We start from the raw sequence: 72,089 nt of genomic DNA on the forward strand, positions 1-72,089 counted from the left end.
ATAAATCGGCGGGGTATTTTTTCGTGAAAAATGGTCTTTTCTTTAAAATATTCATGTAAAATACAAATTCCACCGGAATCCAACCAAAACTGGCGACCCTGCTTACACCAGTGAGGAGGACATGCCTGATCGATTTCGGGTCAATCGGTCCAGCCAATCACTAACCCTAACCCTAACCCTAACCCTAGCCTCAGCCTTAAGCCAGGCCTCATGAAAGATTGTCCCTCTGACTAAAATATTCACCAAAAATACAAATTTCACCCGAATCCAACGGGGACTGCTGTGTCTCGTTCAGCCGGTACAGGACCACGTTTGGGGGAAATTTCGAGTCAATCGGTCCAAAGACCTGGAAGCTATTGAAAAAATCGGCCGAGGTTTTGAGGAAAAATGGCCGCTTTTCCTTTAAAATATTCATGTAAAATACAAATTCCACCAGAATCCGACCAAAACTGGCGAGCCTCATTCCACCGGTGAGGAGGACATGCGTGATCAATTTCGAGTCAATCGGTCAAAAGACGACCGTGGTCCGAAACCCCAGCCCCTTAACCCTAACCCTAGCCCTAACAGCAGCCTTAAGCCAGCCTCATTCAAAATGGCCCCTTTCACTAAAATATTCACCAAAAATACAAATTCCACCCGAATCCAACGGGGACTGCTGTGTCTCGTTCAGCCGGTACAGGAGCACGTTTGGGAGAAGTTTCGAGTCAATCGGTCCAAAGACCTGGAAGCTATTGAAAAAATCGGCCGAGGTTTTGAGGAAAAATGGCCGCTTTTCCTTTAAAATATTCATGTAAAATACAAATTCCACCAGAATCCGACCAAAACTGGCGAGCCTCATTCCACCGGTGAGGAGGACATGCGTGATCAATTTCGAGTCAATCGGTCAAAAGACGACCGTGGTCCGAAACCCCAGCCCCTTAACCCTAACCCTAGCCCTAACAGCAGCCTTAAGCCAGCCTCATTCAAAATGGCCCCTTTCACTAAAATATTCACCAAAAATACAAATTCCACCCGAATCCAACGGGGACTGCTGTGTCTCGTTCAGCCGGTACAGGAGCACGTTTGGGAGAAGTTTCGAGTCAATCGGTCCAAAGACCTGGAAGCTATTGAAATAAATCGGCGGGGTATTTTTTCGTGAAAAATGGTCTTTTCTTTAAAATATTCATGTAAAATACAAATTCCACCGGAATCCAACCAAAACTGGCGACCCTGCTTACACCAGTGAGGAGGACATGCCTGATCGATTTCGGGTCAATCGGTCCAGCCAATCACTAACCCTAACCCTAACCCTAACCCTAGCCTCAGCCTTAAGCCAGGCCTCATGAAAGATTGTCCCTCTGACTAAAATATTCACCAAAAATACAAATTTCACCCGAATCCAACGGGGACTGCTGTGTCTCGTTCAGCCGGTACAGGAGCACGTTTGGGGGAAATTTCGAGTCAATCGGTCCAAAGACCTGGAAGCTATTGAAAAAATCGGCCGACGTTTTCATAAAAAAGGCAACTTTTTTCATTAAAATATTCACCAAAAATACAAATTCCACCCGAATCCAATAAAAACTGCTGGCCTTTCTCTCGCCAGTATGGACAACATTTATGTTCAATTTCGAGTCAATCGGTCGAAAGACGACCGTAACCCTAACCCTAGCCCCATAACCCTAACCCTAACCCCAGCCTTAAGCCAGCCTCATGAAACATTGTCCTTCTCACTAAAATATTCACCAAAAATACAAATTCCACCGAATCCAATGGGGACTGCTGTGTCTCGTTCAGCCAGTATAGGGCCACATCTGGGAGAAATTTCGAGTCAATCGGTCCAAAGACCTGGAAGCTATTGAAAAAATCGGCCGACGTTTTCATAAAAAAGGCGACTTTTTTCATTAAAATATTCACCAAAAATACAAATTCCACCCGAATCCATTGGGGACTGCTGTGTCTCGTTCAGCCAGTATAGGGCCACATCTGGGAGAAATTTCGAGTCAATCGGTCCAAAGACCTGGAAGCTATTGAAAAGATCGGCCGACGTTTTCATGAAAAAGGCAACTTTTTTCATTAAAATATTCACCAAAAATACAAATTTCACTAAAATCCAATAAAATCTGCTGGCCTTTCTTTCGCCAGTATGGACAACATTTGTGTTCAATTTCGAGTCAATCGGTCGAAAGACGACCGTAACCCTAACCCTAGCCCCATAACACTAACCCTAGCCCCATAACCCTAACCCTAACCCCAGCCTTAAGCCAGCCTCATGAAACATTGTCCCTCTCACTAAAATATTCACCAAAAATACAAATTCCACCCGAATCCAATGGGGACTGCTGTGTCTCGTTCAGCAGGTATAGGACCACGTTTGGGAGAAATTTCGAGTCAATCGGTCCAAAGACCTGGAAGCTATTGAATAAATCGGCCGACGTTTTCATGAAAAAGGCCATTTTTTCTTGAAAATATTCGCCAAAAATACAAATTTCACCCGAATCCAATGGGGACTGCTGTGTCTCCTTCAGCCAGTATAGGACCACGTCTGGGAGAAATTTCGAGTCAATCGGTCCAAAGACCTGGAAGCTATTGAAAAAATCGGCCGACGTTTTCATGAAAAAGGCCATTTTTTTCTTTAAAATATTCACCAAAAATACAAATTCCACCGGAATCCAACCAAAACCGGCGAGCCTCATTCCACCAGTGAGGAGGACATGCGTGTGCAATTTCGAGTCAATCGGTCAAAAGATGACCGTAACCCTAACCCTAGCCCCATAACCCTAGCCTCAGCCTTAAGCCAGCCTCATGAAACATTGTCCCTCTCACTAAAATATTCGCCAAAAATACAAATTTCACCCGAATCTAATGGGAACTGCTGTGTCTCGTTCAGCCAGTATAGGACCACGTCTGGGAGAAATTTCGAGTCAATCGGTCCAAAGACCTGGAAGCTATTGAAAAAATCGGCCGACGTTTTCATGAAAAAGGCCATTTTTTCTTTAAAATATTCGCCAAAAATACAAATTTCACCCGAATCCAATAGGGACTGCTGTGTCTCGTTCAGCCAGTATAGGACCACGTCTGGGAGAAATTTCGAGTCAATCGGTCCAAAGACCTGGAAGCTATTGAAAAAATCGGCCGACGTTTTCATGAAAAAGGCCATTTTTTTCTTTAAAATATTCACCAAAAATACAAATTCCACCCGAATCCAATGGGGACTGCTGTGTCTCCTTCAGCCAGTATAGGAACACATCTGGGAGAAATTTCGAGTCAATCGGTCCAAAGACCTGGAAGCTATTGAAAAAATCGGCCGACGTTTTCATAAAAAAGGCAACTTTTTTCATTAAAATATTCACCAAAAATACAAATTCCACCCGAATCCAATAAAAACTGCTGGCCTTTCTCTCGCCAGTATGGACAACATTTATGTTCAATTTCGAGTCAATCGGTCGAAAGACGACCGTAACCCTAACCCTAGCCCCATAACCCTAACCCTAACCCCAGCCTTAAGCCAGCCTCATGAAACATTGTCCTTCTCACTAAAATATTCACCAAAAATACAAATTCCACCGAATCCAATGGGGACTGCTGTGTCTCGTTCAGCCAGTATAGGGCCACATCTGGGAGAAATTTCGAGTCAATCGGTCCAAAGACCTGGAAGCTATTGAAAAAATCGGCCGACGTTTTCATAAAAAAGGCGACTTTTTTCATTAAAATATTCACCAAAAATACAAATTCCACCCGAATCCATTGGGGACTGCTGTGTCTCGTTCAGCCAGTATAGGGCCACATCTGGGAGAAATTTCGAGTCAATCGGTCCAAAGACCTGGAAGCTATTGAAAAGATCGGCCGACGTTTTCATGAAAAAGGCAACTTTTTTCATTAAAATATTCACCAAAAATACAAATTTCACTAAAATCCAATAAAATCTGCTGGCCTTTCTTTCGCCAGTATGGACAACATTTGTGTTCAATTTCGAGTCAATCGGTCGAAAGACGACCGTAACCCTAACCCTAGCCCCATAACACTAACCCTAGCCCCATAACCCTAACCCTAACCCCAGCCTTAAGCCAGCCTCATGAAACATTGTCCCTCTCACTAAAATATTCACCAAAAATACAAATTCCACCCGAATCCAATGGGGACTGCTGTGTCTCGTTCAGCAGGTATAGGACCACGTTTGGGAGAAATTTCGAGTCAATCAGTCCAAAGACCTGGAAGATATTGAAAACATCGCCCAAGGTTTTCATGAAAAATGGCCCCCTTTCACTAAAATATTCATCAAAAATACAAATTCCACCCGAATCCAATGGGGACTGCTGTGTCTCGTTGAGCCAGTATAGGACCACGTTTGGGAGAATTTCGAGTCAATCGGTCCAAAGACCTGGAAGCTATTGAAAAAATCGCCCGAGGTTTTCATGAAAAATGGCCACTGCAATTTAAACAGGCTCGTTACTCGTTACTTCACGTGCATAACTCAGGACTACAGTTTCCGTAGTGGACGTGAAGCGGACGGATGTGATTCACCTGACGCAGCGACGCGCAGGTAATGAATGAAAACAACAATGGCGGCAGTCGACGACGGTCCAGGCATTGGATTTCTCGCATGGAAATATTCACATTATTTTTCCTTTCTGGCTGAAAAAGACGAGGAATATTTTGGTTACCTGTCATTTATGTGGAGGTTCAAAAACTCTAGCCACATCAAAGACTAGCAATTCCAATCTGATGAAACATCTTCAGAAACAACACGCATCTACCAAGCTTGTTGAAAAAGACCATGAAGGTAACACAGGTGATGCTGCTGCTAACGTCAGCTCCGCCGTCGCTAAAGGAGAAGCCACTCCAGCCAAACAACGAAAGCTTGATTTTACAAAGCCTGTTGCACAGTCTATAACCCAGACACAGCTAAACAGATTGATTGCCAGGTATGTTGTCAAAGACATGCAACCTATCTCAACGGTTGAGTCCCTTGCTTTCAGAGAACTGGTTAGCAAAATACCTGTGCGAGGGAGAGGCGGTGCTGGGCCAGCACCATGCAGAAAGACGTTTTCCCGTTACCTGGACAAAGAATATGCTAACATGGAGTCCCAGCTCAAAAAGACATTTGATGAGTTAGAACATGTCTCCACAACAGCAGACATATGGACTGCGCATAACAAAAGTTTTATTGGCGTAACCGCACACTGGATAAATCCACACAACATGCGACGTGAGAAAGCAGCGCTGGCATGCAGGAGATTTAAGGGTCGACATACATATGACAATGTTGCAAGTGAGCTTGATAACATAAACTCATCCTATGGCCTATCCTTCAAAATAACAGCAACTGTAACAGATAACGGTTCAAATTTCGTCAAGGCCTTTCAAGTGTACCAGCCACCACCTGAGTCGGAAGACTCTGAAGATGGGGAGAATGAGGCGACTTTTGTTTCCATTGGGGATGTGCTGCAGAATGGTGCTGATTGTGTTGATGACATGATTTCTTTACCTCCACATCAGAGATGCGCGTCCCACACATTGAACCTCATCTCTTGCACTGATATGGATAAGTGGCTGTTGTCAAAACCTGAAACGAAAGCCATTTACAGAAATGCCACCACAAAATGTGCAGGGCTGTGGAACAAGGCCAGTCGTTCCACAGTGGCCGCTGAGATTGTGGACGACGTTATTGCAAAGAAGCTACTAGTACCTTGCACAACCAGGTGGAACTCGTTCTATGATGCTCTGGAGCGAATTTCTAAGATACCTGTGCCCGAGCTGAACACCCTCTCTTCCAAACTACAGTTGAAATGTTTCAGTGAAAGGGAACATCAGTGTATCAGGGAGTACTGTGCTGTCATGCAACCACTTACAGTGGCGCTGGACATTCTTCAGGGAGAAGAGAATTGTTTTTACGGCACACTCCTACCCACACTGGAACACTGATGACCAAGACTCTGGAAATGAAAAATGGTCTGCAAATCCTTGTTGGGCTACCAGATGCAGTTGTCCAGGTAAGGGATGTTATTTTCTTTTGTGTTTTGTTTCTTTTGTATCTTTAATTAAATCAATAACTCAATTGCATTTTTATTCATATTGTGCTGTTAGTCTTATGTGTGTATGCTATTACTGTTTGAGATACTTTTATCCTAATAAATAAAATAAATACAACATATAGGCTAGGCCTACACAAATTAAAATACATTCTATATAAAACTATGCTGTTAATGTTTAATGCATTTGTTTTTGAAACAATGACTACTGTCCCATGCAATAATGTTTTTTTGCACTCTTGCTATGTGTCATTACAGGCAGTCAAAACAAGGTTTGCACGTGTCCTTGGAAGTGAAGATGCTGTCCTGGCAGCTGTGACACTACCAAAATTCAAGCTCCGTTGGTTGCATGACCAGGAGCGGAAGGACCAAGCAAAGGCAACTCTGCTGGCAGAGTGCCGAAAACTTCTCCCCGAGCAAGAGCAGCAACAACCAGGTACCAGCGCCACAGAGACAACACAGCGCCCGGGGTCTAGCAAAGAAGATGAGTTCTTTTCCTTTGCAGAGAATGAGGAGGAAACCTATGCCACTGCTGAAGCTGAAGTAGCCAAGTACCTCAAATCAGGAGCAATAGGGATAGACACTCTGAATCAATTTCCAATGATAAAGAAACTCTCTCTTAAACGTAATGCAGCCACTCCCTCCAGTGCCCCAGTAGAAAGACTCTTTAGCCTGGGAAACCTGATTCTCTCTCCAAAGAGGAACAGGCTGTCAGATCACAAGTTTGAGAAGCTTCTCCTCTTGAGGTACAATCATTGGTTTGAGGGCTAGGAATGTTGATAAGCGCTGATATGATGATGGCATGTGCTTTTCCCAAAGGTGCTCCACAAGGTCAAGCAGGTTAATATTTCCAAGTGAAATTTCCAAGTGTGTGTGTGTGTGTGTGTGTGTGTGTGTGTGTGTGTGTGTGTACTACAGACCGACTGATAGATGATGGAGATGTATGGACAAAGACTGATATAGACATAGACATACTAACATAAACTACTAAAGCACTTTATCCACCATTATTGATTTCATCAGTTGTTTTATTTATCTAAACGGCCAGAGTGGAGGAAATATTATTTTTGTTAAAGATTAACTATGTTTGTGAGGCTGAAAGTACTTTTTATTTATTTAGTTTCTCTTTGTGAGGCTGAAAGTACTTTTAAGTTTGTCCATCATTATTGATGATGAGGTCTCCAGTTGGTAGAGTTTAGCTGTTTTGAGTTAAGGTTACAAAGAACGGATAAACCTCACTGTGTTTACATTGTAAAAATCTATTGTATCAGTTTTGCACTATTATTGATTCCTACAGTTGCTAAATGGTCTGAGGCACAGTTTATTTTTTGCACTGCCAAAAGTATACTTTCTACCTGTTTCAATGGCTACAATAAATATGCCTATCAAAAGTTTCAAAACATACTGTATGTTGTGTTTTGTTGATCCACTGCTTCATCGTACTGATACTGAACAATGATCAAATTTTACAGTTGTTTTGTCGAACACTATGCCACATCAACCCCAAAATATTGGATGTGCATTGTAGAGGGTTGGAAACAATAGCAATATTTCATTCATTTGCACTCACACTACTACACTGCTATGGCACGTTCAGGTCACTAGGTGGCGCATTGCGCTTGTGGTAGGAATCGGATAGGACTTACATGTAAGCAAGCCAGAGGACTGGCAGCCTCCCTAGCTATCCAGTTAGGGAGGCAACACATTAATAAGAGAATTTAGAGTAAAAAAATGAAGTTACTTTCCCTAGTAACTAGTTACCTTGAAAGTAACGAGTAACTTAAAGTTACTGAGTTACTTTTGAAAGAAGTAACTAGTAACTGTAACTAAGTTACTAATCTAAAGTAACTTTCCCAACACTGCTCAAATGACCTGGGAGCTATTGAAAAAATCGGGCGGTGTATTCGCCAAAAATGATTGATTGATGATTGATGATTTTTCATTCAAATATTCCTGAAAAATAGAAATTCCACTAAAATCCAATAAAAACGGCTGTGTCTCATTCTACCAGTATAACAAGACATGTCGACATTGATTTGGAGTCGATGGCTCAAATGACCTGGGAGCTATTGAAAAAATCGGGCGGTGTATTCGCCAAAAATGGAGATTTTTCATTCAAATATTCCTGAAAAATAGAAATTCCTCTAAAATCCAATAAAAACTGCTGTGTCTCATTCTACCAGTATAACAAGACATGTCGGCATTGATTTGGAGTTGATGGCTGAAATGACCTGGGAGCTATTGAAAAAAACCTTGTGGTGTATTCACAAAAAAATGGTGATTTTTCTTTAATGAGGTAGTGATACATACTCAGAAATATTTATTTGTTTCATAACTGATATATACGTTTATATATATATACAGTATATTCATGTATTTTTCCCAAAACAACATTGTGCACCTTTAAATTAAACCACCTGAGAAGTGTTGAGGGGTTGAACTTTTAACAACTCATCTGAGACATGATAAGAAGCCACAACCAAATACAGAGCTCTAAAGCTCTAATACATCCCCAATGTGAATATTTCTGCAATCGCATGTCCCCTTAACCATCTCATTTGAATTATTTGCAGTTTTACTTACATTTCAGATTAAATGTGCTAAATTATGATTCTAATCTGTGATGAAAATGACACTGGAGAGTTCAAATGTGTTTAATTAACACAGTTTGACTTGGAAATGAAGGTGAAACAAATCTCGTCTAACTGATTAATGACATAGTCCTCCATTATTCTGTAACTGGACTCAATAGAAAAGACTTAATGTGCATCTTATGTGTCTTATAATTCATCATCTTCTTTGAATATCACAAACAAAGGGGAGTAGCCTACTCTTTCACAGTATCTGCTCTAAGACAAAAACGTGTGTCCAAGGGTGAGAAAGTGATTATTTCAAGTTTTATTTTTATTTATTTTTTTGTTAAGCTACTCAAATACATTTAAGAAAGAAATAAAAACCCACTAATGTAACTTTTTCCACTTTATTACATAAGCTGACCTTGATGACCTCCATCATTATGAGGAGCAGCCAAAAATAAAAACAAAGAAATCAGGTGTACTCTGCAGCGTCTGATAGAACGATGTAGTTCAACTTCTGGGCATCTTCCTTCCGATTCAGCCGACACAAAATTACAATACACAAAGCAAGTGACAACACTTAAAAGACAGTGAAACAGAGACAGTTCTTACTTCCTTTTCATATTGCGTTGTTTCATCCTATGACAATAATTGGCTTTGAAGACAGCTGCAATTTGAGAAAGAGACAGAGGGGGGCAGTAAAGACAAAGATTCTATCAGTGAAGACAAGTTCACATCACAGAAGGCAAAGCACAAATAACAAATTAATGGATGTTTCAATATGTAGCACATTTAGTCTATATTGATATTTCCAAACTATGGGCAGGGCCATAGATATTCACCTGCACAAAGGGTAACGAGGGGGATGTCATAGCCTGTCCAATTATTTTATATTTTATTATATGAGCTGAGAGAAACAATTCGATTGGCTTATTAGCTGCCTGCAATAGCCACATATACTGTTTTTTTTTCTCTTTTATTTGCCAGAACATTTGATTTATTGATTGCTGTTGAGATGTTGAGAGATTTTCCAGAAATATAACAAAAAATGCTTCTAGAATAACTTGCCAGCCCTAAACTAGTTTAATAAGAGGGCAGGAACAATCATGATAGACACATGTAGACTGACAGTACACATCCAGAGTAATATGATACCCGCCATTATAACCAATTAGTATCTATGGAAATCATTATGTCGTCAATCCAGTGTGGAAGGCACTGCTGAAACAGGAGGGTGAATCAATCAATGTAATGTTTTGTACAGTATCTTCACGTTAAAACACATTTGTAGTTCCTATTCATAAGAGTTCAGGCAGATACACAGGACATCAGGGAGGATACTTATAAAATAATAGAATATTATACATTGATATCATCAAAGCTTTTAGTGCTGTAAAAGAAGTTATAAAATTCTACTGTGGACATTAATGGGTTAAGGCTGAGTTTTGAGATGTGTGTGGTCCAACCTACGAGTACACTGCGAAATGATCATGTAATAATGGAGCAATGGCGACTGAGTACTCGTAGGTCAGATCGTCAACATGTTCGGTGTCTCATCCTGTGTTTAAAAATAGAGTCAGAGTAAAGGTTACATATTTACTTTTTAAAAAGCAGAACCTTGTTGGACGGAGTCTTTATCATTTTATTCATGGCACAAAACACAAATACTGCTTACACGGTTTTACTTTTTTTTCTTCTTTTTTTTTTGGATCTCGTTTCACATTGTTTTATCAGTCTTACGCTCATTACTTAACAATAAACCAAAAGGCTCCTCATGATGTATCACAATGATGGGTTACAAAAAGCTCGTTTCCACTACAAAACAAGAAAACGTATGTAGAAATACAACAGGAACAATGTCCTCTGACCCCTAGGGGTCACACTTCATGATCTCTCTGAGGCAGATAGTAGCATAGCAGGAGGAGTCCAGGTCGAAGTTTAAGGTGAGAGCGAGCGAGTCCCGCTTCCCTCCTACTGTTGTGCCATTCAGCTGCCTGTCACTTCTTCTGCTGCTGCTGCCTCCCGTCGCCTCTCCTCCTCCTTCCTCGCAGGCTGCTCTCTGCAGCTGGTAGCGGAGGTTGCGTGGAAAGGCCAGAAGGGGGCGATAGCAGCCGGGCAGGTTTAGCTTGAGGCTGCTGACTCTGAAGCGACACTCGTCCAGTCCGTCTCTGGCCAGTCTCTCCTGGAACCAAGTCCCCATTGCGTTTTCTGGATACCTCACGGTGTTTCCCAGCATCGGTAACAACACCTGACAGGATGATTAAAAACATATTAGCAACGGTCGTGAGAAAAGTAGAAATAGTCCAATTTTAAAGTAGAACTATTTCCCTACTACATACTTGTCCTAGTGTATAAACTCCCTCTTGCTCCTCTTGGTCGGTCACCACATGGATCTGAAAAAGCAAAGAAGGAAAGTCAGCACTGACATGTTTGCAAAATGTGACAACTTCTCCAAACATTCAGAGCGTTTCCTGCAAGAGGTCACAAGTAAAACCCCTAAAAAAACAAGTCAAGTAATTTTTTTAATTATACAGCTCAGTGTTACAAATCACAGTTTGACTCTCGTCCTTAGACCCTCCACTCAGATAAGGAACACTTCCTGAGGCGCTGGATGGTTTCACCACGAGGAAGTGTTTAGAAAAGGGCAGGTACTATTGTCATGCATTTCTTTCCTCAGTGTTTGACTATGAATGTTTTCAATTTATTTCTGTGTTGAGAGGAACATGTCTGCTCAGATTAATTATATACAGCAGCAAACTGATATGATGAACATGAGAATGTATGTAAAATGGAGGCTACAGTGTCATAATTAACAAGTGAAGACTGTATACAAACTGAAAATATCAGACACATCAGAATCAGCACTCTTGGGGGTCTAACAGGATCTGAGTGTTTCTGTGACTTCCTGTCAGACTGAGGGCTGCTAGAAAACTGTCCAACTTGATGGCAGCTTTTTGTCTCCACCTCTTGCAGCTGTCGCCTGCTCTTCCCCACTTTACAGCCAAGGCGCAGTTCATCTCAAATGGGCCTAATATCTACTTAAAGATCTACGGTTAAACTTCTTATCTCTCTACTGTTTCATTTCCTCTTTCCTGTTTTCTGTTGGAAACTGTGACATGAAATGTATCATCTGTCCTCTCTTGCCTCAGGTAAGCTGGTTTCTCCAGTGTCTTCTGCTTTCTTTTGCCCTTCCTGCCTCCACACCAGGTCTCCTCGCCTGGCACGATGGCCCAGAGTCGTCAGCCTGTGTGCCACGGCCTCGTTCCACACTCTGCCAGCCACAAACAGATCAACAATTAGCACCATTAAACACTTAAAGCATTGGGAACAGATTAGGGTTTGTTGCATTGACAGTCATTTGTGGTGACGTTAAATCCGATGTAGGCACTGGTGGATTAGTTCAAAGGGTTAATGTTATCCTTCTTGCAGCTGACCTGCTACAGTAGGCGTGTGGGTAGAAGACTCTCATGCTGTGGGGCAGGCTGAGCCACGCTTGGGCACAACCATCTGGACCTGTGCCGTAGCGGTTCAGGGCCCGGAGCATGAGTCGCTCCCTGGCCTTCGACAACGGCATCAGAGCCAGAGACTCCTTAGCGTTATCTGGAAGACGAGAGAGTGTGACGAAGAGAGTAAAGTACCTACAGCCTGTTGGATTCACAGATGCTGAAAGTGGATTTGCATTAAGGTCATGGTGGATTTACTTTATGGTCATTTACAAAATTTTATATCCCCAAAATCAGCTTATAAAACCTCTAAACCCCCAAAGTTTCTACGTTAGCTGTTCTCAGCACCCCCAAAACATGACGGGTAGTCTACAAAATATGTTGAAATAAATTGTAAATTGAATTGAAACTGGGGGGTTACTGTAAGGGCATATTATCTCATAGTTCCTGGAAACTTTGAGTAATCTTCTTGGGCAGCAACTTTCACATCATCTTTTAACATTTACAAGAGAAGTGAAACTAACACGTTCAGTCTAATTCTCAGGCTCACCTGTTTCGAGGAAGTGTCTCTTTGCGTGGCTCTGAGGATCGTCGCCTTCCTCTGGAGTGAAGAAGAGACGCACAGCACCCACCTGACCCACAACACATTTCACAGTATGAAGGAAAGAAAAACATCAGGATCATGTCTGTAATAATCGTCTGCGTAACTTACCATGTCTTCTTTGAGTAAAGCCAGCCCGACACGGTCAGACTGAGCGCTCTGCCCGCTCCCAAACCTCTGTGGTCCATAGTAGTTTACAAAACCTCTGGCCTGCAAAGAGCAACAAACCAGATAAACGTGGCAGAAGCTTTCTGTTTGTATTGTAGCATACTTGTAGGGTAATTCCACCAGTTTTCGACATTAAAGTGTGTTTACAGGTCTTGGGGAGTACTACTGTATAAGCGAAAAAAGTTGTATAAAGGCTTTTGTGACTCCAGAGGAAGCTGCATGCTATCTGATAAATTAGCTAAGGTTGGCTAAGTTGTATTGTGGGTAATGTAGGTGTGATTTTAATAATGTGTTCTTAAAGTGCAATATCATCATATATATAATCATTCAAACATTAAATAAATCATCAATATAATGCTAAACATAACAGCCTTGATTTAATGACGTATATGTAGCCTACTGTGTTGCAAAGATACCTACTGAAGTTACTACCTAGTAAGTACTAACCAGGTAGCCCAACCAAAGCTCCCGTGCTAGCCATGTAAACACCAACAATCCTCTACTTCCCCGAGCTCCGACTTCCAACTACCACTACTACTACTGAACAGTTGTTTACCAAAAAGACGTGTCCTATTGGGGATTCCATAAAACTCCTGGTTTCACCAAAAAAATTTAAGGTAAAGTGATTCCACTTTGTTTTAGCACCATTTTAAGAGTTCTACCATATTTTGATGATTATTGTGCTAATCTTGTGAACCAAATTTTTTTGGGAGTTCTCATGTTGTCCCATGCCTACACAAGACTTGTTTGTATGTAAGAATTTAAGCTAAACATAAAAAAACTATAGACATTGTGTTGCAATCATATCTATTAAAGTTAGCATGCTAACAAGCTAGCCCTGGCCCATCTCGGTCCAAAGCCACGCTAACCGCGTAAACGTTAGCACTCCAATGGTCCCCGAGCCACTAGTCCAAACTGCTAGCTGCACAGCTAACTGCAATAACAAGCAGTTAGTTAGCAGTTACTCTGGTGATATGCTGCCCCCTATGTGGTTTGAGTATGAACTTGACAGGTTGCCAAATCTTACATAATGCACCTTTAATTTGTCAGCACAAGAGTAATGTGATAAATGTGATAGCGTATGCTGTTCTGAGCATATATGAAAACTACCTCGACATTCTCCACTGCTTCCTGTACCAGCCCTGCCAGGCGAGTGTGTGTGTTAGTGTGTGTGTCAATGGCCCCGTGTGGTCTCAGGTCGCGGACCACCAGGTCGAAGTGGTTCCCCTGCAGTCGTCCAAGCCTGAGAGGCTCGCCGACGGAGCGGATCTGAGACAGACGCATCCCTCTCTTCTCGAACTCTGCAGTCTTCTCTTTCAACCTGGTGATAAAAATAAATAATAAATTGTTGGAAACGAAGGAAGAACAGAGTTTCAAACTGATTTTGAGGCTTCAAAGTGAACTCAAGAACCTTAACATGTAAGGATTGGTTTAACGTTTTGTCTTGAGTAGGGAAAACAATTCCGCATATCAACCAAATCCATGAAAGGAATGCAGAACTACCGTTGAGGTGAGACCTTCTTGACCACCATGGACTGGTATGTGATGGCTCTCTTGTCCTTGATCCCAGCATAGGTGAAATCTGATGGCAGGACCCCAAGGGCTGCTGCCATGTAGCTGATGGCCTCAAGAGTCTCCAGGTTCTCCTTACACAGAGTGAAACCTACAGGACAGACACACAACACAGCACTTACAGGAAAACCAATTGGAATTTTTGCTGGTTTCTAATGCATCTCAGAAAAAAACAAGATAAAAAAAGACTCATTTCTATTTTAAACGTCCTTACATGAGAAATGAGAAAGGATGAGTGGTGGAAATTGGTGAATCACCCAGTGTACTGGCACTGGCTTGTACTTCTGTATGATTTTGTTTAAAAATATTTCATGATGTCAGTTGATGTGTGACTGTGAGGATGTATGCTGAGTGACCTTGTGAGAGTCAACTGACTGAGTAAAAATAACAGATAAAGTATTGTCCTATGTGTACTTTGTGATACTTTTCCAAGCTTTTCCTGTATTTAAAAAAGAACATACAGATAACAAACACCAAAGAGGCAGATATAACCAGGGCAAAACACACATATTTTGTGAAATTATGGTCACCTTACTAGAGCTGAAACTATTAGTAGATTAATGGATTTTTATATTTGATTAGAGTGGCAAATATTTGGTGGTTCCAGCTTCTTAAATGTGAATATTTGCTGGTTTTTGCAGTGTTATTTCACAGTAATTTGTATATTTTTAGTATGGGTTTTTTTTTTTCTGACATTAGAAGTTTTATTTGAAGAAACCGTTGCAATCATACACCTCACCGGTGTAAACGTCTTCTTCTTTGCGTTCCTCTGCCGTTCTCTTCTTCGGCCTCCCTTGCTCCCTCAGCCTAACCGAGATCGCAGTCGTCCCCTGGTCACTGAAGCTTTTAGTCTCCACCAGTTTGCCAAACCTTCGGCTCAAGAAGTGGTGGACCACCGTCCTGTGCTCCTTGCTGTCATCAGGGCCGAATGTGTAGGACGAGCCTCGCACTTTGGCATCTATGAACCTGAAGAAGTCCTCCGCCTCGTCCTCTGTGACCAGCTGGGAGAGCTCTCTGTAGTCCGGGTCTTCCCTCACCCTGATCTCAGGCTGAATGGTGACGGTCATGAGGAAGGGGAAGCGGTGTCTGACGGCCCGGTGGACGTTTGCTCGGTGGTGCTTGTCGGGGAAGCATCCCAGAGAGAGCTCCTGCTTGGTCGGCTTCTCATCTTTGAGAGTCAACACAAACTGCTCAAGCTCATCGCTGACTGACTGGCCTAAAATCACACTTAAATCAAAACTGCCTGGACTAGGTATGGTGACATCGTCCCCACAATCAGCTGAATCATCAGCATCGTGTGAGACTAAGTAATGACTGTCCTCTTCAAATTCTGCTCTGGTTTCATTGTTTTGATGTGAGGAGGCACAGGCTGCTGTCTGTGTGTCTGCTGCTGTATTAACACGCTGTCCAGTGATGTCTATCTCAGTCACCACAAAGTCTCTGATTAAGTTCTTGATGCTCCCAAGAAAACCTTCATGGTTTGATATGAAGCATGCAGGGACGTTCACAGCATCACTGTCCTGCCTCATGGTCACTTCATCCAAACACTGCAGAGTTGTCACTTATTCTTGTTGCTGAGAAGGACAGAAAGAAAATGTTAAAGGCAGTGAGGGTTGGGCACACCTTCAAAAGCAATGTCAGAAGGCTTAAAAAGATGAGAGGAGCTTTATTTCCGCTTACGCATAGGTTATACATGCTTAATAGCCCGTTTGTTTACAATAATATCATGCACATATATCCTACCTCGTCTGTGGATACAGAGAGCTGTACCTGCTCTAACAAAGAAAGTAACGCACGTAACTGTCTTTAAACGGGAACATGAGTTTGCTTTGAAGAAATAACAAAGACTTAACCGTTTTTATGCTACTCATTCACCCAGCGAAGCTGCATGCGGTGTGTAAACGAGAGGCGGTTGATGTAAACACAACAACGCTGAAACAAATCAGTCTTCTTCCGGGTCATGTGACCGTCATGTGACTTCTCTTAAAGGGACAGACACTCGGTCTCAGTCTAAAGTTTACCTTTGACAATAATATTAATAGTGCTATAAATGCTGATCAAAGTACATTATTGGAGTAATGATAACAATAATAATAATAATAATAATAATAATAATAATAACTTATTAACCTTAGTAACCTTATTAAATAATAACATTGAATTATTCATACTACCTCACCTACTTGCCTTATTATTATCTAACCACTTTAAAGTAAAATTATCAGAAAATGATGAGGTTATAATAATAATGATAATATTATTATTATTATTATTATTATTATTATTATTATTATTATTATTATCATTATTATTAGTGTTGTTGTTGTTGTTGTTGTTAGTATTATTACTATTATTATTACTACAACTGATGTGAAAGCAGTTGTTCTTGAGCTTTCAATCATTTCATATGACCTTAAAGTGCTCAGACAAAATTCCAGCCAACTGAATTTGATGGCAATCGAAACTCCATCTGCTGAGATCACAGTCATTGATGGGAAACAATTATTAGAATTAGGATTTATGGAGGACAGCTCTCAGCCCAGACTAGACACCATTAACTTTAAACAGGTCACATGGGGAGGGACTTCACTTACCAAACAGTATTACATCTTCTTCCTGAGAAGAGCTGGTCATTGAATTTCAGCAATTCCTTAAAATAATTTGAGAAATCGCTGGAAATGATTCATCTTGTACTGACAAAATAATCAAATAGTCACCTGCTGAATGATGTGATATATTGTTGACTCTGTATATTCTTGTCTTAGCGTGTAAGCATATCTAGAAAACAGAAGTTAATGCTGGGAAACAGTACACACACACTCCCTAAAAAAAAGCTAAAAGTTCTCTCTACACTTTTGCTGGTGATTACAGATACGACATTTGACAGATTGATTACTTGTCTGAGGAATTTTGAGCAACATATGTAAGCACATACACTATTTCTCAGCTCCGACTGTAGATACAGATGAGTTACATAACTCTGCAAACCTTAGAGAGAGAAAACAGCAAGATGATCCTCTATCGTGTTGTTTTTAATACTGATGCTGCTGCTTCTCAGCTGCTCTGGACAAGGGCCCTGAAATAGTCCCTGCCTGGGACTGAGGGAGGAATTACATCTGCTGATCATTTTGAGGGAGGGAAAATACCTTCTTTACCACGTTGTGATGTTTTTTGCTATTAGCTATTGCTATTTTACAAATTAGGTTCTTGAATACCATGCTTTAGTGATGATGTCAATGTATTTCTGTAAAAGGATTTGTTTCCCCCAGAGCAGTTAACGCACAGCTGGAGTGTCAGCAGTGCCAAAGTAATCAAAATCAATGGGAGCAAGTGACGGAACAGAGTGCTCGCCCCGTTTTCTATCTACAAATACTTGAATTACAAAATGTACAGTATAAAACTTCACCCAGACACACACCTCCCATAAACATGAAAATGTTTATGGGAGGTGTGAGGGATAGAGTGTGATGCTGATTGACTGTCTTGCTAAGAGCAGCAAGTTAGCTTAGCTTAGCATAAAGACTGGAACCAGAGGGATACACATACAATCAGAAAATACCACAAATAAATATATTCTTAGGAACTGGACAACTCATTTCCTGTTCATCCTGAACAGGAAGTATTTCACCCCCAACAGACCCCAGAGACTTGCTCAGTATCCAAATAAGGTTCCTCGTCATTTATCTACACAGATGTAATGATTCTATTGGGTACACAAATCTAAACAAGAAACTATGTTTACCTACGTTGTCCTAAGTCATGTTGTGTGATCCTGCGGTCACATGTAACACAATCTAGAGATTGTCTGTCTGTAAGAGCCAAAGCATCATATCTATTGGCCTTGGTTGCCTTGAAGACAGAGGTGGCTTTATCTGGACAGCTGCCCTAACCAGTCATCCGTAGGAGACACAGAGGTGAACCAGCGTCCAAAAGATAAGAACCTTTTATTTTAAAGGTAGGGAAGGCGATTCTGGGGAAAGATAGTTGACTGTTGTCCCAGGTTGTCAAATACGGACACTTTGGGTCGGTATTCGGCCCAGATTCTAACCCAAAGCATCAGTATTCATCGACCTGGGAATGAGGCTCAACAATCAACTATCTTTCTCCAGAATCGCCTTCCCTAAGTTTAAGCCTAAAGACAGGGGTGTTTGTGGGGTCATGCGCTATGTGGTTCACCGTAGCACGCAGAGAAACAGAGACAATGTAGCGATGCTCACCTCTCTTCACAGGGGTATCTGAGGGGTAGAGCTTGTGGAGGAGCATACAGGATGTATGGTGCCAGCGTTGGATCTGCGTTCTTTTTTCCTCCATCTCCTTACAGTCTTGCCAAGCAAGAGAGTGAGTGCAGGGCATTGCTTTGAGAAAAAAAGTGAAGTCACTCACATAGCGCTGGTAGTACAGACACCACCATATTAGGTCCCTCCACTGTAGCTGATCAGTAGGGAGTGGCAGATGTGACAGACAGTCAGCAGCCTGGTTCTCTGTCCCAAGTCCCAAGTAGACTCCAATCTCATGCCTGCCTGGCCAGTCCCCTTGGTAGCAAGCAACATGTCCAGTCCCTGGCGGTCTATCCTTAATGTAAAGCACCAGACCAAGAGATATGATTTTTTCTTTCTATCTGGGTGTACCAAGGTCAGCAAGTCTCCCACTCTGAAGTTGGAATGCGTCTGTTGTCATGAAGTTTCGAAGGGAGGGGTCAAATAGTTCAAGCACTTGATTGTCAAGCAGGAAGGGGGTTTCAGTTCATTAAAACTGCGGTCAGCTTCTTAGTCCATTCAAAGCAAGGGTCTGTTGCACCGTTTTACGCTGGGCGTAAGATAGGGCCCATTGTTTGCCCACTGTTTAAAAACGGGTGAATACGAAGCACCACCCAGCTCGCAGTACGTCACCCATCAGATTGTCTTTATTGGTCCAGTGCAGCACAGTCCATTCTGGTAGTTGTAGGTTTTCTACCATAAAACCAACTGGAATACCACAGCTTTCTCTCTGTTTTCACCTGTCATGTAGCACCAATTTAAAGAATATTCTTATATCTTTCTACTGCATAGACAGCCCTGTTTTGTGCGATGAAATATTTATTTAAGGATCATCTGCAGTGTGGGTCTTTTCTCGTAACAACATCAACAACATTCTCTCATAACACTCTACATTTCACATCTGTATCATTTAAGTCTTGAAGCGTTCCCACATTTTCTCAAAAATGTTGCTCAATGTTAATATAGTTGCGCAACATTAATCTCCAGACAGCAGAACTGGTCCTAGCACCTCCAGTAAAGTGCTTTTTCCGCACTTTGTATCCTCCCTGCCCACCAACATCCTTTGCGTCACAGAATGTCTTTGTGTTTTCATGTCCTGCAGATGTGTGAACGCGGACCAACGAACACACGCGTCTGCCAAAGATTTTGAAAGAAAGCTGTGTGTGTGTTGATGTCAGCACTGGTGTGTGTGTGTTGATCATTTCCTCCAGATGTTTCTTTTCTCCATCAGGAAATGCTCCACTCTGAACAATGGAAACTGTTTTTGGAGGAACCCCAGGGACTAATAAGGTTGCAGCAATTTGCATCTGTGTCTGTTTTGATAGATAGATAGATAGATAGATAGATAGATAGATAGATAGATAGTGTGAGCATCTTTCGTATGCATGTGTGGAACTCTCAGAAAAGGTCATGGGATGCAGCCACTCACTAGTTCCTTTGTTCGTCCAAGACAACAGCAGACAAAAAGTGCTTTATGGGGATTGAACAGAAGGCAAGTTCAGTTCCACACACACAAATAAAAAAAGGGATGCCCCGCCTTCAGGTTTTGTACTTTCTCTCAGTTCCTTTTAAGAGCTGAAATTAGTTAAATCAGCACACTAACAGCCCTTCAAGAACACATTTATTGCATATGTGCACATGGGCCCACGTTATCTGTTGCTGCCAGACAGATTCCTCAACATTCTGGTTCCCTCGACAAAAACCCCATGGGATTTTTCAATTGGATCTTGGATTATTGCCAAAAATAAGCTCTGTTGTAAACACAACTTGATGATACTTGCACTTTGTTCAGCAAGCTAATCTTCATAGATGACCACTTTTGTGATCATTCCTGTTCGGCTATAAACAGACAACATTGTGGTCGCATGGCTTAAATGTCACCACCACTAAGGATCTTACTACACAATTACTTTAGATGTTTTATGTAAATTGATCAATCTACAAGTTGTTAAGTTAAAGTTAGAATATTTTGTAACTAAAGTCGGCCTGTTAAGACGGACTAGCGAATAGATGAGTCTCTGTGATCAGGGTGATGATGTTTAATGTGTGTGACAACTTTTGTAAGCGCTTTATAATCAAATTGTGGGTCTCTCTCTCTCTCTCTCTCTGTCACTCAACCCAACCGGTCCAGACAGATGGCTGCCCACCATTGAGTCAGGTTCTGCTCAGAGGTTTCTGCCTGTTAAAAGGCTGTTTTTTTCCGACATTGTCGCCAAGTGCTTGCTCATGGCGGAAGTGTTGGGTCTCTGTAAATAAATCAATCAAGGAGTATGGTCTAGACCTGCTCAATTTGGAAAGTGTCATGAGATGACTTTTGTTGTGAATTGGCGCTATACAAATAAAGGTTGATTGATGAGTTGATGAATGATGACGTATTTTATGCTGAAGAGCAAAACGTGTACATCTTAATATCTTCAACCTGTGATAACCACAGACTTTCAGGCATTTAACCCAAAACCCATAAAAAAAATAAAAATAACATAAACTTTGAGATGAGGGAAAATATCAGAAAATACCACATATCTAAACTATTTCACCAACAGTATACAGCAGTAGAATATTTGAACATAACATGACTGTCTAATGGTTCAAACATAACAGAACTTGGCACGACAGTTTCTTTGGAACAACTCAGTCCTTTACATTCCTTAATGCAAGCGTTAGTATTCATCGACCTGGGAATGAGACTCAACAATCTGGCCCTCCCAGTTAAGCGATTGTGGAGAAAGATAGTTTTGCAACCTGAACTGTAAGGATTTTAACTGATTTCTGCTTTTTGCTTTTTGTTTTTTTTTTTACTTTAAAACCTTTAATCTGCAGACAAGGGCCATAAGGTGCCCCTAAGACACACACAAAAAAGTTAAATAAAGCTCAACTATTTCTGAGCAGATTGTACAAAAACCATTCACCCCTGCCTCTCCAACTCCACCCACCCACACACATACCCAGCCCTCCTTTCCAGATGGGGAGGGAGGGCCTTCACAACATGGGGGAAGCCCCCCTCTTAACTCTACGGACACTCATAAACACCAGGCTACAGTGCGCAGCAAGGAGTGCGTTTTCTCTCTGTCAATCTCCGGGCTGTCTCTCCCCGTGGCATGTCGGTTTGTTCTGTTGGAAACCTCTGAACTGTGCTGCACATATCGGTCGCCACAAACAAAATGGGGAAAGTGAATGTATGTTTGAAGCGGAGTTACATCATCGTGACAAGTTTGATCGCGGTAAGTTGTTTTTCGTATTCGTGGAAAAGACATTTTGGAAAAACGCACGACGCACGGTGGTGTAGAAAAACAAACTGCTGCAGGACAAGGAAAGGTGTTATAATTAATACAGTTTCATTAGTAAAGTAACATTTGATCGTGTGGTATAACAGTGACTCGGACTATGTGTGTATGACTGCTTGTTGGTAACTCACACTATTATGCCTATTACGCGATATTATGTCGCAACTAGGATGTTTTCACCCAGTTGCAAAGAAACTCTGCAGTTATCTATTATTTTCATTATTAATTCATCGGCTGAATATAAGCCTATGTAGGTGACACATTGTTTGGTACAGGTTAAATGTAAAAGTAATAATAATAATAATGAAAATAGTTAAATATCGCCCCCAAATCCAATTGGTTCATTTGTTTGTACAACAGTGTAAAACCCAAAGATATTGAGTTTACTATCATATATGAAAAAGGAAAGAAGGAAATCCTCAAAATTGGGAAGCTAGAAATATGTGGTGCATTTGTTTTGACATGTTTTAACTGTGCATATTTTTATGACCCTTATTCTTAACCTGTTTATTTATCTTTGTATTTATTTATTGTAGGCTGCAGCTGTTGCGCAACAATTACCCTCAGGATAAATCAATCAATCGGTTCTATCTTACCTTATCTCTTTCTTATTCATTTCTCTTGAAGAATGACTTCAAAGATGAATCGATTGTCACAGTATTTGCTGAGGAATCTTTACTGATTGACTGAATAATGAATTGATAAATCGTTTAGTTTTCGCTGTTTTTGTAGCACCACAAAGATATTTTCTGATCATATATCAACTTCATCTTTAAAGGAGCACTATGTCGTTTTAAGGATGACATTTTAATCAGAAGAGAAAAGTCTTCATTGATTAACTTATTAAATATTACATTATTGAATTGTAAATATTACTTCTCCGAGTTTCTGAATTGCTTTCCAAAACTATACAGTGCCTCTTTAAAACCAAAACCAAAAGAAAAAACTAAACCAGAACAAGGAATGTAAACAAAATCTTAACGTGCACATGGATTTAACTTGAGACCATTGGGATAACACCACCATCAACATGTTGACATTCCGACCCATGGCTACTCAGTAGTGATTACTACATTACTACATGAGTAACCAGTACTCATGTATGGGACCACACCCATTTTCAAACTCCTGCACTTTAATCTCAACTAAACAGCTGTAAGGTCTGACGTAGTTGTGACACTATGGCGGTGGCAAAATCTGTCCACAGTCCCTACTTCCTGCCCCCTTCATCGCCTCGGACTTGGCCCACATTTTGATCTCAACTACACACTTGTAAAGTTTCATGACAGATACCTGTTATGCGTATCAGCAATAAACTATCATCCAGGACCTGAAATATTACAACATGATAGTTACAGAAAGAGATAGAAAATTGACCAAAATACATTTTTAATGATGTTCATAGAATAATTATTGGTGCACTTATTACAGTGTCCTCACCAGATACAACAGATATATTTCCTTTAACCTGCCTCATTCCTTATCATGACTTCTATGCATTGCAGCCAATCACATTGTTTTTTAAGTTGTACTGAGCTGTACTGGGCTGGGGCACTTCATATTTCAAGTATAAAGTAATAAAGTAAACTTTTAAATTGACCACAGATATATGGATGGTTCCTTCCGTTTTGAAATAATCTCATTTCCCAGTGTCTTTTGGGCTAAAGATTCATTGACTCCATCCATATAGAGCAAGCATAATACAATATCACAGTAAGTTCAATACAGTATATCATAGAAGTGCCACTAAGCACATTCTTTTGAACTGTAAATCATAAATTAACCACAAATGCAATTCAGCAATGTGAGAAACAACACTTGCAGGCTAAATGTACAGTGGCTCTTTATTGTTGTGGTCACTTTTATGTAGGCACTTGACTTCTGTAGGTGTAATTAAAAATACATCCATACCAATGTTGAAATGTAACAATATGTATTTCTAATCTTCACTGACAGCACAACATTGTAGGACCACAATACATAGCTTCTCATTAAGGCATTGACTGTCCGTCACACTTGGAAAAAACTTGAAAAATAAGCCCATTTAGCTGAGTACTGTACAAAGAAATGTGTGTTGCACCGCTAAGAGAATGTGACACAAAAATCAAAAGGTTAGTTTACAATTAATATACCTGCATATAATGTTATAGCCAGTCATGAACTCAAAAATGAATATAAGGTTGAAAAGAGCAGCCTCTTAATCGCCTAAAGGGAAGAGTGTGTGATTTCATTTCGGAAAATTTTGACTGGGTAAAAAGTAAATCTCAAAACTTAGCATAGCACAGCTCTGGGGATGCAGCAGTCGTTTTTTCCTCTATGTTACCAAATAGCTCACACTAATTTAGGCTAATACCTGTTCGGTCAAGTTGGTTAACACTGCAAACGTATTGTAATGGCCCAATAAAAGATGACCTAGATGTGAAGCAGCCTTTTTTAAGTCAATTGCAGACATGTCATTTTAAAAACAGCTTTCTTTGTGGTCAGGGGTTACCAGAACAGACTCAGGTGTGTTTGTCTGGGAATAGTGCTGCTATCGCCTGCAGTGAGAGAATGTTCATAGACTGAATATAACGTTATAGATTGATTTTTACAGACTGTGGTATGTTTTCACAGCTTTAACATATGTTTACAGTTTGGGCTTGGGGGGAGAAAAAACAAACTGACCTGGTTCATGCCTTACATTAGCTAATATTGCGCAAGATCCACCTGCTCAAACTACACAAGCACATCACAAATATAGAAGATGTACCACAAACACAAAATATGGTCATGCTCAATATGCAAATGCAAATGCTTCAAAAACAGGTGTAGGTGAAATAAATTTTATCCAAACTCAAAAAGTAAAATCAATAATAGAGATAACAAGAGACACAATTACATGGACTTAAATTGGAAAAATATTTTAACTTATCAAAGACATGTATTTTGTTTAGTTTAGTTTAGTTTATTATGATCCCCATTAGCTTTACGAGGCAGCAGCTATTCTTCCTGGGGTCATTCATTTACATAAGTGACAAATACAAACCATCAACAAACAACACATACTTAATACATAAAAACAAAAATACATACAGAAAACACATACTTAATACATACACATACACACAAAACATCCAAGACAAACACCTAACAGACATTACCAGCTCCTACATTGAATCACTACACAACATTTACTATGTATCCTGTCACACAAGGATGCCAAGACCCAATTTACAGATTTATACTAATGGTCAAAATCACGATCCAAATAATAATCTCTTAGTTTCATTTTAAAACTAACCATATTTCTTTGTTGTATAACATAATTCGGAGGGCATTCCACTCCTTCATAGCTCTATATAATACTGTACATTGAGAAAGTGCCCTGGGTAAACTAAAATAACCTCCAGCAGCATGTCGAGTTGAGTAATTATGTATGTCTGAAGTAAAAGATAATTTTCTATAAAAAATATCTGTCATTTTAGTTGTTATAATATTTCTAAGAAATACCATCAACAAATATGACAATCTGTGCTGAACATCCAGCCAACAGAGACTGGCATGCATTTGACAAATATTCGACCTTATTTCACAAGTAAGTGCAACACGTGCTGCTTTGTTTTGTATAAGTTGCAGTTTTCTGATGTTGGCTAGTGAGGTATTGGACCAAACAACTGTACAATAATCCATATGTGACAAAACCAGTGCTTGAATGACTTGTTTAGTAATTTGTATTAGATATTTGTATTTGTATTTAGAATATTAGATATTTAGAGCATCTCCTAATCATTGAGAGAATGTTTCCAATTTTAGTTATTATCCTCCTAATATGCATGTCCCATGATAGTGTATGATTTATGATAATTCCTAATAATTTTACCTCTTTCGCTTGTTTGATTAATTGATTATTGATCATAACATTAAGCTCTGGGTTTGAACGCAATGAATAGTTTGATCCAATAACCATAGTAGTTGTCTTTGACACATTCAAAATTAGTCCATTGCAGCTAACCCACTAACAAACCAATTTCATTTCTTCACTTAGATTTCTATTTAATTCATCAATAGTTCCTTCAGCTAAATAAATTGTTGTATCATCGGCATACATTGTCATGCAAGCTGTTTTTAATGCCAAGGGAAAATCATTGGTAAAAACTGAGTACAAAAGAGGTCCAAGGCAACTTCCTTAAGGTACTCCATGTTTAACTTGTTTTAAGTCTGACTCAGTTCCATTAAAATAAACCATTTGCCATCTTTCACTCAAATAACTTTTAATAATTACCAAAGCTGATGATGAAAACCCATAATGTTTCGTTTTGCCAATAATAATTTATGATCCAGAATATTGAACGCTGCAGAAAAATCCAGGAAGACAGTTCCTATCATTTTCTTTTGCGTGATTTCATTACACCAGTCATCTAACATTTGTGTCATAGCTGTTGATGTGGAGTATTTTTCCCTATAAGCATGCTGAAAATCTGTAAATAAGCTATTATTAGAAAAATATGACTGAATTTGTTCATACACAATTTTTTCCATGATTTTACTCAAAATTGGCAATAAACTGATAGATCGAATATTTGACTCAGAAAACTGCAACTTTTTGTTTTTTGGAATTGGTATTATTTTAGCAATTTTCCATTTTTCCAATTTTTTTGTGTTAACTGAAAATAAAAAAATTAACATTGTGTGCATAGCCCACCTCATTCATTTTTTTGAGTGAGGGAGACTCGAATCAGGAGAAAAGGTGTGTAGTGACAAAGGTTCAGTTAGCTTAGCACAGAAAATTAGGGCTGTAATCAACCAAAGAAAATCTTGGTCGGCTGAAGTCCTGAAATGTCGACTAAAAATCGACTGGGGGGAGGGGCGTTAGATTAATTAGCTGCGCAGTACTTGGTAGCCTTGTCCGCCTTAATGAATTATAAATAAACATAAAAAAACTAGTAGGCTATTTGCAGTATATTAAATCATTTTTGACCTAATTATTTTGCACTGAAATGACACACTCGAGTCTGCTCTGACAGTGTTGCTTCACGTGCACCTGCGCAATATCATAGCCTATTTCCGAAAATAGTACTATGTCAACTAGTGATATCTGCACAAGGACTGTTGAGGAATATGCAAAATAATTTAGACAATTGTTTTTGTCATATGTTATAATAACTGACAGACACTATCATTTCAGCCGCTCTGTGCGTGTCCTCGCACAGAGCGAGGCGGAGCATAGGAGCTCAGCTTCGCGGCTGAGACACGAATAGACTATTAACTTAAAGCTTTTACTCTTAAACACAAAAGGCACATCCACTTTAATAAAAAAAGAATATTTATTAAACAAACCAGATCAAGACGAGAGCAGAAACGAAATAAAGTGCATAACTGAAAAATAAAGCCTAGGTTCAAAACAAATACAAACAGTGGGCACAGCGCAATTGCGCATTAGGCTAAAAAAATAATAATAATAATAAAGTGCCCAAATCCAATAAATAATACTAGAAATAAATGTGCACAAATAAAAAGGGAACCATAAAAGTACAACATGTTATTTAGCCAAATTTTAAACCAAAACAAAATAAAGTGCATAACAACAACAAGGTAGGGTCGCTCAGAGCAAATACAAAATAATTAAATCAAATGCCCAAATCCACAAGTATTTCAAATAAATGGGCAAAATTATAAAATGTTATTAATGTCCAAAACGAAATAATGTAAAAACAATGAAATAAACAAATGGCTACTCACTCACAGAGAGTACAATCAGTGTCCACTGTCCACAAACTATCCACACTTTTTTGTGTTGTGCGCGAGAAACACCAGCATATCCACGTTCTTTGGAAGGAGACAGCTTCTTGTTTTATTGACAATAAATCCTGCCTTGAAGAAAATGCGTTCAGAAGGCGTGGATGTTGCAGGGATACAGAGCAGTCGCTTTGCAACTCGGGCCGGGCTCGGGTATCTGTCTTGGTTTTTTTTCCACCACCCCAATGGTCCAGAGTCAATTTTGGTTCTGTCCTGAAGATAGTTTTTTATTTCTTCTGTGCTTCTCCCACCTGATTCTGTAGAAACAAGATCTTCCTCATCTCCGCACAACAGCATAGCAATCTCCTTCTCTTTGTCGGTTTGCTCTCGCTCTTCTTCGTAAAGTTTGGGTCAGACAGAACTGCGGTGATGGGCCAGCGTTGCTCCACCAGTCGCTCTAACATTGAAAATGTTGAGTTCCAACGTGTAGACACATCCTGGATTAGTTCATGCTGAGGGACATTTTGCTGCTCCTGCTTCTGTTTTAGCCCAGTTTTTGCTTTGTGGCCCTTTTTGAAATGTCCCACCACATGACGTGATGCAGCCACAGCACGACAAATTGGCTCTTGTTTGAGTGCAGCGTTAATACAGAGCTGCAAAGTATGCCCGGCGCACCTGACGCCCTGCATCTCTGGCCATTCAAGTGATTCCTTTAGTGTTTCCACACAGAGTGCCATATTAGCCGCGTTGTCACATACAACAGAAACTCTCTTTGCTTCTGTACTTACTCAATATTACTTGAGTAAAGAAGTTGAAACAGTAGTTCTACTTTTACTGTAGTCAGTATTACATGAGAGTTCCACATAATATGAACTACATTTTTTCTGAAGTTAGTCAGTTGTCAGTATGGCATCACAGTTGACATCGCTGGTGACATCACAACGTGACGTATGCCTGATTTCATAAAGTTCCAGAATGTCTGTCCTTTTCAAGATGGCAGACATTCTGGAACATCAACTTCCAGAATGGCTTTCACCTTCAAAATTGCTTTCATCTTCAAGATTGCTTTCATCTTCAAGATGAAAGGGAATTACATATATATATATATATATCAGAAGACTGCATCTAAATTCAGTCAGTAACATTCGGGTCACGATCACATTGAGGACACAAGTTTTTTCTGAAACGTATTCAGATAAGTATTTCTTGTAATTGCAGTATCTGGAAACATTTGACTGAAAAATGTCTTCATCATCAGACACAAGTGAAGATGGATTTCCGGAGAATGACATCCTTGTCAGCAGCTCAACCAGATACCTGATAATGGGCTGTAATGGAGAGGGATCTTTTGGCCAAGTTCTAAATTGTCTCAATTTAACAACTTGCAATACAGAAGCAGTAAAGGTCCACTTGCACGACTCTGAAAACATCAATCAAAGGGAGGTGGAAATGCTCGAAGCAATCAAAGCTCTTGATCCAGAGAAAAACAACATTGTGAGATTCATGGAAAGTTTCAGGTTCAACGGTCTCTCTTGCCTGGCCTTCGAGATGCTGGACAAGAGCCTTTTTGACCTGATGAAGGAGAGAAAGCTTACACCGTTGAGTCTCAACGAAATTCGCCCTGTGATTTACCAGCTTCTAGTAGCATTTGATGCCCTGAAGGATATGGGCATGCTTCACACAGACTTGAAACCTGACAACGTAATGCTTGTCAATCACAAGGATCAGCCCTACAAGGTGAAGCTGATTGACTTTGGTCTGGCCCGTCCAGTGAGCCGACTGAAGGTTGGGATGCTAATGCAAGCGAATTCATACAGGGCTCCAGAGGTCATTTTGGGCCTCCCATTGTCTGAAGCTGTTGATATGTGGGGAGTCGGATGTATCATGGCATTTCTGTATTTCGGTATGAACCTCTTCCCTGGAAACTGTGAATACTATCGGATGGAAATTATGGTGCAGCTGCTTGGTCAGCCAGAGGACCACTCACTGAATGCTGGAATAAACAGCTTGAAATATTTCAGCAAGGAGGAGAGCTCCGGCAGTCCAGGGTGGAGACTGAAAACACCAGCGGAATACCTGATGGCAGGAGGTGTTGGCCTTAATGTAGCACAGAGGTTTTCCGGCAAGAATTTGGAAGATGCAGTACAGGGAAACTCAAAGAAAAGAGATGCTCTTGAGTACGAAGATTTGATGGCTTTTTCAAGCTTCCTAAAATCGTGTCTACATCTGGATCCTAGCAAGAGAATCACACCCAAGCAAGCCCTAAAACATCCCTTCTTTACGATGAATCACCTGGTAAATGAGAAAGACACTAACTCATATGCAGGTGAGGCCCATCAGCTCATGGCTGTTTGCTGCATGCAGTATCCAGAAGGAGCAGGCGATTCCCTCACCCACTCTAAAACTGGAATGGAGTCAGAAAACGATTCATTATCTGAGAGTTTCAGTGATGATGACGCTGACATTGAGAGTTTCAGTGATGAATACTCAGACATGGACAGTTACACTGGTCGACATTCAGGCACTAGGTGTTCCGGTGGTAACGATGCAGACATTGAGAGTTTCAGTGATGAATCTTCAGACATGGACAGTTACACTGGTCGATATTCAGGCACTAGGTGTTCCGGTGGTAACAATGCAGACATTGAGAGTCACACTGGTCGACATTCAGGCACTAAGTGTTACGGTGGTAACAAGGCAAACCTTGAGAGTTTAAGAGATTTTTCTTCAGAAATGGACAGTTGCATTCGTCGACATTTAGGCACTAGGTGTTACGGTGGTAACAAGGCAAACCTTGAGAGTTTAAGAGATTTATCTTCAGAAACTGACAGTTACATTCGTCGACATTTAGGCACTAGGTGTTCCAGTCGTAACAATGCAAACATTGAGTCAGGACCAGCCACCATGGATGCCTATGAAAGAGACGTTTTCATCAAAACACAGAGTGATCCATCTCCTGCCAGTCTCCGGGAAGAAGATGCATTTACTGAGTCTTTCAGTGGTAGAAATGAAGCCACTGACACTAGAGATTCAGTCACTGGATCTCACAATATAAATAACAGTGAGGCAGACAATATTGAGCCGAGCTGGACATTTCAGGTACAGAAGAATAGTATACTCTACAGCAACTCAACCAGTTACCTGGTAATGAACTTAATTGGAGAGGGATGTTTTGGCAAAGTTGCAAAGTGTCTCAATTTAACAACGAACGAAAGTGTAGCAGTTAAGATCCACACAGAGAATGACGAAGATTTCAATCAGAATGAGGTGCATATGCTAGAAGAAATCAGGGCTCTTGATCCAGAGAAAAACAACATCATACGGTTCCTGGAAAGTTTCAGGTTCAACAACCTCTCTTGCCTGGCCTTTGAGATGCTGGACAGGAGCCTTTTGGACTTGATGGTTGAGAGGTACAAGAACCCATTTAGACTCAATGAGATTCGCCCTGTGTTTCACCAGCTTCTAGTAGCATTTGATGCCCTGAAGGGTATCGGCATGCTTCACACAGACTTGAAACCTGACAACATAATGCTTGTCAATCACAAGGATCAGCCCTACAGGGTGAAGCTGATTGACTTTGGTCTGGCCTGTCCAGTGAACGCGTTGGAGGTTGGGGAAATAGTGCAACCTTTTGGATACAGGGCTCCAGAGGTCATGTTGGGTCTTCCATTGTCTGAAGCTATTGATATGTGGGGAGTCGGATGTGTCATGGTATGTCTGTTCTTTGGTCAGTCCTTCTCCTATAGACAGTGTCTATATGATTTGATGAAAACCACGGTGCAGCTGCTGGGTCAGCCAGAGGACCACTTGCTGAGTGCTGGAATATACAGTTTGCAGTATTTCAGCAGGGTGGAGGGCTCCGGCAGTCCAGGGTGGAGACTGAAATCACCAAAGGAATACGAGGAGGCAACAGGTCTCCAACCCCAGCTTTCTTGCGATTTTCCCGACATGTACATGGATTTGGAGGATGCAGTACATAAATGCCAACCAAGCAGAGACTTACATACTCTTGGGTATGAAGATACAATGGCATTTATAAGCCTCCTAAAATCATGTCTACATCTGGATCCTAGCAAAAGAATCACACCAAAGCAAGCCCTGAAACACCCCTTCATTACGATGACTCACCTGGTAAATGAGAAAGACACTAACTCATATGCAGGTGAGGCCCATCAGCTCATGGCTGTTTGCTGCATGCAGTATCCAGAAGGAGCAGACGATTCCCTCACCCACTCTAAAACTGACATGGAGTCAGACCCTAGAGCTTTCAAAGCAGATTTACAGAGAGATTCATCTTCTGCCAGCGTCTGTGAAAACGATTCATTATCTGAGAGTTTCAGTGATGAATCTTTAGACATGGACAGTTACACTGGTCGACATTCAGGCACTAGGTGTTACGGTGGTAACAATGCAAACATTGAGTCAGGACCAGCCACCATGGACGCTTATGAAAGAGACGTTTTCATCAAAACACAGAGAGATCCATCTCCTGCCAGTCTCTGGGAAGAAGATGCATTTACTGAGCCTTTCAGTGGTAGAAATGAAGCCACTGACACTAGAGATTCAGTCACTGGATCTCACAATATAAATAACAGTGAGGCAGACAATATTGAGCCGAGCTGGAAATTTCAGGTACAGAAGAATAGTATACTCTTCAGCAACTCAACCAGTTACCTGGTAATGGACTTAATTGAAGAGGGATGTTTTGGCAAAGTTGCCAAGTGTCTCAATTTAACAACGAACGAAAGTGTAGCAGTTAAGATCCACACAGAGAATGACGAAGATTTCAATCAGAATGAGGTGCATATGCTAGAAGAAATCAGGGCTCTTGATCCAGAGAAAAACAACATCATACGGTTCCTGGAAAGTTTCAGGTTCAACAACCTCTCTTGCCTGGCCTTTGAGATGCTGGACAGGAGCCTTTTGGACTTGATGGTTGAGAGGTACAAGAACCCATTTAGACTCAATGAGATTCGCCCTGTGTTTCACCAGCTTCTAGTAGCATTTGATGCCCTGAAGGGTATCAGCATGCTTCACACAGACTTGAAACCTGACAACATAATGCTTGTCAATCACAAGGATCAGCCCTACAGGGTGAAGCTGATTGACTTTGGTCTGGCCTGTCCAGTGAACGCGTTGGACGTTGGGGAAATAGTGCAGCCTTTTGGATACAGGGCTCCAGAGGTCATGTTGGGTCTTCCATTGTCTGAAGCTATTGATATGTGGGGAGTCGGATGTGTCATGGTATGTCTGTTCTTTGGTCAGCCCTTCTCCTATAGACAGTGTCTATATGATTTGATGAAAACCACGGTGCAGCTGCTGGGTCAGCCAGAGGACCACTTGCTGAGTGCTGGAATATACAGTTTGCAGTATTTCAGCAGGGTGGAGGGCTCCGGCAGTCCAGGGTGGAGACTGAAATCACCAAAGGAATACGAGGAGGCAACAGGTCTCCAACCCCAGCTTTCTTGCGATTTTCCCGACATGTACACGGATTTGGAGGATGCAGTACATAAATGCCAACCAAGCAGAGACTTACATACTCTTGGGTATGAAGATACAATGGCATTTATAAGCCTCCTAAAATCATGTCTACATCTGGATCCTAGCAAAAGAATCACACCAAAGCAAGCCCTGAAACACCCCTTCATTACGATGACTCACCTGGTAAATGAAAAAGACACTAACTCATGTGCAGGTGAGGCCCATCAGCTCATGGCTGTTTGCTCCATATGTCATTCAGATAAACCAGGTGATCCTCTCACCTGTATTAGAACTGACACGGAGCTCAGACATGACCAGCCTTGTGACTTCAGCGATGGACTTGATACTCTTTTGCAACTGCCATTCGACCACTTGGTGTTGACGACGTCAGGACGAGAGTAAAGCAGATTCTGTTTCAGAACACCTGTAGAGTCTGCGTCAGAGTTTGAAAGCGAGCATCAGTGTCCACACCCCCCTGGGTGCCCTTCTCCCTTTCAGCATGGAGAATGAATGTTATCCTCATTCAGTAGGGCAGCTTGGTGGCTCAGTGGTCCCAGGGCCATGTGGACAATAGATGTTCTCCCAATGCTTCCCTTGGTTTACCCCGGGTGCTCCGGTTTCTCCAACTTCAATAAATATTGAGAAAAAAAACAAATGTCATTGACATTCAGTAGGGTAGCATGGTGGCTCAGTGGTCCCAGGGCCAAGTGGACAATAGATGTTCTCCCAATGCTTCCCTTGGTTTACCCCGGGTGCTCCGGTTTCTCCAACTTCAATAAATATTGAGAAAAAAAACAAATGTCATTGACATTCAGTAGGGTAGCATGATGGCTTAGTGGTCCCAGGGCCATGTGGACAATAGATGTTCTCCTAATGCTTCCCTTGGTTTACCCCGGGTGCTCCGGATTCTCCAACTTCAATAAATATTGAGAAAAAAAACAAATGTCATTGACATTCAGTAGGGTAGCATGGTGGCTCAGTGGTCCCAGGGCCAAGTGGACAATAGATGTTCTCCCAATGCTTCCCTTGGTTTACCCCGGGTGCTCCGGTTTCTCCAACTTCAATAAATATTGAGAAAAAAAACAAATGTCATTGACATTCAGTAGGGTTGCATGGTGGCTCAGTGGTCCCAGGGCCATGTGGACAATAGATGTTCTCCCAATGCTTCCCTTGGTTTACCCCGGGTGCTCCGGTTTCTCCAACTTCAATAAATATTGAGAAAAAAAACAAATGTCATTGACATTCAGTAGGTTGCATGGTGGCTCAGTAGTCCCAGGGCCGTGTGGACAATGAATGTTCTCCCAATGCTTGCGTGGGTTTCCTCCGGGTGCTCCGGTTCTCCCACATCAACAAATATTCAATAAATTATAAATTTATCAATTTTTCAATAAATTTATCTGAAAAATAAAAATTAGTATAACATTTACGTTTACGCTGTAATCTGTTTTTCTAAAGCTTTGCAGTGGACAAGGGTTGAAATAATTATTTAATTTAGTGGAGGAGTAGTGGAGGAGGAGGTGCAACATGCACAGCCATCAAAGTAACACTGCAGCGAGGTTTAGCATCATTTTATTTCTGGACTGAAGACGTTAACAGTCTCCTCACCGCTCCACACAGATCTGATATGCTTGACTTTTCGATGGAGTGGAAACCTGAGTGACTATTAAGTCATATGCTTCATATAGTCAGGATTTTCTTGCAAAGTTTGTTTCCATTTGACTTTTGTTCCGCATTCCTTTTAGTGATTGATAGATCAACTTTTTCCCTTAGCTGAGAGTATGCAGAATGGACTGGTCCATCCGGCTGAGTTTTTGCTAGGGTCCTGGAATCACTGGATGCAATTTATCAAGTTACATGCAGCTTCTTCTGCAGCCAATAAAGGCTTCAATTTAGTGTAAAATGTTGGAAAAGTGGTAAAGTAGTAAGCAATACAAAATATACTGTGTGTGTGTGTGTGTGCACACGCTCATGGGTGCTTTCCCGCGCATAGTTGCCTGTGTTTAGGTGTGTGTGTGTGTGTGTGTGGTAATGTGAGTATGTTTGACAGTGCACAGGGAAATTTCATCTTGTTGTATGTGAAGAGGAAAACTTTGTTGCTCATTCGAAATGTCAATAATCTGATACCTCAACACAACTACAGTCATTGATCTGTCTAGTTGCTATTCGTGAGCAACATCATGCTGAGCAGCATGTTGATCAAGGAACCATAATGTTCACAAACACAACATATTATTGGCACCCTCTCAATGACTCAGTCTTAGAGGAATATTTTACTACGTTCTGCCATATTTCTAAATTCTGTACAATCCTGTAACTGCCCAAGGAAACTTAAGTAACTCTTTTCTAAAACAAACATCTGGCAAAACACTTAAAACTACTTCTGTGGTAGTTCCTGCTATAGTTGCATAGGTGGGTGTTTTCAGGACCTCATTTTGCCGTGATGACACGCACACACAGATTGACAAGGTGAAAACTGTCAGTTCCCATGCAGCCCAAGCAGTTGGGAACTGGATTATGCAACATGTGGTTTTGTCTGTTCATGTGTCCCTCCAGGTGTTTTCTAACTGTCACCGTTGTTCTGGGAGGCTGGTGGTTACCTCCCTGTTGTTTACTGCTCATTAATTCATTATACAGTTTGACGCTTCACAAGCTGTGGGAGCAACAGGCTCTCACAATTTTTCCCAGAGCTCTTACAACAGAAACAGACTTTGTAATGCCTCAGTAAGATTAACACAGGTATTGAGCCTGTAGCAGCTGACGTGGAGGGTCAGCACAGTCATCATGGCTAGGTCAGCTGAATCAATGAGCAATACGTCAATTTCTCAACAAGTGATTAAGTTAACCATGCACAATTTCTGACCCTATTCACTGACGTCTTTCCCAAAGATCTAAATGCAGATGTCACCTCATCACTGGTTGAGCAGCCTTTGTACTTGCATTTTTTTTTATGTTTCTCATTTACTCTGGTTTTATCCTTTAATGTGTCGCCTGTGCGTCTTGGCCAATGAAATCTTCATACTAACTCATGTTCATACTTAAGGTGCAATGTAAGAACTGGCTACCTCCTGAATACGTGCTACAAACAAAATGGGGGGGCAGCATATCACCAGAGCAACTGCTAACTGCTAAGAACTGTAGCTGCCGTGAGCTAGTTAGCTCAGCTAGCTGTGCAACTAGTGGTCCCGACTGGGAGCTCGGAAGAGGTATTACTGGAAAGGACGGGCAGGGGCTAGCTGGTTAGCATGCTAGCTTGAGAAGATATCACCTCAGTGACTAGGGTTAGGGTTAGGGGGTTATGCCCCTTTTAACAGTGAGTAATTTGGGCTGTATGTGTGTGTGTGCTGTTGCAGATCATGAGTGCCTTGCTGTTGGCACTGACTCTGTTCAGCCACGGAAAGTTCCACGACGATGAAGAGGTAACACATGCATCAACAGTAAATGAAGACACTTAAATCAGTATCTAATCTATATCCATCCATCCATCCATCCATCCATCCATTGTGCTGTCATGTTTCTCTTATTTCTCTCTGCAGGTAGAGAACATGCTTCCAGGCATACGTGCCATGTATGTTTTTTCCATCGGAACTCTTGTCGTCGCCAGCATTGGCCTGTACGGTGCCTGCAAAGAGAAGAAGTGGGCGCTAATAGTGGTGGGTAAAGAAAAACACGTTATTATTCATTTTAGTAGTTCTAGTTCTTGAAGCAATAACCAAACAACAAAGTCTTTTTCCCAGAATCTGATTGCTCATGCATGTATCCTGTATGTTTGTGCGTGTGTCTCAGTTTGCAGTTGCAATGATCCTGAGCAGTCTGTACTTGATTGCAAATGAAATTGGAGGACTGGTGGTGCTACCAAAGGTATTTCAAAGTACACTTCGATTTGTGTTGCTCTTTTGTGAAATTTCTTTGTGAACTAGGGCATATTTGCACTCACAAGAACTCATACATACCATGTAAGCTAGCAGGATCAGCCATCAGGAAATGGCTTTATTGATTTTATAGAAAGCTTCTTGCAGTACTTCAGAGCGCTATAGGCAGGGGCAAAGGTGGAGTAAAAGGTTGGCTAAATGCCACCCTGCTTACCGTTAAGGTTGCCACACCTGTTTTCCATTCTCACATGACATACTTAAGGTTTACAGTAATGAAGGAGACAGGTTTAGGCGGTAACAAGACGTAAACAAAAGCAGGCGGCTTTTTTTTGGAGCTGATGGTGTGGATTTTTTCACCTGAAATTACGCCTGTTGCTAGCCGAGTTAGTTTAGCTGTAGCTAAAACTGACTCTGTGAGCTAGCTACGCACTGAAGCTGACTTTTTAATGTTTACAGCTGATTGGTTTTAAAGGAAAAGCCTGTAGAATGGCCTTAAATATGAACATGGTGGCTAAATACATTATGCTTAAAGACACAGAGAAAACAAAAGCAGGCTTCTTGGTTCTAGCCGTGGATGTGGATTTTTCGACACAAAATGACGGCTTCTGCTAGCAGTTTGTTTAGCTGTTACAAGCTAGCATAAGCAAATGCTAACGCTAAAACTGTGTGAGCTAGTTCAGCACTCAAGCTGACTTTTTAATGTTTACTGCTAATATGTTTTTAAAGGAAAAGCCTGTCTAAAATATGCACTCAATGGCTAAATATGTGATGCTTAAAGACATGCTACTAAAGCTGCATTTCTCGCATGGCACATTTATGGTTTACAGTAATAACGGAGGCAGCTTTAGCCCTCGAAATTCACACATCGCTTAACAAGAAATAAACAAAACTACGTGGATTTTTTTCAGCTAAAACGCCTGCTGTTGCTGGCTGATTTGAGCTAGCGTAAGCAAATGCTGACGCTTAAACTAGCCTACGTGTGTGAGCTGGTTAAACACTCAAGCTGACTTATGTAATATGTGACATTTACAGCTGCTGCTCATTTTTATTTGGACTGAATGCATTTTGCGAATCACAAATGGGCTTCTTAAAAAAAAAGAAAGCGCTAACATTTTATGAATCGTCAGTTATCTTACTTTAATATCACTTTGTTTTGTTGTGCAGTTGGCTGAAGGAGTAAAGATGCACTACAGGGAAATGCCACTGACAAATGCTAGTGACGCTTTTTTGAAAGAATTTGAGGAATTGCAGACCGAAGTAAGTAACCTGGTGTGAGTTTGTCTGTGTGTTTAAGTTCAAGTTTAAAACAGATTATTAGTAAGAGGACTCAGGAGGTGGGGTCAGGATATGTTTTGCAGTTAAAAAGTCCCTCTATGTATTTAAATTTTCTTCTCTTCCTTTCACCTTGCTTCTCAGTTGCAGTGTTGTGGAATGGAGCAGGGCTATGAGGATTGGGGCTACAACATCTCGATACACTGCATTTGCCATGACGAGTCCACTAATCCATGTGTGAGTGTGATCGCTTCTTAATTTCTGTACCAAACCCTTTGAATGGTATAAGTAGTGCCTGTTTGGTAGTCATGCACCTAATGATGAATGCCTATGATTTCTAGGTTTTAGCTCCGAGAACAAGCAGCCTGAACAAGTATGGGCCCACGATGATTTATGAGGAGGTAATAAAAACCTTTATAATTAAGATGTTCATATCTGAATTTACAAGTTTGTATATCTGTATAAAACATTACACTGATTGATCCGCTCTCCTTTTTCAGCCATGCCTTCCACACTTGATTGGGCAAATGATGATTATCATAAATTTTGTACTGGTCGTAATGGCGGCCATCATATTACTCTGGGTATGTACTGTCAGTCTATATGTGTCTATCATGATTGTTCCCACCTACCCGCCATCTTACTAAACTGCTCTTATCTGCTCCTTTTATTCTGTGCACTTAAGCTCTCATTTACACTTAATTCACAGCTTCGCAGTTGTGTGGGCTATTAGAAAGGATCCGCCAACACTTTGTCTTTTCTGCCGCCCTCTGTCTCTTTCTGAAATTGCAGCTCTGTATTGTCAAAGGATCAAATAACAAGAGACATAGGAAGTAAGAACTGTCTCACTTTCTTTTAGGTCTTGTCAGTTGCTTTGTGTATCACCATCTTGTGTCGGCTGAATCGGAAGGAAGATATCCCTACGGTGGTTTACAGTCCGGAGGCAAAGGCAGGCAACTACACCGTTCTTTCAGACCCTGCAGAGTACACCTGATTTTTGTTTTTGTTTTTGGTTGCTCTTCTCCGTGGTGGAGTTCATCATGTCAGCATATTTTATCAAAGTGTAGAAAAACATGGGGATTGGTGCAAAGATATGAAGTGTATTTATGATGAAATAAGTGAAGATGAATGAAAGTTACATCAGTGGGTTTTTCTTTCTTTCTTAAATGTTCCACACATTTTTGTCTTAGAATGGGAAATTTCCTAAACAAACTGTGAACAAGCAGGGGACTGTTTGTGATAAAGCAAAAGAAGATGATGAAACAAAAGATACATTAGCTGCAATATTCACATTATGGATGTATAAGAGCTTTAATGTATGTATTTTGTTGTTTTATAATTTTCTGTATCATATTCTGCCAAACTTTTTATAAACTTTGTTTTCCTTTCTATGTTTATCCAACTTTTCTTTTACGTTTTAATCAAAGAAACCACTGGCATACTTGCGCTGGTTTAAATAGGGGTACACCGCTCATTTGCCTGGCCGATTATTGGAGCCAAAATTCAGCATTTTTCCGGTTATCGGTATCTGTGATTTTTCTGTCAGATTGCTGATCAAATAAACTAAATCTAAAAATGTGCTTCTTTGGCTCTGATGTAGGACCCTCTCATACAATGCCCCACCTAAAACATTAACTGATTGGTTACATGTCACAATTATTAGGCTCCAAACACTGAGTAATCTGAATCTGCAAAGTAACTAGTAACTAAATGTGTCAAATAAATGTAGTTAAGAGGAAGTATAAAGAAGTAGAAAAGGGAAATACCCAAGTAAAGTACCTCAAAATTGTTCTTAAGAACAGTACTTGAACAAATATTAATCAGTATCAGTGTCAGTATCTGTACTTCTACTCAAGTAAACAGTGTGTGTACTTTTGCCAACTCTGGATAAATGTAGTGGAGTATAAATTACAATATTTGTTTCTGAGATGAAGTCGAGTAGAAGTTTAAAGTTACATAAAAGGAAATGCTCGAGTACAAGTACCTCAAATTTGTATAGCAGTTGAGTAGATGTACTCAGTTACTGACCACTATTGTACTGACCATTGATCACCACTAGATGGAGCCAACACACAGTGACAGTCCCTTAACTCCTACTCCTCTCGGTGTAATGTAAAGAGATGGTTTCCACTAATAGTTAAAGCAGAATGATTATTTTTTTTAATAATCCTCCACCGTATTACCTTCAGCCATGTTTTGACTTTGACTTCCTTATCCGAGAGGAAACAGAAAACAGCTCCTGCACCACACAGTGTTGTTAATGAGTACATCACACTGCTAATCTGAGGCCAAATCCATCATGCAAGTCCACTTTCACATTTAAAACAGCTGTACATGAGCAGGAGAGGCATTTCTTAACCAATATAAAATATAATGAAGCATAAAAACCCGGGTGTAATTACTCTGCTGAGGGGCAGCATCCGATCTGTTAAAATTGAGCCTCGCCTCCTGTGACTAATTCATGCAGTTTTGATGAGAATGTTTAACGACAGCCGCGTATAAAAACCTCCATCATAAATAACTTGTGTCGGATGTACCTCTGGGCTGTTTTTTAATACCAGTTACTGTAAGCAATGTGAAAAGTGACTGACTGTATGGATGTTTCAGTTGGAGGTGGGTTCTGACACGCAGCCTGTCATCGAGCCATCGCACCGGTTGATAAAGTACCTGCCTGTGAGCTAAACTGTCTGCCAAAGAGACGCATTAGCAGTAATGAGTTTCTTCACTGTTTGAAGAGTTTTGTTACAAAATGACATACAATCCAGCAGAGAAGAGGTGGGATGATCAAGATCCTTGTAGTAACACTTACAGACTGAATCCTATACTGTATGTCGAGAGTTTTAATGTGTCTTGCCTTGGGAGTCAAACTTAATCATGACAGATAACGTGCAAATTCTTTCACTCACAATAAGTGTTTTTTTGTTATAAATAGCTCAAATTGACGTCAAATGAGATTTAATCGGAGTCATGTGTTCAGTGAATCCCCCTAGGTGGCATACAGGCTGCATATTCAAGTGTGGCGCTTTCTGACCTTTCAGCAACGGTTCACCTAACCTCACCTGCAGATGTTGACTGACAAGACCATCAACCAACACTTTTAATGGTGCAATATGTAAGAACTTTCAAAACATTCAGAAATTAACAAAAATTATCAACAGAATGTGAAGAAAAAACTGTTTAGACAGCTATGTACTGTGTGGCAGAGATTTCTACTGAAGTTAGCATGCTAACCAGCTAGCCCCAAGCCTGAAAACGTCATTCTCAAGACTCACCCAGTAGTCCAGCTAGCTGCACGGCTACCTGAGCTGACAACCTAATGGCAGCTACAGTCAGAATAAAGTACAGTTAGCAGTTGGTGATATGCTGCCCAAGTTTGTTGGGAGTATGGATTCAACAGGTGGCCAATTCTTACATATAGCACCTTTACAGATGAGACCCCGGTGCACATGCAGTTGAAGAAAAGCATCAGTGTGTGTAATTGTTCTGATCTACGGTACAGATAGTGAGAACAGGACTACTTCTTACTTCCTCCACGCAGACGGAGATGGGTGAGTCAGTGATTTCTCCGCGTCCTCGGGCCGAATCCCGCTCCAGCCGGCTGCAGATAAATGTTAACCCATTTCAGCAGCGAAGATGACAACTTCACTACTCGTCTCGCTTAGCCGACAAGCGGAGCAAAGGCTTGAGAATGAGAAAGGAGGTCAGGGGTTATGAAAGACATTAACCAAGGACACAGAGTGATATACTTCTCACAGAGAGAGACGGAGTAAGAGGAGGAAGCCTGGGGTTATTAAAGACACTTACCAAGCAATGAGGAACGGTACGTCTATTTCTGGCCATTTGCCCTTTTTTACAGCACTTTAAAGGCCCTGGAAACATATTTTCTCAATCAGCTTCTTACTATGAGCTATGGAGCCCACATAAAAAACAAAGTGTTCTGCCAAAGATAAACAGCTTTGGTTATTTCAGTTAAGAGATTTCTGTGTGACACATATTTCTCTGCACCAACAAGAATAGTAAAAGCACGATCTGAATTGAATCTGATGGCAGTTGTTTGTTTCGACACCCTGTTTGCTAATTTTGCCAGGACTGTTGAAAGCTGATCAAACCACATCTTAACCCACCGACCTACCATCGCGCAGAAGGAAGCATGCATGAATGAGAAACTCAGCTAACTGAGCTAATGTTACAGCTAGCCTCTCTTCCCAACTGTAGCTGCCGTTAGCTAGTTAGCGTCTAGTGGTCCAAACTGGGAGCTTGGAGCAACAGGGGAGGGTTGGTGCTTACATTGCTCGCAAGGGGGGATTTGCCATGCTAACTGGTTAGCATGCTAACTCCAGTAAACCCCTGCGACAAAATACAGAGACGTCATGACTTTAAAACTGGCATTTCTTCAGAGGCTGTTGATGACGTTAGTTAATCTTTTTAATGTTTTCATTCAGAATTCTTACATGTTGCCCCTTTAAGAGGACAAATGTACTTTTGATTTTGGGTTGAACTGTCCCTTTAAGATTCAAAACCAACGTTTTCAGCTGCTCGTGGTCTTGGAAACACCTGTGACACTGAGGTAGAAGAAGGATAGAAGAGATAGGAAAAAGAAACTAATGAAAGGAGAGAGACGGCTCAATTTCAGACTGATTAAGGAATGACCGTTACCTCTGTTCTGGGCTGATCAGCCTGTTTGAGGCTTATGGTAATGCCAGAGGTTCATACACAGACACAGTTCCTCGTTCGTGATTAGACGTATAAACATTCCAGCGGCCTTTGACCCGCCTGAGCTGCCTGTCCTCCAGTCACTTGATTGGCAAGTGGTTCGCCGTGTTTTCACTGGCACAGACGCTGATATGGGACCGTGCATGTGGGAGTTTTTGCTAACATATGCGCACGTGTGGGTTTTTTTGCGAGCTTGTCTGTGCCTGCGAAAGAGAAAGCAAAAAGGAGTGAGTGTTTTTCTGGGGCCGCTGTCAGCCATAGTTGATGCAGGAGCCACCTCTGGGTGTCATGCAGATGTGACAGTCTGTGAACACAAGGTGGCTGAGCACCGTCAAGAGAGGCTGGATGGAGGCAAAGGAAATAGTTACAGTATGTGCCTTTCCACTTTTAAGCTGCTACATTAATGTGAATATGCTCTGTTTAGCCTTTAGTAGTTCCAGTTGTTTTCTTAAGAACTCCTACACTTAAACTGCAGGTATTTATATAAGTGATTTATTTAACAGATGCACTAAGGCCTCATTCAGACCAAATCGAGCAACGCAGCAATAAGCGCAGTGAACTCTGCCTGGATAGTTCCGGGTTTCTGGCTACCGGCTTGGGAGCTACAACTCCTCCAAGAGAGGCTTCTCCATCCGAAACAGTTCGCAGAGTATTGAATGATGTTGTTTGAGGCACCGAGCGACAGAACAGGACACTGGAGTGATGTGGAGGACCTCTGAATGTTCGTGCATGTGACACCCTGACATCCACTGTGTCATGTACACCAGTGCTTTTGAGAAAAGATGAAAAATATCCATTTTAAGCACTATAGTGGTGTGCTATATTACATAATAATGTCATTTCTATAAATTTAGTGTAAACAACACTCTTCGGTTGTGTTTCTCCAAATGTGTTCGGGGACACTGGTGACCTAAACACAATACCCACGCTCACAATGAATGGGAGGACTGCTGCAGCGCCTGATTTGGTCAGTGACATTCACAGAGAAGGTGCATGAAGGCTCTTGGCCTGGATTCTTGTTTGCTTTGATTTCCAGGACAGAAGCTAACAAGGGTGCAAAAGTTCAAGCCGGCCCTTGAAATCATTTGGAAATGGCTCCACCACATGAGATTCACATTTAACACACAGATGATTCCATCCCCAGAAAGCATAACCTTTCTTTAGTCTGCACTGGTTTTGAGGAAGCTTGCTGTAAATGTACCTTGTGAAAAAATGCATGAAATAATAATCACACATGGCCGAACATGTGAGCCATCTGCACAAGCCTGACCAGTGGTCGTTTCATTGAGAGACAGTGTCATTCAACAGTAGAAACCACCGGACCTCTCTGCCGCTGCCCGGAGGCTGCTTTATCACCCACTTAGTGTACTCCAGTCTGTGTCCCACATGTGAGAGGTCTGCATGTGGAAAATACACTGACCTGATAAATGCAGCGGAGCTATTGACAAGCGGAAGGGAAACAAAACACTGCTGAATGTGGAATGAGATTGATTAACGGATAATGTAATGCTGCAGAGCTTTGGGAGCGTCACTGGATCCTGCATATGTTGGGCACTCAGATCTATTGCACAGAAGACAGCGGGTAATAGCTGGGTGAGACACTCCCCTGATGTCAATGTGTATCAAAAGTGATAGAAGTGCATTCGTCTGTTCAGAAACTGTAATTGAAGTGCTGTAAGCAGATGTTTACTGCAGAGCGGTGCTGACGCCAGCTTTAGAAAACCGCAGTTGCATTTGAAAGCCCCAGGACGCTGGTGAAAGCTCACTCAGCCCTCCTTGGAGAGGTCGTGATTAAGAATTGGAAACCATAACCTGACGAGTCAATGTCAGGTGCAGAGCCAGACCCTCTGGAGGAACACACACCCAGAGTCGCATCTGATTCTGCTCTGGGAAATGTCCTTCATGAACGTACATAACGTTGCAGAGAGGAGGAAAAGAAGAGGGACAACCAGAGTCTCTGGTGAGTGCTGAGATGAGTCAGAATTGACCTAAATTTAAACACAAACAGACACACATGGTGCTCGCTCACGTACGCTTACAGCTAATGTACAGTAATCTGGCAGTTTGGGGCGGATAAACACTGCGGGAGTAACATGAATAAACACGAATGATCCTGCAGTCAAACTGGCTTTTCTGGTGGTGAACACGCCATTAAAAAAGCACCAGTACTGATGCAAATCTAGCTGACATGACTTCAGGCACACATGTTCATGAACAAGGTGACGTTTTAGATTTATTCACCTGAAGTTCAGTCTTGTTGCTGGCTTGCTGATCCCAGAAGTAGCAACAGGTGTCCAGATGAAATGTTACCATGGGTAAGTTTGTGGACTTCTCTTGGTTTCAAATGTTTGGATAATGTATGTACACAAAAAATATAACAAAGGTTGAGTCATTTCTAGACATTTTAATGCAGAATTCCCAAGTATTATATCTTTAACTGTGAGCAAAATCCTGACTAGTTCTATCTCGGCTACAAATGAAGCACAGATCCTTTCCTACGGCTCTCTTCTGTAATAATAATAATAAATAAAAAAGCCGTAAAACATCTGGCTGCTAAAATATAAGAAGTGGCTGTCGACTGTTGGATCCGACCACTCACTGTGTCCAGCCGGTGGAAAAAACTTAATTTCCTGCCCCGTTTGTGACCCAACGAATAACCCGACTTTTAACACACTCAGGCACAACACCAATCGTGTGGTAAACTGCCTGCACATGAGCCATTAATGGGTTACTCGCTACAACTGGGGCTTTTTCTCACACTGTAAAAGTAAAGAAAAAAAAACTGTTAAACCTCTGCCTGGGTACAGTGAGCACTCTGTGCCAGAGTGGAAGAATCTGTTGACTGGCTGCAAAGCACAGGGAGGTGAAGGAAGGCTCATTATTTTTAATGGCGTCTCTCCACCGGTTGAGAGAGAGAGAGAGAGAGAGAGAGAGAGATGAACCATAATGCTATCATAGCTAGCTCCAGACTGCAACACTGAGGCCTTGTCAAGTGTATGCAAACATGCACACCCGGGCTATGATGTAAAACCAGAAAACCTGCACTTGTAATGTTTTTCCATTGCCACAATTTCTTGACTCACACGTTAAATTTAGTCTGACGACACATTTCCATTTGGTTTTATGAATTAAACAAATACAAAAGTAAACGTTTTTTTGCTGTTATACAGGGATTCAGATGAATAGATCTGTTCCACTCTAATGTCTCTACACTACAAGTGCAACTTAGAGCAAGGAAACTAGCTTAGATTAGCTTAAAGACTGCAAACAGTGTACAAGAGTCCGACTCTGTCTTAGGTGCTTGCTATGATTGTTTTTTGGCCAGAGGCTGGGACTTTGCCACTGGTCGCTGTCACTTAATGGAGACAACAAGACTCCACTTTTAAATTTAATTCAAATAAACCTGAACTCCCTCAAGAACTCCATTTCTTTCTGTCCTTTTCCACCAACTTAAACACAGCATGCTGTTCATTTTGTACGTTACGGTCCCATTTAGAGTAAAATGGACCATAAGGCAGGGCATCCTTTAGGGCTTGGCTACCTAGTGATTGATACCACATCGGTCCTTTGGTTCTCAGTCAGATCCAATCAAGATATCTTCCCCAGCTCCAAGATGGCGACGGCCCTTATGCGGTTTCAGAACTTATAACTAAGAATTATGGCTTCAGAGAGGTAGTCCACAAACTACTGGGTGACGTCACGGTGGGTTTACACTTGGTTTGAACAAAGCTTTACTTCCTGACAACTTCGACCAAAGGAAAGCTAGCAATTCCCTCCTGTTTCCAGGCTTTATGCTAAGCATACAGTCATGAAAGTGCTATTAGCAAGAAAACCAAATAAGCACGTATCTCAAAATGTTGAACTATTCCTTTAAAGAAATACCTATCTACATACACGGCTTAAGAAAGCACATGCTAGAATTTAGCGCCCTGTATCCTTTCATTGCCATCAACCTTTCTCTTTTACATCAAACAGCGTCTAAGGCTCCAAACTAGCTACACCGCCGACTGTAGTCCTGTAATTACCTTGTTGGCCAAATCCCAGCTGTGTGTCTGTGTGTGTGTGTTTGTGTGTGTATTTGCAAAATATGTCCACGTGTGTGTGTGTTCATGGACCGACAGGAATGAAAATGGGAGGCAGGCCACTTTGGAGCAGCTGCACCGATGAGTCTGTTGGTTTCAGTGCCCGAGGAGGAGAGAGGGAGAGAGCTGTCCTCCTTGTGATTGATGGAGCCGCTTCCTGTCCTGGTAGAGGTTATTGAGGAGCTCTGAGGGACCATCGTTATTTCCTGATGCTCTTAAATATCCTGCTCCAGTCCCCCCCTATAGCCCCTCTTCATCTTTTTCACTTTCTCAGTCCTTCAAGCCCCCTGCCCCGCTCCCCTAACCCTCCCCCTTGTTTTACAAAGGAACGGAAGATATTGTTTACATATGGCCGGCCGATATCTCCATACACCAAATTATCTACACGGTATCTCACATCCAGACGTGCTTAGACCATTAGATAATGTGTTGAGGGAAGTAAAAGCACCATTTATCAGAGATGTAGGCTAACAGACACGTTATAGCCCGCTAAAATTGGATATGGCACATACTTAAAGCTGTTATTCTCCCTGTGTCTACACAAACAGTCAGGAATCAGACCTATAAGTCACGTATATCTTGCCTGTGTTTGTCCACTCCCTCTCTTTTTACACCCGTTTTGATCTCTGTTCTGCTCTCTTTTCGTTCCCACACTGCTTTTTTCTTTTCCGCCTCATGTAAAAGTTTAGAGAAATAGTTTGACATTTGGGGGAAATACACTTATTCGCTTTCTTGCCCAGAGTTAGGAGAATTGATACCATGTGTCTGCATGCTACATACGTAGCGAGAGCCAGGAGACGGTTAGCTTAATTTAGCATAAAGCCTGGAAGGAGGGTTTCACAGGGGTTTATTTGCTGGACTATTTCTTGGCCTGGCGCAGAGACTTTCCTGGAGTATGGATTGAACAAACAAGATATAGCATGTCAGTTGCTGAGCTTTAGAGATGCTAGTAGGAAGGGTTTTTGGCTAGCTGTTGCTGCCTGCTTTAGGCTAAGCTCAGCTAATTGTCTCCTGACTCTTGATTTATCCTTATCGCATCTATGAAGCATGACATGTGATATAAATCATCCGCTCAAGTTTCACCACAATGCAACTAAGCGTATTTCCTAAAATGTCAAACTATAAGGAGCAGTATATCGCCACTAACTGCTGCTAACTGTAGCTGCCGTTAGCTAGTTAGCTCAGCTCGCACAGGAGCTTTAGTCACCCAAATTACATCGGGACTCTACTGTCTTCTTTTTGCATTGTATTTAAGAAAAGTCACATTTTTAAAGTACCCTGAGCTTCTTTTAACCAATAAACCACAATTGATTGCCAAAGCATACCATAGGTTCTTTGATTGATTTCCTACCCTCCGGGCAAACTTTGTTTTAAGTTAATTTCAGAAAAGTATGAAAAACAATTTGCAGAAATTCATGATCCAAATCAAAGTCCTGTTTATTTTTTCATTGAAGCCATGCTAAACTATTTCCAAGAGCAGGTTGTTGGCAGCACTTCCACATCAATGCATTCAAGTTAGACATTCGAGGTTTAGGTGCCAAAAATCGTTGCATATACTTGCTGTGTTGATGATAAATGAAACACAATGCTGCCTGAGGAACAGCTCTGACCTTAAAGGGGAACTTTGCCAGTTTCATGCATCAAAGTCTGTCTACAGGTCTCAGGGACTAATGCTGAATATGTGGAAAAAGTGTAAGATAGCCTTTTAGCTCCAGAGGGAAGGCCGTAAATTGCCTCAAGTGATGTCAAGATCGAGCTGAAGACAAGTTTGAAAAAAATATGGTTTACAATAAGTTAACAAGCTAAGCTTGTCTTAGTTCAGTACAAGAGGGAATTTAGACAGTGAACAGTTGTGTTTTCCTTTTTCTTGACTTGCATTTTGTGCAAACTTCTTTCGCAGAACGAAATGCTATTTTGCTTTCTGCATGCCGAAGCATCCTTGAGCAAGATGCTGAACCCCTAAATTGCTCCTGATGCGCAGTTGGCACCTTGCGAGGCAGCCTCTGCCATCAGAGGGCCCTGCGATGAGCTGGCGTCACATCCAGGGATGTACCCTGGCCTTCGCCCTCTGAGAACTGGATTTGGCCCCAGTAGCCCCGCAACCCCCCGAAAGGGGGGATAAAGCGGCAACACCCCGCGACCCCAATAGGGATAAAGCGGACAAGAAAATGAAATGAGATGAGATGAGATGAGAGAAATGTTATTTTGGGAGAGCACAGGTCAGGGGCTAGCTGGTTAGCATGCTGACTTCAATAGACATCTCTGCAACACAGTACATAGACATCTTTGACATAACGTCAACACTGTTCGTTCTTCACACTCTGTTGATAATGTTAGTTCATTATGTAAAATTTTGTGAGCTAAAATTATGGCCTTATTTTACAAACTGCCCCTTTAATATTGCTGTTTGGCAGCAAGTGATGAAATATCCGAGTTTCCAAACAAGAACTCGAATGCACCAAAAAAGAAGATTGGCTAACATGCAAGACCACCAGCACTTTTAGAGAAAGCAAAATGGACACTGGACTTATGAATGTGATGTGACATAACTTAAACAGTACGGACATGCTGAAACCACCAAATCTAAAACTCCATTCAAGCCTCCCTGTTGTTCTTTATTGGCAGCTTCCACATGTCAAGGAAATTCACAAATAGTCTCTGTCTTACAGCTAAACGTGTGCTCCCTCCAGACAAACCTACTGAGCATCATTCAGCTGTCCTGTAAACCCAAATTACGCTAACTGCCAGTGAAGAGGGCAGAGACGGAGGGAGAGGAGACAAGAAACAAAAGGGCTAGAGAAGCAAGGACACAAAGTACAGAGTATGCAACAGTTCAATGTCTAATTAAATTTAGTATGAGGGGAATTTGCCAAGAATGGAGCCATTGTTTGGGGGCATCTGGAAAAACCTGACATGCATCTGCGCGTGTGGTTCTTTCAAAAGCCGTTGTTCTGCACAGGAAATGGATTTGGTTCACTAAGGAGGAGAAAAAAGACAAAGAGAAAAAGATCATTTATCATAAATGACATGAAAACAGCATCGGTGGCGTTTTGTGGAGTAGAAACAACCGAGCACAACAGATGGGATGATATGCCGCTGATTTGGGGATAAAACAGTTAAGGCCACACAGGGAGAAACACATAAATATTGCTTTTTGTAGATGCTTGAGATGATAAAATATAACCACTCTGTAGCTAAATGACAAAAACACCTCAGCCATTTTCCCTCGATTGCTGAAATCTCTTATCAGCTCCTTGCCATGATTTGTGTAAATACACAGGCTCAATGGACTGCCATGGCCTCCTTTTTATACACCGACATGGTTCTTTGGAGGAGCACAAAGCCTGCATGTCTCACTGATCGTGTATGGGAGTTCAACACATTCAGATAGAGACATGAGAACAAGTTATCCCAAATGGATTCATCTCCTACGTCAAAACAAAGTCAACCTGTCAAAAAGAAATCTCGTCGGAGGCCTCTTTTGACTGATGTTTGACATGGAGCCCTCACATTTGTGAATTCAGGAGAAATGCAGTTTTAATCTCCAGAAATGTTCATGATAACAGGCCACAGAAACTGTCTCTCCAACTGCTTATAAAATAGAAATAATAAACATACATTTCAAGGATGACTCATGGTCTGGATAAGCCGCTCAGCTGAGCCCTGGAAGTGTTTCACGAGTAAATACAAACTGAAAAGATTTCAGCCCACTTATCCTCAGAGTGAAATGAAGATGCTCTGTACAGCATGAAAAGGCAGATAAAAGAAAGCAATCTTAGATGGAGTTAACTACATCAAAGATGGGAGCATGACATTTCACCATGAAAATCGGTAGCTGCCTATTTCCTTGAAATTTCACCATGAAATTTGGTACATGCTCCCCAGAGGATGGATCTTACTGAATTTGGTCACCCCCTTGATTTTTGCCTCCAGCGCCACCAGCAGGTTAAAATTCTCACTCATCTGGTAAATTACCTCAATATCCAGCCAACAGATAAGCACAAGGTTTGGTTACAACATTCATGGTTCCCAGAGGGTGACCCAAGGCCACCATGAGGTTGAAATTTGTGGTTTTCAGTGAAATTTCTCATTAACGATTCGATGGATTGCCATGAATTGTGGTACAGACACTCATATTCCCCTTATGATGAAATTCCCCCAACTCTTGACCTCTTAACTTTTATATAGCGCCATCATCAGGTCAAGATATGAATTCCTCCAGTACCTTGGCGGCATTTTGTGTTGCTAATTAGCAAATGTTAGCATGCTAAGACACTAAACTAACATGGTGACAATGGTAAACAAATTTGCTAAACATCAGCATGTTAACATTGTCATTGTGAGCATGTTAGCATGCTGATGTTAGCACTACTAAACCAAAATTGAGCATCACAGAGCTGCTTCTTTTTGTTGTTTTTTGTGAGTCTTGTCCTATGAGCTGTTGTATCAGATTTTATTACCACTGCATTTATTTAAGAAAATGGTGTAAAATTTTGTTATAAAATAAAATATAACCTGATCTTGATGTGTTTGTTTGCTTCAGAACTGTTCAATGATGAGCTGAAGGGGGCTAATAATTACATTTTCTTTCTGTAATGCATGGCTACCATTGTTGATATGAACTCTTCCTATGGAGAGTATTATGTGGATCATTAGCACTGGTATTTGCTAATTTGTGACCCAGACTGCGCTCAATGGGAAGCAGATCTCTAAATTCAGCTGGCAAGTTGTGTGAAATAAGCTGGCACGGTTAAATCACTATCACCCAAAAAAAGTAAAGGCTTCCATTGCAAATCACGCTACGACACACTGGCAACACACCAGGGTGTGAAATTCATCAGCCAATTTCAAAGGCACTGTCCAATTCTGCTACTTTGTAAAGTCATGTGCATGGCAGTGGAAAAAGCTGCTCACATTGAGTTAGCCATGGCTAAGACTTCAGAAATGACTCAGGGCTGGAGCTCTTGACTCTGTCCCTCAGTTTTGTTGTGAAGTCTGTGTGATTTATCAAGATAAGGGCTGAGTAGCTGTGGACTAAGTATAGTTGATTTCCAGCAGGAGTCACTTGTTGCCTTTAACATATTTTTCTTTATCATAATGCACAATCTGCCAGAGACGATCACTGAACAGTCTTCTATGGGAAAACTTAACGTTCAAAGAAAGTCAGATTCTGACATGAGCACATGTGAACATCTGCTGGGGTGTATATACAGTGTGATCCAAGGTTTCCACAATTCTGTCACATCTGGGTTATTGCATCAACCTTTATCACATGTTTTTTGTCGAGAGAGAGGGAAATTATCCTACTTAGGTATATTTGGACTCGGTGGTTAAAGAAACATTGTCTAAACTATATGGCCGATAAGGGCTAGAAAAAGCAAACACCGTGCTTACGAGCGATTACGTAACTCGTCTCTTTAATTCCTCTCTCCTGTGAACTGCTCAATTGGGATTAGTGGTGCTGATGGCCTCATAGGGACCAAAAGGATCAAGAAAATTGTTCCCACCAAACTTCTTCTGGCTGCGCCTCATTTTACTTATTAATGTTGGCAAAACTTAAAATTAAATTATTCACAGGATCACACATTTTTTGTTTCTCTATCGTATAAATTTACAACAGACTCTCTCCGTATCTGTTTCTGTCTGACTTCTCTCATTTGTCTTCTCTCTCTTGTTTGTCTTTTTGTGTCTTCTATCCATCTCCTTCTTCTCCCTCTGAGCTAAGTGAGTGACTTAATAGACTCTGAATGGCGTTTTAAGAAAGCCAGACCTCTGTGGTTTGGACAGCGTGTGATGGTCAGGCAGGCTGGGTTTGAGGTGTTGTCATACATCTGTGTTATGGAACTACAAAGTGGATTTTATTACGAGACATCTAAGATGAAATCTTTGACTTCATTGTAACTGCTCAAAGTTGTCAAACGACCAAACTTGAACAGATGGATTCCTTTAAATGTTGATATTGAGTATTATGCGATCAAGAAACTGGATTTGGAAATTTAATTTTCAGTGGTTGTGCTTGGGTTGTATCTCGTGAGTTGTCCATCTGCTTTGCATGGAGATGGACTCCAATACTTAAAACTGCTCTCATCACAAACATTACAATGGATGAAATGACTAATGTGCAATATGATATCAATAATGTGGGATTTTTAGCATCTTTCAGCTCATTTCTTTGGTTTCACAGTCTAAAACTTGATTGTTTTGATCAACTCTCACTGCTCCCTGTGTTGTTTTCGGCCACATGGAGCGCCTGTTGTTCATGAAAAAGCTCTAAAAACCAAGTAAAAGCTACTCTCCAACATTACTTGACAGGCTGACAAAGTTAGCGACTTGCTTGAAAATACAGTGAGCGGAGCTAACTAGCTAACAGCAGCTGTTAAGGGTTAGTCTATTGAGTTGCTGCTCCCTATTTGTTTTGAGTATGGATTTGACAGGTGGTCAATTCTTACATATTGCACCTTTAATGTATATATCAGAATACTAATTCTGCAGTGGTGATTCATCCATTTTATTCATTATCCGTTAAAGGAATGAGACTCCATGGTAGGAGATTTAAAAGAGAAACAAAGAAAGGACTGATTTCCAGAATATTTTATTTAGGGGATTTTACGTTTTAATTTAGCTCACTGCGTCATTTTTTTAAGGTGGGAGTGGAAAAGTCATGTGATTCCCATTTACACTTTGACCAGAACGGGTGACAGTTTCTAATGTCAAACATACTGTATATTAAGACTGTGCGTGAAGCATTCAACACTTACATAATGGAAAAGATTATAATGGTGTGACCTGTTGATTTGGACGAAAAGGAAATCCCTAAATTAAAGAAAAACACCTGCATACGTGTCTTAATAGAGTGCTGGGCCATTACAAACTGCCAAAACAGTTTCAGTATACGTTGGCCTTGATTCAGTATAGAGTGTGTGACACTGATTTAAATTCTCCCGGTGGTGTTCGTTTGGGTTGAGGTCAGGGACAGCCATGAGGGTGTTTCCATTGCAGCTGAATAGGCAGGTTACAGCACCTGAGCAGCTGTTAGCCCTTTTTAAGGAATTTAAATTGACACATAGCCCAGGTTCCAACGTCAGCTCGGCATCTTTACTTTTGGCTTGCTTAAACAGGCATTGAAACACAGAGATCAGCAATGCACTGCAAAATATCATTTCTTTAGCTTCCCATATGCATTGCTGAGATGATCTGATTAGAACGCACCCCTCTCCTGCACCGGCTGGATTGCCTTCCCTGTCCTCACAGGTCCCGCTGGAGGTATGATATCGGATGACACATTCCCACACTCCCAGTCAGGCATGGGAGAGTGGGCGGGGGGGGGGGCGAGACCGTGCGATCTGGCCTCACACGTGCCTCGCTGCCTCTGCCAGGACTGGCCCTCATAGATAGGGATGCAGACACCTACGCAGAAGATCCACAGCGAGATGTCCTCGCGCAGGTACAAAGTGTAAGAGTACACAGCATGTAAAATGCACCAAAGCATGCACACTTGTTCATGTATACTGAGATAAGAAAGGAGACAAGCTTAGGCTGTCGGCCAGATTAAGATGAACACCAGATACTTGTGAGAAAAAGGCCAAAAGGTTAGATGAAGGAAGAAAGAAAGAAAAAAAGATCAGATGACAGGAATAAAAAGAGAAAGTTAAGTATGTAGGAATATAGACAAAAGAGAAATTTGGCAAATACCCAGCCCAGTTGCTAGGATATAAAGTTTTTAGTTAACGATTCTGAAAACCACAGATACGTCCGAGGCAGCTGTTTTAGTGGCAACCAAACCGGCATTTTAAGTCAAATCATGATGCTTTCTTAACCCTAACCAAGTGTTTGGTTTTTTTGCCTAAACCCAACCAGACCATAAGCACAGCATTGTGATGACAGACATAGAAAATTCCACCTCCACAAACGTGAAGTTGCAAGATAAAGAAACTTTCTGCGGTTTTACAGAAATGTACTTGGCTAACGTTTATTCGTGCAATTGGGTTGCAAATCACTTTCTTCACTTTCTTTCTGGAAACAGGAGGAAACAGAGTTTACACTGAAGGATTGTAGCCATGATTTTCCACTCACAGAGACCAGATCGAAGAGCTTGCCATTACCTTGCAAGCGCCCAAAAAATACCTAGGGGGCTAAATATCATGTTGAATTGGCAGCCGTGAGTGACAGTCAAAGACAGCGGACGTGGGCTGGGGGAGGGGAGGAGTCAAGAACAAGAGACAGAAGAGCACCAGAGCATCGGCCAGAAACCACATTCACTGCAAATCGGCGCCGAAACAACTCGGACTGCTTGTTACTTGCGGACATCAATTTTGCAGGAAGAAAATCCTGCATGGTATCACCTCATTTCCAGGGACCTCCTGTCACTGATCAATCACGCATTGTGCAAACCACGACTTCAATATTTCCAATCACAAGACAGAAAGTTGCAGTACAGTACAGCAATCTGACGGCTCTGAAAGTTGTGTAGCCTGACCAGGGCATAACTCTCGGCAAAGAAAGCTGATATTTCCCAAAATGTCTAAGCATTCCTTTAAAGGAAGTAACCCAGCGTCCTTGACTTTTGACCCAGATGCTGACGTTTCCATGATGGACTATATGTCTGATCACGCTGCTGTGAGGTCCTTGGGTTTTTGTGAAGTGTCATGATGTTTTATGCTCCCGCTGTGACCTTTTGTTGTAAGCCCTCCCAGTGCTTTTACAACACCCCCGTGGGACTCATATTCCTCAGGTCGACGGAGTAAAGGGTGAGAAACAGGAATCAAAGTTCAGCACTGTCACGTGAATGGATGGACAACGGCCATTTTACAGTCGGAAAGAACAGCTTCACACATGCCTTTGAGGGAAGATTTTAGTGGCTTTCAGTCACCGTGTGTGAGTCTTTGAGTGAGAGAGAGAGAAAAAAAAGGACTTACACTAAATCTGTAACTAATCCATTTCCCACAAGCATCAGGCTCTCTACATCTCAGTATCACCGGTTTACGACACCGCATCCACATGTTCGGAGCTGGCTGGTGAGTAAACAAACATGTGTTTGTGATGTTTATTGTTCCCGGCTTGAGGTTTTACCATCGAGCGTACAGTTTCATCACGAAAAGTACTGTTGAACCACCCATCAGAGCACAGTGCTGATTAAGGACAGATCTGCTTGTAACAATAGAAAAGGCCCAAGAGAAAAGTCAGTCAAGTTGTCGTTAAAATAGCACAAAGGGCTTGGTTACCGTTGGGAATAGACTGTATGTTACTGACACTGTATGTCACTGATTGCAGTCCTGGGGTATGGAATCCATCTTGTGAGGCCAGTTTATTAAAAACTAAAACACTTTTAACTGGGACTCAAGGGATATAATGATGGAAACAATAATAGCCATATTTTTGACCTTCAGACCATTTTTTACCCAAGGGTACTGCAACCCTGATTGCTCACCTCCACCCATGGATCAGCTTCAGAGAAGTGAGCTGGTGGACTTCAGTGTCCTCGTCCACTGAGGAAAACCAATGTTTATTGCACTGGAAAACAAATGAAATGATCCAATTCGCTGGCAAGCATATTATTGGCGCCAATATCAGATATTCAATCTCAATTTAAAAGAAAGTGTAAGGACATAAGGACTTTTTTTTTTTTAAGGTGGTGGTCCGTGTCACTGGGTGGCTGGTTATTAGTGTCACAGGCCATCACCTTCAGCCTGGATTAAACCTCCATAAAGACCCAGAGCAATGTCCCAGACTAAACTCCATACGACAGGATTTAGTGAAATGCGTCTAAATTAGCGCGTGATAGTGCCTTAAAGCCTCTGACTTCTTTTTTTTCTGTCTTTCTTTGCCATTTTTTTCCCTCCTTGGCCATGTGAAAGGTGCAGCCAGCCAATACAAACTGGATCAGGTTAATAATTCCGTCACTAATGGATGTTATTGTTGAGTAATAGGAGAATTCACTGCCAAGCTCTGACATGTGTTAGAGAATAGGGATAGGCAAAAGTATACCCGCCTTACACGACAATAATCATTTGTTCTTATTCTGAGATGATTTTAGCATTTAGTAATAGTTATAAGACTTTCATTTTATTCCAAAGAAATGGCAAGTGTTTTGCTGACTTAAAGCTGGGATTGGTACGATTGGAGAGCTAGATTTTGAAAGTAACCAATGGAAAAATATACGCTAACGTTACTGTGTTAGCTGCTGAACGCCGCTCTGTTGCCGCTACAGCACGTACTTCTTAGGCTGAGGGGCTTTGAGTGCAGCGAATTTCTGTCAACCGTATCCAACTTTCTCATGTCTCCTTCACATGTAAGAAAACACCTAAAATTATCATAAAGAACGATAACAACGGATATGGCTCTTGCTAGTACTCACAGCTGTCATGCTAGCATGTTAGTATTGGGAATCTTTGGCTGCACTTTCTCTGAAATTGCAGTGCGACTAGCTTGCTAATAGCTTTAGCAATAGGCTATACCCTCCATGCCTTGTAGAAGACACAGGAGTGCGGTACATGGGTAGACGGGTCATCCAACTATTTATTCGAGCCGATTAAAATTAGGTTTTCTACAAAATCTTCTAAAATAAATGATCAACCTCAGCTTGAATGGAAACAAGCTGTAGGCAACACCTAAGTATTACCATCTTTACTTTATGGCAAATATGTTAGCAAGCAGGCTAGCGTGTTAATGAATCAAAAGTGCAAGTCCAACTTTCACACTTCTCGTAGCTCTGTTTTTGGTCTCCACCAACTCAGGTAAAAACAGTATGTAGCACTTTAGCAGCTAAATGTTCTACTGTGTTCATAAGCTAGCTGCTAACGTTGTCTGTCTGCTGTTGGTGCTGGGTAAGTTTGAGGTCCAACAGATTTGGTTTATTGTTAACATAAATAGTGATTATAGCAGCTTTAAGTTTCAAGGGTCTCAGCTTTTAAAAAGGCATTCATGACCCATTCAAGTGTCTCCTCAAGCAGAATGTTGATTTTAATTGGCCACAAGTGAAATTTTATCACCCTAACCAGAATGTTTTCACATTTAAAAAGAAGACAAAAGGGCTTAATTGACATCAATTGGAAAACCTATAAAAACTGACATTTTTACAGTGTGTCCCGGCTGCATGCTCTCCAGACTGAGGCCAAAACAAAACTTTATCTTGCGATCCGACTCCTGGCTCAAAGCTCTTGAGCATGTCTGCTTTAGACAAAACGCCGGTTCATGCCAACATGAGCTATCCTCCATCTGACAAGAATGACACCTACACTTAAAAATGCTTTGTGGCATTTAAGTGCTTTCCTGTAATGGAATTAGTTTTAACGGCGTAGTTGACACATGAGATAAGGATGAAAACATCCATCAGCGCTTTTCAAATTTTAAGTCGCTGACCTGAATCTCCTCTGAGATTGAAAACACATGCGCGCATTAAGATGCCTGTTAAGGAAATCTTTGTCAAACGGTTCATCATCAGCTCATAAAAACTCCTGCTGGTTTGTCAACTTAAGTAACCTCAATGTGCTTTCATTTTGTTCCTCAGTGTGAATCATTTGTAAGAGCAGCTGTGACTTCTTTTAAATCATTGATTCTTTCTTTCTGGGGCAAAATCAAAAGTAGACGTATTCAATGTGGCTCATCCTGCACACCTGGTAGGTGGAGTTTAAGTGAAACTTAAAATATGTCTTCACTCTCTGATAAACACATTTTGTAACCCTAAATGCATGCATCCAACACTTTTAATGACGTTTTCAATATTTCAAGATGTTTTTGGATCCAAAAGTGATTCTATCCTGGTATAAAACCTCTCAAATCAAGGGGCACAAACTTTTTTTCCTAAACCAGATATGAAGGTTGTTATTTCTAGGCTTACAGATAATCAACCGAGCTTAAATTCCCCCTTAACAAATCTCATGTACGACTGCGGCTGGCTGAGTCGAGCAAACAGCAGCCCATCTCTGTACATCCACCAGGAAAAAGAAGAGCGTGTCACAACAGATCAGCCGTTTGTTAAAGGCAGCGTCACACGCTAATGGCAACAATGTGTTTTCTCTCCCCGCAGACGCCTCAGCAACAGATAGCCATGTGCGCTCCCGGGCTAATGCTGCTCATACCCTGCAATTTTCCAAGGATAGCTGGGGAGGTTGTTTCCATGCAGAGGTTAAACATCAGCGCAGGGGCATCATTTGAATGCTGTGAGTAGGTTCAGGAGGAGTTCAAGGGACGCAGGGCATCATTTTCATAATTAGCCGTGCTGTAAGTAGTGAGGCCCGTTCCTGTGATTGAGGCTTTTGGTTTTGAGCTCAGTGTTTATTAGCTCCATCATGACTGAATCGGAGCTGGTTTGACCCGTTCCTGTTTTTTCTTTGTGCTGGACTATATTATGCTTCAGGTGGTGGGTGTGCTTGCATGTCTGTATTTGTTTACTTGAGAGTAGATTAGGGTGTTTGTAGACACAAACACACAAACTATGGCAGGCACAATACTTACTTTAAACAGTTTATGTTAGCAAGCTTCATAAATGGTTACGTCTAATTGTCAAATTGTCAAATTGTTGGTTCATCACTTTGGTCTAGACTGAAACATCTTTCCATCTATGGATTAGCATGGGATTTTGCAGTCATCGTCCGCAGAAGATAAATTGTGATATATTTGGTAATAAGTCTGACTTTTGTTTTAGTGCCATCAGCTAGTCAAACTTATCACTTACCCCACACAATATCTCAACATCTACTGTTTGATTGACCACAGAATGTAGTTCAGATATTCATGGTTCCCAGATGTTGAATCCTACTGACTCTGATGATCCTCTAAGGTTTCCTTTGATGCCACAAAACTTCCTACAGACATTCGTGCCCCCCAAACGATGAATTATAACAACTTTGGTCATCCTCAGACTGTTCATGAAGCACCATCTTAAGGTCTAAATTTGTCCTTTGATTTAGGACTACTAGGATACCAGTAAATCGAAACACATTCCAGCCTCAGCTGGTCTTTTGACGGTTCCATTCACCTTGTAAGTCAATGCTAGCAATCCAGCCGGGTTAGCCGTTGTTAGCCAATAGCGATACCAGTTGAAACTGCATCATGTGGTGTTTTGTACACATAAAACACTGTTGCAACATTTCCACAGATAGACGTTGGACAGTATTCTGAGCGCGAGACTGATTTAACGAGACACAAATAAGACAAAAGAAGTAAAAATACTGTAGTGGGCTATACTCTACAGCTTTCACATGGATTTTGTGGTTGGGGTTGGCGTGATTTCAAAATCTGACTCGAGGGTGCACTGCTTACTGCTAATAAACAAATGTTAGCACGTTAAAATGCGACACTGATGACGAACATGGTATACCTGCTAAACATCACAATGTTGATTGTCATGTTAGAATGATAGTGTAGCCAGCAGGTGAAGTCGGCACTTGTCACGTCTACTTCAATTAGTTAACCCCTCCATGAAGTTACCAGCACTGTGACATCCTGCGTCAGTCCCCAGGAAATAAATCCTGTCAGCAACGCCAAGAATTGTCACCAGCTTAGAATAGAGCCCCGTTAAATTTTGTCATAGGTTACAGCTCATCAACATCACCTAGAGACTGTCACCCCTAGCGTGTCCGCTGTTTAACCCACAGATTCAGATGCTACCTTGACCTTATCACCCAAAGGTGCTCTGTTGTCTTCTATATTTCTTTATTGGTGGCAGGGTTTAGAGGACAAAGAGGACAAGAAAAGGAGACGTAAAGGTGCCTCTCCGTCTGTCGTATGTTTTATTCATTTTGTATCCTAAAGCCAGATGGAAGAGGTTTGTTACGCAGCCTGTCATATAAATTCTTGAGACACATAGGTTCGGGTTGGGCATGGAGAGAAGGAAATCAAGGGTTATTAAAAGACACTAACCATGGAAAGAGTGTGATTTTTTTCTTCTGAGACAGCAGAGAAGACAGAGAGTGTGATACATTTCCTTTGGACATGTGAACCTTCACATAAATCTCCGCTTCACCTAAAGATTTAGGTGAAATGTAGGATCTGGACAATGCTTTTCGCACTTCCTCGCCTTCTTCTGCAGAGGTGGGTGTCAAAACGAAGAAAACAAATCATGAGGGGAGGTAGGAAAAGTGCCTAAGGAGGGAGGCAGAGGGTTTTCGGGGCTGCTCAGACAGGATGGGGAGGTTACGGCAACTGGGAGAGCAAAGGGCAAGGGAAGGTAGACAGGGGTGAGAAAGGGGAGACAGAGGAGAGGAGTTTGAGGTGGATGGGAGAAGGAGACGGGGGGGGTTCTTTAAAGTGTCTGGGACAGATTATCCTTGGAAGGCAATCAATCTTCCCCGGGATTTAGACAACGGCAGGGGGGGCGAATGCACGCACACACACAGAAACACACATCGAGGGATCACCCCTCTTAACCTCGTCTGTCTCTCGCTTTTTTAATCTCCCTATCTCCCCTTCCACCTTCTCCCTGAACGATTGCTCGCTCTCTTTATGCACTTGAAGTTGAAAGTCAATTGAAGATAATAGTGTTGTTTCTCAAGGTGTTTGAACCTGGGGTCCCCTCGGACATGTGGCTGCAATTTTGAAAATATAGGGGAACGAGCGACGCGGAGAGGCAGACGGAGACGGACAGTGCAGTGGGGGTTCTGTTTCGGGGGAACATGAGGGTGCATTTAGCCGTGTGGAGAATCGCAGGATCCACGTGAGCGCTGGAAAATAAAGACAGTCTGATCTGCAGATGGTCGAATCACAGTCCTGTATTGTGTCAACAGCTCAGGCCCCAATAAACTGTGGCATGCTGGCTGGAGACGTCCCCGATTCTCCACACATTTGTAACTTGGCATAAAACAGATTTTCTTTTTTTCAGTGTAATTATTCAGCCTTGTTGTCCAGTAAAAATCCCAGCCTTGCTTCAAAGTGGAGAAGCTCTTTTATATTATTCCATTCCTCCTTGACAGCTCCTTGCCTCATAATAAGCCACATATCAAAGGCCATCTGTGAATACATTAAGTCCACCTACTTAGTATGGATGCCATGATGACAGGCTGTGTAGCGAAAATCAATCTGCACAGCAGCAGCAGGTAAAACGTGGTCGGACACGCACACAAAATATGCTGAGAGAGAGAAAAAAATGATTTAATTAGCTTTGACATGTCAAACGCTGGAACCTCTGAAGGTGATTGAAGTTAATAGAAAATTAGATTTGTTTTTGATGACTGGGCAATACTGAAAATCTGATATCTGAGATTATGCAAATTGAAAAAATACCCATTACTTTGTGGAGATGTGTGTGAAATGTTTCCTTTTAATCTTGAGTTAAATACGAGTCTTTCAGTTCATTCACAGGTGTTCGCTCCTGGGTCATGAAGCGGTGTCAGGTGTGTTAAATGGCCTCAACAACTTCAGAGGACTTGGAGATGTATGAAAAAAGAGAAATGCAGAGGGGTGAAAAGTGAGGAGTTTCAGTCACAAGGCTATTTCCAGCAAAGCTTACAGACCATGAAACTGCAGAGACTTAAATAGGCTGTCACACACACACACACACACACACACAGGACCAGCCAATCAGGTGGTATGAGGCGGAAGGTGTTTTCAATTAACTTATTAACTGCTGTGATCAAAATACCTACAAGGGAATCTGAATTAAAACATAGACAATAGACCTTTTTTTTAACAGAAAGCACCAGTGTAAATATTATGATTGAATTAAGACGTGTTGTGCAGGCTGTCACACTGTCATGGCTTACTGGGACACAAACGAGATCAGAGCCCTTGTTAACGTTATTAGCAACACATGTGCTTGACAAGCCATGATGTCTGCTGTGAGGCCTGTATGTATATGTATATGTGCATATACACATATACATAAACACAAATATACAGGACAAAAAACAATATTTAGACTTATGACCAAACTTTGACACATTTTTTTTTCACGTTAGTTTTTACTCTAGCTGTTGCGTACCTTTTCATGAGCACACTGCACATGCAGACATGCACACACTTTGACTTGATGTACAAGATTATATGATGATAACTCAAAATATCTCATCTAGAACAGAGAGGGTTCAGCGCCACCCAAGACTGTGATTGGTTTAAAGATATGCAAACAAGCCAGGAGGTTTTTTTTTCCTCTATACCAGAATGAAACTTTTCCTGAGTGCTGATACAGTGCTGTGGAGAGTAACCTTAACCCAGAGTATCCTTCCCTTAACCTAACCAAACTGCGACAGAAAACCAAAAGCAAAAAGAAAATGGGTGAACTTGGTGTTAAAATGGTAAACTCCAGTCTCGTGGGTGGAAGTCCTGTACCTAACGCATACAGCCACAACAGCTGACTCTTGATGTGTGACTCTTTGATAAGCAGAAATGATGATCCTGGGGCAACATTAATTATAATGTTCCAGGAACAACACATCAGATACAGTTGCTTCCCTAATGTAACTGATTGGGTTTGATAGGTGCCGTCTCTCTCACACCACCAACCAGCCATTTCCTCACAGCACACACAAGGACGATCCTTCATATGATGTTCACAGTTTAAACATAAAAAACCTGTGTGATTAAACTAAGGGTTATCTTCCAAGACATTAATACCATCAAATATGATTATTATTGGATCACATTTATCTTTCAAAAATCCGTTATTTGAAAACTGGCTTTAAAAAGTCTGACAGCACAAAATTTAATCACTTTTCCAGAGGATTTGAACACTTGTATCTAAATCTTCATTTGACTGATGATATTCAGGTGGGAAAGTTTCATGCATTGCACTTCAGACTCTTAAAATATTCCCCTCCATGAAGAATGGCACTCCTTGTTGAAAGGCCGGCCAAGCGCGGCTCCTCGCTGCGATAAATTGAAGCCATGGATTTCGAGTTAAAGCCCAAATCCCAGGATTAAATATCGCACTTTTTGCTGCGTCAGACTGATTGATTCCCAAAGTGGTAGAGAGCATTTGGCCGAATGTGGCGGCAGACGAATTCTTTCTGTGCGCTCACCTCCAAGTAATGCGTGTATTACTTTTATTAAAGATACAGGAGCAGATGACAGATTCAGTGGGAGAAGTCAGAGAAACTTTCTGAAAGCAGAGTTGTTTTCTGGAGGAGGGCTGTCCTTGGGTTTCGGTGCATGTTTCCAGCTGTGAGATCATTGTGAGCATCTTTTTTTTCTTTCTTTCTTTCTTTTTCCTCATCGTCTTTTCCTGTTCTGAGGAGCGTCTTCAGCGAGAGGACGACGCACACATGCGGACACACACATGATGCACACGCAGATGCAATCACTCTGTCTGTTCAGCTGCCAGGGCTAAGTGCCCTGAATCTGCAAGATCTCTATCAAATTTGCAGACCCACAGAGAGCAATTTCTCAGTGTGACTGCACGTGCATGAATGTGTGTGTGCTTTTTTTAGCGTGTATCTTTGTGTGTGTGTGTGTGTGTGTGTGTGTGTGTGTGTGTGTGTGTGTGTGTGTGTGTGTGTGTGTGTGTGTGTGTGTCGAGCCTCAGTCTGTGTACACTCAACTCGGACCTCTGCCACAGCATTTGTTAGCATTTCTTTGTACTCAGCCTTAAGACAAACATCTCTTGGCAGATCAGATCACATGCTCTCTCTTTTTTTAACACACACACACACACACACACACACACACACACACAGCGCTGCGGTCTCATGTCCCTGATTGATAAGATGTCTGCTGAGAGGTCTATCTGATCATTTCAACATGGTTGTGTTGACTGTGGCTTTGCTCAGCTTTAACTCTCTTTTCTTTTCTCCCTCTCTACTTTCTTTTCTTTTGTTATGCATCACTTTCAGTGTCTTACTTTAACTTTTTCCAGTTTTTGCTGTCTCAATCGGGGATAAAAGAGATGCACTGTAGATTGTTTCTTGTTCCACTTGAATCTGTTCTATTACCTTCCTTGCCGTTGCCAGGGAAAAAAAGGAATATTTATTACACGTACTTTCAGCTCTCTGGTTGCCTGCGAAGTTAGTCATCTGAGAAATGAAGCTCACTCAGTTGTTGCTCTCGGCGTAAGTCACTTTGGATAAGAGCATGAGGAAGACGCCTTAGATGTAAATGTTTATGTGAAGAATACAGAGTTGTAATGGATTGCATGAGATGTACGGCCAAATGAAAAAGCTGGCAGGAGTTCATTAAATCCTTTTTTCCCTCCAGGCTGGTCCAGTGCACGTATTGCATTTAAAGTCAAGATACAAGTGTGCTGATTCAGAGGCTTCATGACCCTAATTCATGAGAAAGTAGAGAGGCTGGAGTAAAATAAGGGTTTCTGAATTCTGAATTCAGTCTGAGGCTGAGCTGTCACATAACAAACAGTCACAGAGATGGACGCCAGTCAGTGTAGATGTTGCTAGCAAGCTACAGCAGTCGCTGGAATAAAATGTTGGCATTATACTTTTCAGCTGGTTTACAGAAGGAGGAGGAGGGCTTGGTGGTGGCATGGCAGCTACATGAGATGGCTGCCAAGGGAGAGTCCACTGCTCGAGGAAGCATTTCAACACTCGCAAGCGTGAAACCACTGGATACTTTCATTGAGAGACCAATGTTTGGAGACAGCATTGCAATATTTGTAGACACGAAACCACTAAATACTTTTAATGAGAGAAGTTGACATTTCAACATTTGTAAGCGTGAAGCCACTGGATACTTTCAACGAGAGACCGCTGTTTGAGCTGACATTTCAAAATTTGCGGTCGAACACCAGTGGTTTCATGCAAGTTTCACATTTTTCCACCAATCAACAAATGGTGGCGCAACACAGGTACAGCAATGTTCAACGCTGGAGATAAACATACTGTAACTCTGTGTGGTTACAAGTGCTTTCGAGCCTGCGTAGTAGTTGAAATAAAAACCCTTACTGTAGGTGCCCCTAGTGGTAGTATTAAAAAAGAATCTGGGGTTGATAAAGGGCTGTAAGCGACACATACAGTGTACCGATTTTCTACCAGATTGTCTTATTTTCTCTAAAATAAAACTTTTACCATCATAAAAAATTAAGAATGACGCCAATAGCATAAAATTCTACATAAAGTGGCCTTCATAAAGTAGAATACACTAATAATTTGTCACCTTTTACACCCTCTCCATGTGTCTTTCCATCATCTCATCAATCATCCTTGAACTGTAAACCTCTGCATGACGCTCTCTATTTGTCTGCCCTCTCTGCCTGTCAGTCAGCTTGTCAGTGCTCAGTTAACCGCTGCCACTCATTAGTTTTTTTCTGTCTGTGGGCCTGCCTGTAGAAATCTTCCACACATCAGATGAGTGGGTGACTGGTTTTGGCTCTCCTTGTCTGTCAGTGTCTTTCCCGGGCAGCTGCTGGGGGGTTGTTTCAAGTGGGAGTGCCATGAATCATATGTTGCTGCCTTGATAGATGTTTGAGGAATGCCCCAGGGCTATTTCAGTCCCCCCGCCTCAACGCCTTTCACTATCTTCCCCACTTCTTGTCTCTCGCTTTTCTCTTCTTGAGTCCTCCAGTGATATGTTGACTCTTCTACTGTGACTTTCTCTTCCTCTTTCATCAATCTAAACTCATTCCACTGTGACAGACAGACTGGATGGATCTCCCTAAAAGAGGCCCAAGTGTGTATATATTTGTGTGAGTGTATATGATCTGCAGATAAACGACCACTCCCCCTTGCATCCGGCTGAGACAGAAAACTATTTCTTTCCACTGTCATAAATCTGCCAAGAAGAGATATATTATTTGGACATTTTCTTCAGTGGCAGACACAATTACTTTGCAGCAGCAGGACTGTGTTTTAATAATGACTGATATTATCACTGATGTTTATGGTAAATCAAAATGTTTTATTTTCTCAGCTTTCCAACATAAAAAAAATTAGTGGTAAATCAGGAAATTATTGCGCCTCTTTTACTTGCCGTGTTTTTTAGTGTTTGTTCTTTTATTCACAATTTCTCAGGATTAAAGGTCTTCACAAGAACTTCCCTATGAAAGTAAAAACACAAACATATTTACACATGCATTTATGCCATTAAAAATACAGACCTACAAGTATTCCCATCACATGCATTTTATCTCGTTCAAGTTGTATTTGGATTACAAGTAAATACACACTTGCTTGAACAGTACTGTCCTCGAGCAGAATGAGCATTAGAGCATGGATAGCCAACCTGAACCTTGGCGGGCCGGGTTTGGACAAATGATGTCTCGGTTCAGGACCGTTCAGTCATGGGTTGCGTCCCAAGCCGCACTCGCACTCGGGCATCTATCAAACTTTTTCAAGGGTGCTTGGTGAAAAAGACAAACTTTTTTTTTTATAAAGAAATCTGGTATTATTGAGACCAGAGGATTTCTATTTCTCTTTAAACAGCATGTTAGAGGGAAAGTCAACAAAATCTTAAGGATTCGTCCACCGGATGAATGTATGTGAGAAATTCAACGACAAGCTATCAAGTAGGTATTTCACTGGATAACTGAAAACCTTGACCACTGAAGATAAAATTTAGGAGATCACCAAAGTCAGTGGGATTCATCCCCTGGTGACTATGAATGTATGCACATATAAAAATTGGACGGCAATCCATCAAGTAGATATTTCATTGGATAAGTGAAAACCTTGACCACCGCAGTCGTTAGGATTTATCCTCTGGTGACCATGAATGGATGTACAAAATTTCACTAGCTGTTGAGATACTTCAGTCTGGACAAACTGACTAACCACTGTAACATTCTCTGCACCATGTTCAGAAAAAAACAGTGACAAAAACAGTTTGAAGTAATGTGACTGCATTTGATGAAAAACACACATCTTAACCTCTAACTTCTTCTGTGGTTATAATAAGTATCTTCATCCGTGTATGACTTTGCTGAGGAGACTATGACGATGTAAATGTCTTCACCCAACCGCAGTCCCTGTCCTTTGAATCGATACAGCAACAATGGAAACACTGCATCACACACGATGCTCCCATGGCTTAGAGGAATGCGTCTGATGTGAAAAACATTAAGTCATTTGTCTGCAGTGGAAAAAGAGACGGGCAATTAGGAAATATGCAATGCAATGTCAGATAAAGCCATAAAGGCAGTATTGAATGAGTAAACCATTTTCGACGGTCACTGTGGCTTCAGTCGCAGTTTTTAGCTTGTGACCGTCCCTCTGAATTCATTTCTTGTCATATAATTCTCTTTCCACTTCCTTTCCTTTGTTTTCTCTTGGTTCCTTATGATCTTCTCGTACATCTGTCTTTTTTATCTTCTTGTGTCTTTCGCTCTCCTCCCTCTCTTGTTCTGTGAAGCAGACACGACCTTTCTGTCCACTCCCTTATTATCAGAGTGGTTCTTGAAATCACATTAACCTAGTGCATGAGGCTGTATGCACCTCATCATATGGGAGCCGAACTCCTAAGTAAGCATTATGACATTTCCTCTGGATGGAGCCAAGATCAACATATCTTCCAACTGGATGGTGATCAGCACTGTGATGTCTACAGTTACTGATTGTACTTAAGTTCTGGGTGCATCGGTCTTCTAATTGTGGGACCTTTTTGACCAGAGGATAGGCTGCCTTTACATCCAGTATTTCTTCAGTCTGATTGAAATCATTCTGACTGGAGATTCAAACTGTACAACAGAAGAAGGGTTTGTCCAACAGTCTTGTAACGTTAATAGGCTCCCTTCAAACTTCTCCAGCGTCAGTGGTTCGCTGGATTCCGTCTTCGTTTGTCTTTTCAAACATATAAGACCTTTAAGACCTCCAGCAAATAAATTGTATGATCAGACCGGATGGTCTCTTTCGATTGAGGTGTTTCCATGAGGCATTTTTATTCCGATTATTAGTGAAATATTAGGACGCATTTACTGTCCATCAAAAAAAAAAATACCGTTCACGTCTGTTTTTTCAAATATTATTGATGAAACGAACCGGTCAAAAAATGCTAGAAAATAGCAAAAAGTAGATTTAACATTTTCTGCTTGTGATTTTCCTGATGTCCTTGTACAGATCATCTCACGCTGGAGCTGTAGCTCCATCAGTCTTCGTCTCTCATTAGGTAAACAGACTGACCTTTGACCACTGTCTGCTGACCTGCTCCAAGGGTTGTGTGTCTGGGGTGTAACAGTGAGCCAACAAGCATGCTGAGAGTGAGATAGTCATCATCTGAGGCGTCTTGAGGGGGACTTGGCCGGTCTGGATTTCTGTGCGGCGTTCCTGGGAATGCTGGGACTAAACTAAAAAAAACTTTCAGCGGGGGTTGCCCATTTTGGCATTCTTTCAAGCCATATTTAAATATATATTTGTGAACAGCACGGGAGAGTACATGTGTGTGGGTATGTGCCTGGTGTCCCTGTACCTCAAGGTCCCATAATCCACTTGTCAACTGACCGTAAACTCAGGAGAGTGTGTGGTCGCCGTGACGGCTGCTCGCTCTGCGTGTGTGATGTGTGACATTCCAGCCATACCAGACGATCACGCATAAGGGGAGAGAGACAGAGAGAGGGAGAGAGAGAGAGAGAGAGAGAGAGATCAGCCAGATCTCTAAATTAAAAGTCACCTCAGTGTGATCTATGCAAAAAGCCAATGATGTGGGTAAGATGGGTGTTAAAATATGCAAATGTGAAATGGAAATATGGTCTAAAGGGGTTGAGAGAGAGAAAACCAAAGAGGTGAGAGGAATCAAATATGACGATGTTGCCACGCTAAAATTTTAAAATGTGTAAAAACGCGTGTGCACTTTGGCATTATGAGGTTTTTTTCATGTCCACGTCCACACCGAAAAGCTCAGACAACAGGAAATCTTGCCTCCTGTGATCTAATCACACCTCCTCCAATAAATGAGACATGGAAATCCCCGTCTCCAGTGTTTGTGATGACCAGACACTTCATTGGATCCTACAAAAGCTGAAAGGAAGCTATTTGTCAAATTGACTCCAAAAATGTGTCCTTTTATCAACCAGCAACAGTGAGCACAACAGCTGCGCTCAACGCAAGAGCGCGTGCCAGCGTTTTTGATCATCCTGTATCCTCCTGTCTGTCTGAGCTGACTGACGTGAGATGTAATTCATCATTTTTACAAAAATCCCGGTTTTCAAGGTGTGTGAGTGAGTACGGACCAGTTACTCCTTACTTATTTCTCCGTTACAAGGTAGTCAGGTTACTTTACTTATTACTCTGTATCAAAACTAATTAGTTACCTTATTTGTTATATTACTCTATTACTTTTACATAGGTAACATCTACTCCACGATATAACTTACCCAGCGACGAGCTTCTTTACATCTTATCCTCTCAACATCTCTCTACAACCACGTTGTGCTCTGAAATCCAGTTTGTATTGTGTAGAGTGCTGCCATATCAGATGCTTCAGTAATTCACATGTTGTATTTTTCACTGCTGAAAGCGTTTTGCTGCTCGCACAAAGTTTGACTGAGACAAACTCACTGCTACGAACCTCTCTCCCTCATCCTCCGTCCACATCCACTGATTAATGCGTTACTGCCCAACACTGGAGTGGATGTAGTCATAGCAGACGAAATGTGGGGGAAATATGGCAGAATCAAGTCATGACCTAAATTAAACCTGTAACAGCTGACCACTTTGAACCGAACACTAACATGTTATGCAAGACTTAAACAGATGGTCTGGCAAATTTGTTAGGAAACAACATATTTCATTTGCACGTCCATCCTGCAGCCTAGTTTCTGGCCACATGACGTTATCAAAGATCAATATTTAGTCTATTTTTTGCTCTGTTTTTGGTCTCCACCAGCTCCTGAGAGAAATGTATCTGGCTCTTTAGCTACTAAATGCTCCACTATGTTCACCAGCTAGTCGCTTACTTTGTCTGTCTGCAGTTCAGTGTTGGGCAGTCGGAGTTGTGCCTTCGCGCCAGCGCTAGCCGTGGCCGGAGGCATTATGTTTTTGGGTTATCTGTCCGTACTTACATCCGTCAGCCTCATTCTTGTGAAGGCGATATCTCAGAAACGCCTGAAATTTGGCAGGAATGTTCACTTGGACTCAAGGATAAAATGATTAGAATTTAGTGGCCAAAGGTCAAAGTTTAAGGTCACTGTTACCTCACAAATCAAATTTGGCCAATACTCACCAATTCATGATAATTACGACAAAATTTTGCCCAAATATAGGTCTTATAGGATGAAATGATGACATTTTATATCCAAAAGGTCAAAGGTCAACTTCACTGTGACATTGTAAAGTACTGCATAAACTGTTCCAACAGGTATTCAACGGCATAACTCAGGAACAGCAACTTGAATGGTGCGTAAAGGCATACAACCAGATGGCAGTAATTCTAGTTTTATAACTTTGTTGGCATTAAACCACTGCCTGCTGTCTGGGTGTATCATTAATATACGAGTATTATGTGATCTATTGTTAGTATAAAAATATTGATTTACTTGCTTTAGATGGTCTACCCTGTAAACGTGTATGCCAACCAAGGATTTAAGTAGCCATTAAGAGCTACCGTTTTGCAAGATTTCTTAACGAAGCCCCCAATCAATCTGTTCTGTGGCACTTCATTCGGTTGCTCTCTAATTTTCAACAGAGCTCCTCTGCTCTCATTCCCCAAATCCCTCCGTGCTCCTTAAAACTCGCAGCATATTCACTGTTAAGCCTCTCAAGATGGCCAGAAAGCACAAGAGCATCTTAAAACAATTATGGGCCTCAGCATCATTAAAACAAAATGGACAAATGAGCATAACACACTGTTTTTTGCCTGGCAACCAAACGACAGGGATAATGTAACTGGAGAAAACAGGATCCCAAAACATCCGCGCAAACGCATCCACAGATATCATGCCTGTTTTGTAACTTAAACCAGAGATGCAAACACACACACACACACACACACACACACACACACACACACACACACGAATATGTGCACACACACTCTCAGTGGTCAGATTTATGACATCCTCCCAACATAACACAGACAAATGGTTGTGCATAGTTGTGTGAATGGGAAGATGAATGGTATAGCTATAAAACAACACATAGGGAAGGAGCAGCTGACATTGTATGTCTTACCCAGCCCTGCTACGTGCTTATTGCCATGTTACATGAATCAGATGGTGTTTTTCTGTTGTACCACCATCATTC

The 72,089-nt window shown here is 41.5% G+C and overlaps 2 protein-coding genes across 3 annotated transcripts; one reads left to right on the plus strand and one right to left on the minus strand.

Moving 5' to 3' along the window:
• Nucleotides 1-8,974: 8,974 nt before the first annotated feature.
• LOC311252625 (pseudouridylate synthase PUS7L-like) lies at nt 8,975-18,991 on the minus strand. Of its 2 annotated transcripts, none has more exons than XM_084345932.1 (10): nt 18,586-18,991; nt 15,108-15,942; nt 14,300-14,459; nt 13,907-14,117; nt 12,740-12,838; nt 12,578-12,659; nt 12,019-12,184; nt 11,729-11,855; nt 10,924-10,977; nt 8,975-10,832 (listed from the first exon to the last, which is right to left on the minus strand). In XM_084345932.1, exons 2-10 carry the CDS (start codon nt 15,895-15,897, stop codon nt 10,455-10,457), a joined length of 2,067 nt encoding a protein of 688 aa, XP_084202058.1. In that variant the 5' UTR covers nt 15,898-15,942; nt 18,586-18,991; the 3' UTR covers nt 8,975-10,454. The 2 variants fall into 2 exon arrangements, with proteins under 2 accessions (XP_084202058.1, XP_084202057.1); XM_084345931.1 differs by lacking the exon at nt 18,586-18,991 and adding an exon at nt 16,112-16,316.
• A 2,658-nt stretch (nt 18,992-21,649) lies between these two features.
• Nucleotides 21,650-39,634, plus strand: LOC311252728 (tetraspanin-8-like). The gene is made up of 9 exons (XM_084346210.1): nt 21,650-21,845; nt 36,455-36,520; nt 36,638-36,754; nt 36,888-36,962; nt 38,138-38,230; nt 38,390-38,482; nt 38,587-38,646; nt 38,746-38,829; nt 39,105-39,634. The coding sequence occupies exons 1-9, from the start codon at nt 21,786-21,788 to the stop codon at nt 39,237-39,239; spliced, it is 783 nt and encodes a 260-aa protein (XP_084202336.1). The 5' UTR covers nt 21,650-21,785; the 3' UTR covers nt 39,240-39,634.
• Nucleotides 39,635-72,089: the final 32,455 nt, after the last annotated feature.

This window comes from Pagrus pagrus, assembly GCF_965226575.1.
Source record: "Pagrus pagrus genome assembly, chromosome: 23".
Classification (NCBI taxonomy): domain Eukaryota; kingdom Metazoa; phylum Chordata; class Actinopteri; order Spariformes; family Sparidae; genus Pagrus; species Pagrus pagrus.

Bases quoted from the DNA above. Each gene is read 5' to 3' on its own strand.
- LOC311252728 (XM_084346210.1), top strand. From the start codon at position 21,786: ATGGGGAAAGTGAATGTATGTTTGAAGCGGAGTTACATCATCGTGACA. The intron at 36,521-36,637 runs GTAACACATGCA...TTCTCTCTGCAG, and splicing joins AGTTCCACGACGATGAAGAG to GTAGAGAACATGCTTCCAGG. The intron at 36,963-38,137 runs GTATTTCAAAGT...TTTGTTGTGCAG, and splicing joins GACTGGTGGTGCTACCAAAG to TTGGCTGAAGGAGTAAAGAT.
- LOC311252625 (XM_084345932.1), bottom strand. From the start codon at position 15,897: ATGAGGCAGGACAGTGATGCTGTGAACGTCCCTGCATGCTTCATATCA. The intron at 12,185-12,577 runs GTGAGCCTGAGA...CTCGTCTTCCAG, and splicing joins GAGACACTTCCTCGAAACAG to ATAACGCTAAGGAGTCTCTG. The intron at 11,856-12,018 runs GTCAGCTGCAAG...TGTGGCTGGCAG, and splicing joins CCACACGCCTACTGTAGCAG to AGTGTGGAACGAGGCCGTGG.